This window comes from Pinus tabuliformis, chromosome 1_2 (genome assembly GCF_031772625.1).
Source record: "Pinus tabuliformis cultivar Carrire ecotype Pingquan chromosome 1_2, CPIR1, whole genome shotgun sequence".
Classification (NCBI taxonomy): Eukaryota; Viridiplantae; Streptophyta; class Pinopsida; order Pinales; family Pinaceae; genus Pinus; species Pinus tabuliformis.
Window position 1 is genome coordinate 607902969 of NC_142298.1, and position 60948 is coordinate 607963916.

The window sequence follows — 60948 nt, forward strand, 5'->3', positions numbered from 1 at the left end:
GGATGGAGAATAAGTACAGCGGCATTGCTTGAAGAACGGCCTTTATGAGCACTGCGCGGCTGACTAAGTTCAGAGCTCTGTGCGTCCATTGGTTGAGACGGGATTCGAGCTTTTCAATAAGGTTGCGCCATGAGGAGTGCTTGATGGCAGAGACAGTGAGGGGGGCTCCAAGGTATTTGGAGGGAAGGGTGGCGATGGGGAACCCCAAAATGCGGACTATAGCAGACTTGACAACCGGAGGGGTATTAAAGAAGAAGATCTGCGATTTTGAACAGTTGATGCTGGTTCCAGAGGCTTCGGCAAAGTCATTGAGCACGGCTTTAAATCTGGAGGCTTCTTGAACGGAGGGGTAACCAAAGAGCATAGTGTCATCAACAAATTGCTGATGGGAGATGGCAGGCGACTGATGAATGGAGAGACCTCTAAGCTGATGTGAGTGAAGGGCATTTTTAATGTGACATCCCAGTCCTTCAGCCATTAATACAAAGAGGAAGGGGGATAGGGGGTCACCTTGCCTTATACCTCGGGAGGGGGAGAAGGGGCGAGAGGGGATCCCATTCACGAGAATGGAGAAGCTAGTGGAGGAAATTAGGCTCATAATCCAGCGGATCCATGTGGGACTGAATCCGAAAGCAATTAGCATTTGTTGTATGTAATTCCAGCTGAGCTTATCAAATGCTTTGGAAAGATCAAGTTTTAGGAGCATACCTGCCTGTTTTGAATGCTTGAGAGTGTGTATGATCTCATGCGAGAGGATGATGCCGTCCATAATCTGTCTCCCTTCCACATATCCAGACTGTTCCGGAGAAATGAGCATTGGCAAGAGGGGCTTTAGCCTGTTTGCAATGACTTTAGAGATGACTTTGTATATTACGTTGCAGAGAGCAATCGGCCTGAATTTGTCCGGTTTGATTGAGTCCTCCTCTTTTGGGATTAGGGCTATAAAAGTGGAGTTAAGTGAGGGAAGCAGCCAATGATATGCTCGCGATTCCTCTACCACTTCCCAGACTTCCAACTTTATCAGTTCCCAGAACTTGTGAAAGAAAGTGGTGGTGAAGCCGTCTGGGCCGGGAGCTTTTCCTTCTTTAAGCTGAGCCATAGCAATGTCCACTTCCTGTATTTGAATTGGATGGAGGAGGAGTTCATTGTGCTCCGCTGTGATTAATTTTGGCACATTGTGTATGATTCTTTCGATTGCAGGACGTCTGTTGATTTCAGGCTCTTGATGGACTTGCTTGAAGTGATTGAGGAATTCCTTCTCAATTTCCTCATGCTGTTCCACCCTTTCTCCTCCTGATTTTTGAATGTAAGGGATATTATTGCACATTCTACGTTGAACAGTGGTTCTATGGAAGAATTTAGTGTTTCGTTCTCCTTCTTTCAACCATATGATTCTGGACTTTTTCTTCCAGTATATCTCCTCCTGCTTTCTTCTCTCCTCAAGCTGATTTTGGATGCGCTGCTCCTGCTCAAGGTTCTTTCTGTGTGGCCTCCTATGCTTATTTCTTGCTACAGATCCGCCAGGGCTTTTTGAAGATCATGTTGCGCCTTGAAGATGTTTCCGAAGGTCTCTCTATTCCATCGCTTAAGGCAGAATTTTAGATGTTTGAGTTTCTGTTGGAACTGGAACATCCTGGAGCCTTCTGGAGGGCTAAAGGATGTCCATGTAGAGTGAACAAAGTCTTTGAGGGAGGGATGGGTGAACCAAAATTCCTCGAAGCGAAAAGGTCTTCTTGTGGTGTTGCCAGGACGTTGCCATTGAAGGGCAATAGGCCAGTGATCGGATCCTGAGTGTGGAAGAATGGCCGCTGAGAAGTCTCCCCCTAGATGAATCGAGTTGTCTGAAATTAGAAACCGATCCAGCTTGGAGGCTATTTGATGCTTGCCTGCTCTTCGGTTGCTCCACGTAAAAGTACCATTGCAGAAATGCAGATCTATCAGAGATGCATTCTGGATGAAGTCTTTAAAATGGGTGTTTTCCTGTTCCAGCCTGTTTCTGCCCCCAATCTTTTCCTCCAATTTTGTTATCATGTTAAAATCCCCCCCGACAATCCAGAGCGGGTACCTTCTATTGAAGTTTAGAGCTTCTAGGGTGTGGAGGAGAGCAATTTTTTCCTTTGCTTCCTGAGGGAAGTATACATTCGAGAGATTCCCATGAATATTCGTGCCTACTATGTGGAATGCGGCCTGGATTAAATTATGAGAAGCGTGAAAGTCCGAGAGAGTAAGTGCTTGAGAGTTCCATGCAATGGCTAGCCCTCCAGATGCACCAGATGCATCCACAGCCACCGATTGACATCTTGGCCAAGCCTTAGAGAGAATAGTTTCTAGAGTTGAGATGTTACATTTTGTCTCTTGGAGAAAGCATATTTGCGGCTTTTCCATTTTTAACATATTTTTTAACATTCTGAGTTTTCCTGGGCTATTGAGCCCTCTTAGGTTCCATGAAATGAGCTTCATGATTCACTATTGGTGGAGGGCTTATAGTACTTCGTAAGCTTAGCATACCTGCCTGAGTCCACCAGGATCTTCCCTACCGCTATTGTTCTTTGGAGATCAATTCTTTGTCCCCTTTTTTTGGAGTCTTTTGGAGTGGGGCCTAAATCCCATTGACTTTGTGATTGGATGCCGAGCTAATACTGTTGGTAGGCTCGGGAAATGACCATTTCCAATTTGTTAAGCTGAAGCTTCGGGATGCTTTCATAGACTTTCTTTTTGCATGCTACTTCTAGTTCTAATATGTCTAGTCCATTCAGATCTATGCTTTCTGGTTCTTCCTCCATTCGTTGCACCTGGTTATTTTCTTCCGAGGGCATGTCTGGGCTTTGGAGGGGGTCTGAGGATCCGTCAACCTCCATTTCATTGTCTTTTTCCACCTGCTTCTCTTTGCTTTCCATGGGGTTACCTGGGGTGTCTTTGGTTGGAGGGGATTCAGAGGAGGGGGCTGAAGGAGGTGGCTGGGTGGAGGAGGAGGGGAGAGCAGAGTTGGGTAATGAGGATGTGTTTTTCTCTTCCGTAGATTGAGCTAGGATTCCAAAGCTATTTCTGACCGCAGGGTCAGAGGTGTTATTTTGCTGGGGTTTCTTCCCTGTTGTTGGTTTTTTATGAGCTCGTTTGCGGGTAGGGGCCTTGGTGAAGCCATCATGGGTCAGAGAGTCAGTGGGGGCAGGGGCAGTAGCTTTAACATTTAGGGGACAATCTCTGAAAAGATGCCCTATGGCATGGCATTTACGGCATCGAAACGGGACATGTTCATAGTCTAAGGGTTGAATCCATTCATAGTCATGGTGAGAGAGACTTACCGATTCTGGCAGAGCTTTGTCCAGGCGCATGAAGACGCAGATGCGGGCGTAAGATGTGTATCTGCGCACTTTCGTTTCTTCTGCTGCCTTTATGTATTCCCCCAAACCATTTCCAATATTTCTCAGGATATCTTCATCCCAGTACTCATCTGGAAGTGAGTACAGTCTTATCCAGACCGGTGCCCAGGTGAGGTCCTCCTTATCCGGGTTGAATCTGGGTGCCCAGTCCCTTAAGTATAGGCCAGCTGAGTTGAAGAAGTAGGGTCCTTCAACCAGGATTCTGTATTTGTCTTCCAGGCAAAAGAAGATCGCTGTAAAGAATCCTTTTGGGCCTAGCTGCAGAGTCACATCGCCTTTAGGCTTCCACTTCGCTGCTATCCAACTGTATAGGGCTTTTTCCGTCGGCCAGAACCCTATAAATTTTCCGATGAGCGCATGATCTGTCATAAATTGGATTCGTTCTTCTATTTTTTCTCCCGGCAGTTCGATTCTGGGTCGATCTGTTGCTATTGGTTTGCAGGTGGTCGAGGAGACCTTCGGGGTTCCGTCTGGTCGGTTATTCCGTCCTGTTTCTTCTTCCGTCTTATTTTCCGGTTTGTCTTTTCCAGTGCTCTCATGCCGGCGTGGGATTTCCTGGTTGATCACATCCTCACTGACCGATCCAAATAGTATCGTCCTTTCAGATTGGTGCTGCAGATTATTCGCCTTGGGGGAGGGCACAGAAGCCCCCCCCTGGGGGTTGTCCATTTGCCCTTCGATCCTTCACAGAGCAGTTGGGTATTTTCTGGGCACAAGGTCAGGTCCGTGATGGCTGTCTGAGCAGATCAGACTGCGCCATCTGAGGAGAGTACAGAACCCTAGCAGTCGAGTTCCAGCGCTCCAGTCCCGTTTCCCAGCACACTTCCTCCAAGTTACTATTGTCATACATAAAATTAGCGTAAGTGTCCTTCTTACCTTGCTCGCAAGATTGCTACCACATTATCTTATAATAATGCCTAACCTCTTCTGGACTGCAATGCATTAGAATGTCATGAACATCTTCACTTTCTTCATTGTTCATGTAGCCTTCGACATCCATTGATTCTTCATATGTAGTTGTGACTTTTGTGCATATTTTATCAAGATATGGTATTTTAATCCATGTTTTAATGAATTGTAATTCTTTTTCAAATTTTGTTATTTCTTCCTTTTCACTACAAATATCTGAACCATGAACTTTTCCACTTAACAAATCATATATTGGTTTCTTCTCCTGCAACATTTGTAACAAACCTTCGCCTGAAAAGTGTTCCTCATCATATAGTGGTTCATAAGTTGTAGCACATTTTGCAAGAGGAATACTTTCAACAACACCTTTATCTTCAACTATATCACTGCATTCCATTTCGGGCTGGTTAAAATAGGTATCTGCCCTATGATACTTTATCCTAAACTGTTTAAATTCTCTTTGAAATTTTTTAATTTTACTTTTCCTACCCATATTTTGCTTCTCCTTTTTGTCTGACGATATGTGTCCAGGAAACATATACAATTTTTTTAAAATTTTATAGAAACAATTCAGAATGTAATGGCAGGACTAATTACCCAAGTACTATGTCTAGCAATTTGTCCAAATCAGGACCCTAACGCTGGTCAGAAAATGCTCACGGCACAATACCAAACACGGGTCGAATTTAAAGCACGCAGACGAATACTCCAAACGCAAGGATGTTGCAAGAATTATTGTGTTGAGAAAAACCAGAAATATGTGAGGCCAATGCACATAAAGAAGGTGATTAGAAAATCCAAGCAACACAATTTTGGCTTCGGTACCACACTAAATCACTGATAGCTTCAACAAGCTGCTTTAGATTGCTTGACTACCCAAAAATTCGACATTAAATACTCCTATTTTGGAGTTAGGAAATTGGAAGCCATGCCACGTCGCCTCCTCTATTGTTTCTCCTCAAAAAACCTCCAGTATCAACACTACAACAGGTTGTTAACTCGGTTCTCCATCTGTTATGACAGATTGACAGAGGAGATACCTCAGCTCTGAGCGAATGGCATAGTGGACAGGCTGCATAGAATAGCTCTGAAATATTTCAAACTCGAACCCAAAAAGAAAACATATTTCAACAAATCAAAGCTATGATACACATGCAACATTATCATTTCCTTCCTGGCCATATGGAGGAGCTCTTATTCCTCATACACCATGTGATCTCACGAATCACAACAATTGCAACAATCTTCAAACAATAACACGGTCTATTCTTTATGGACGAACTGGTGCAGTCTTCCAAGAAAGTCAACTACAGTAAAAAAGCAAGTTGGTCTAAGATCGAAAACATGAAACTCTCAAGGGATTTGGTATGAAAAATTTCACACCCTCAACGACAGATACCACAGGTGCATTCATGAATATGTTCCTCCCAATACGCTCAAACTATTCAATCAATGAGCTCTCCCAAAACCAATGCTCTGTAAAACCCACGGTAGTCTAAACACAACAGAAAACTTCACATTGACTTTGACTTTGAACATGAAGAGTTTGAAATTCTAGTGGGAACATCCTCCTTCGTTCACTGCCTCTTTCGCAACCGCCCTTAATTCAAGCTATTGCCACAACCCAGAGTCAACTCCTACCTGACCTCTTGGGTCAGCACTCAACACACACAAGCGTGATGATAAAAAACCATCAAACACACTTAGTTCATAATCTGACAAAACTATTGTTGCAGGGTGCTCTACAATACAACACTTCACACAGATTTCTACTGCCCCACACCCACTGTTGTGCACATCCACCAATTGAATCACAAATAGATGTTAATTCAACAGTCACAATGCATCTATTTCTGAGACTCTTCAAAGTATTATAATTTCATCAACATATTTGATAATTAATAGATTGGCCTCGTCCACCATATTCCGAAACTCGCAAACAATTCTTTTGATTACTCTTTGTCGATGACTAAGTGTTGCAAGCATAAATCCACTTCAAATGTCAGGAGGACCATACGAGGAGTACTCTCCTTGTGAACAAAATCAGATATGCGCCACGAGAACAACTCGAAAAAGTGCCATGATGCCTCTCAGTGCCACCGCAACCAACTCCCTCCAAGCCAATGTGTGGCCTTGGGTAACTATTCTCAAAAAATAAAACCAGAATGTGCACACTGATGTGAAATGCAACACTCTAGTCCTATAACTCTTGGCATCTTAAAAAAAGCATAAAATATTTATCATAGCTCTCTGACAGCTTCCACGTGTGACCAATATATCGTATAACCTCCAGAACTTACACTCATGAACAAATCTTGAAAGGAATCAATACATCCATGATTAAATAATTTCCTTACATATGGCGGTCCTCTGAATCACATGATATTGACAACTTATGATTAAATAATTTCCTTACATATGGCGGTCCTCTGAATCACATGATATTGACAACTTTAAAACTAGCACGTATAGGAGAAAATAATCAACCACTCCACTTTAATCAGCAATGACACCTACAATTATCCCAATAGTGATTTTTGCAACTTCTTCTTTAAACAACCCGCGATCAACCAAAGTCATATGCCTCTCCCAATAAAAACATACACATCAACTACAATCTGAAAATAAATAAATAAATAAATAATAAAAAATAAAAAATATCTGCAAAACCTTTTCCAACAAAGAGTGGACCTGACTGATTATGGAGTGAACACAACACGAATCGATTGAGCGTGCTTCCTCTTTCAAATCTCAGGCAACCACCCTCTTGCACAAAATTAAAAAGGGCTCCTAAATAGGAGCAAATGCATAGAATGGAACATTGGGAAATTTACAGAATGAAGATGTACAAAACAAAGCACATAAAGAATGGAAATGACCCAAGTATGTGGTTGGATTTACGCATATCTCCACTCTATGATCCAACAAAACTCATTCTTCACAAGGGCACTAAGTAGCAAGCACCATCGACAACTCCATGGATCACACGATGAGAACCTCCGATAGCTCCATGGCTCAAATTGTAATGTTCAATTTTCACAACAAAAAATTGCTAAGCCCATGAACTGGTAGAGGCCTAACCAAGAAACAATCAAAAACATTTAAGCAATCCCTCATGAAATAAATTTTAATAATGCAAATGATTGCCTCTCCAATAGGCTTTGCCTCTATCCCTTTTGAAGTTGCCGATTATTTGGTTCTTCACGTCCCTCAGAACCTTCAGCTTCGCAGGAGCTTCCACTGACACTGCTAGTCGAACAAGCCACATACAAATCTTAGCTAGCACCAAGTCGAATCACTGCAAAGTTGATTTGATCCGATCTAATCAGGCCTATGCACCACATCTCTAAAAATCACCTTGGTAAACAACATAACCAACATACCACCAAATTCTATTAATCAATCGAGGCTCCTTGATTTAATTTTATTGTTTGCAGACCTGCGTCCCATGCATCATTCAATGCATGGCCTTTCGACTTCAATTTGCCACAATTAGTTAGGCCACAAGGTAACTCCCAACATACTGAAATTTTTGGAAAAAATAATCTCAACCACTGCCTTAAAAACACTAAAAGACACCACGCTTGCCGAGTCAACTACTCAACGGTTGCGATTTTGTTTACAGCTGAAGTCAGAGAAGAAAGTACAATGCTGACCATTCCGCAACACAACAGAGAAGTTAAGGCACTTAATGAAGTTGGTAAATAATTATGGGCAAGCATTCACTCAGCAACTCGTCCACACTCCACAGCACATGCAAGTTCAGAAAACCAATTACTATGTAAAAACGCCCATGTTGTGTATTAATTATTTGCTCTGTAGTGTATTAATGTCAAATTTGTATGTTGAAATAAATGTGGATGTAAAAGTTTTGTAATGTTGGGCAAGTTAGAGAGCGAGAGTATGTGAGGAGACAATCGTGGAGGAAATATTGGTGGGCACGTGAAAACCAATTTTACCGAGTTTTACAAACATTTAGTCCGCAATTTTGTATTTTCAAATGGAGCTAGAGCCTCCATTTATCACGCTAATGTATTTTAAGCCTCTGTGTAGTTGTGATTTCCATGCCACAACATAAGACATACCTCGACCCAATTGAGTTGTCATAATACTTACCTTACTGCAACCGAATTCTAAGTGAGACTCCTCTCCTCTTCCCGTAAAATCATTCTAACATGGTATCAGAGTGGGTTAAACTTTGTTAGTGTAAAAACAAGTGTTTTTACTAGCAATTAAAAATTGTTTTGAGGGAAAAAATTTTGAAGTGTATTTACCAACAGGTAGAAAGTTTTTTCTGCAACCGAATTCTAAGTGAGACTCCTTTCCTCTTCCCGTAAAATCATTCTAACATGGTATCAGAGTGGGTTAAACTTTGTTAGTGTAAAAACAAGTGTTTTTACTAGCAATTAAAAAATGTTTTGAGGGAAAAAATTTTGAAGTGTATTTACCAACAGGTAGAAAGTTTTTTCTTTCACCCAGAAATGGAAACGTCAAGCACAAGCTTGACTAATCCTCAGATACCTTATTTTAATGGCAAAAATTATGATTATTGGGCTATTACAAAGAAGGCCCTCTTTTTGTCTCAAGACATTTGGGATTTGGTGGAGAACGGTTTTCCAGAATCAGCAGACGCAGTAGCATACAATGCCTTGTCTCGAGCAAAAAGGGATTTGTTGAGGGACAACAGAAAGAAGGATGCAAAAGCCCTCTTATATATTTTTAAATCTATTCATGAAAGTGTCTTCCCAAGGGTTGCAGCAGCAACGAAGTCCAAGAAAGCATGGGACACCCTCCAGACAACCTACCAAGGAATGGAAAAAGTCAAGACAACAAAACTGCAAATGTTGAGAAGATATTTTGAAACACTTTGTATGAAAGAGTCTGAGAATGTAGACTCGTTTTTTACACATGTAATTGGGTTGGTTACTCAAATCAGGTCTCATGGTGAGACACTTGAAGAAAGGAGAATAGTTGAGAAATTTTTGAGAAGTCTGCCAGCAAGGTTTGATGCCATTGTTGTGGCCATAGAAGAGACAAAGGCTCTCTCAAAGTTCTCAGTGAATGAGCTTCATGCATCACTGATTTCTCATGAACATAGGTTGAATAGAGCAACAAGCTCCTCATTAGAGCATGCCTTCAAGACACAAGTTTCATTTGGTCAAGGTCGAGGAAGAGGAAGATCATATGCTAAAGGAAGAGGAAGAATCCCACACAGAGGTGGAAGAAGAAGCCCTTCCAGCTCAAGTGGAAGCAACAAAAATCAAAATCCAAGTCAAGGCCCAAGCCAAAATCAAGCACAAGGTTAGAGGTATGATAAATCTCAAGTTCAATTTCATTATTGTAAGAATTATGGTCATTATGCAAATGAATGTAGAAAGAAGCAATATGACATTAGTAACAAACCAAGTGTAAATTTCACAAAAGAAAATTAGAACCATGATAGCATGTTCTTAGCTTGTAATGTAGCACAAGAAAAACAAAGTGATATATGGTATCTAGATTCATGGTGTAGCAACCACATGTCAGGGAACATAGAAATGTTTTCCAATCTAAATGAAAGTGTGAAATATGAAGTGACATTAGGGATTGATAGCAAAGTCTCTGTCATGGGAAAAGGAAGAGTTAATATCCTAACAAAGAAGGGGGAGAAGAATACATCTCAGATGTTTACTTTTTCCCTGGTTTAAAGCATAACCTCATAAGCATTGGACAACTCATGCAAAAAGGCTACAATGTCTTTTTCAAAAATTATGTGTGCACAATTTTGGATAGACCTCCAAGAAGACAACCGATTTCAAAGGTTAAGATGAGAAATAGTAGAATGTTCCCCCTAAAGATCAGATCAGATTTGAAGGAAGAAGGTGCACAAACATAACTATCAGTGAAATCACAAGAGGATCGTAGAAAAGAGGAAGCTGTTACACAAGTGAACTATCAAGCATAGGTCAAAGATGAAAATTGGTTATGGAATTTGAGATTTGGACATCTCAACTTTTGAGGTTTGAATTTGTTGTATAGGAAAGGCATGGTGAAGGGATTACCACTCATAGAAAAACTAGATAGCCTATGTGAAGGATGTATCTTGGCCAAGGAACATAGAGAGACATTTCCAGTAGGAAATTCAGTAAGGGAAAAGGCACCTTTGGAGATTTTCCACTCAGATTTATGCGGACCTATTATCACCTCAAGAAACTCTCCTAGGTTGTATCTCAGAGATGCTCGGGAACATTACAAACTCAAAAAAATGTTGGAAATGGATGAATGGAAGGAATGATGCATGTTCAAGCCAGATAACCACTTATACTATGCTTAACTCCAGACATGGGTGAACACCCCCAGACTACAAGGCTTTAGACCATCAATTACTCACAGTTTGAGGATTAGGTGAACATGGAGAATACTGACCACACTAGCAGATGCACAGGGCCCTGTGATAGCTGGTTGCAACTAGTAAAGAGGTCTGCAAATCTATTTCCCAATGCGCAGACAGGATGACAACTCTCTGGCACTAAGTAAATAGAAACTTGCATAACAAATTCAATTATACATACTAGAATTTGACACAGAGGTGGGATGACAGCCCCTCTAATGCTAAATATCAAGAGCACATGAACAAATGCATAATAGGCACAGCCTGGAACAGAGTAGAAATGGAAAGTGAGCAATTAACAGCAAAAGAAGCTTGTATTAGCTGAAAATGAAAACCAGATGCTGCAAGTATCAAAGTAGTTACAGTCTCCAGAAGTTGAACCTTACATCCAAACAACAACCATCAACCCTGATTACATCTTTGTTCTCGGTATATATAGAGTTTGATTACAAAGATATTCTGCTGTTCTATGCATGGAGGGGTCATAATCGACCACCAACCGCTTTAACTCTATGATGGAGTCTCTGCTACAATCTGCTTGCTTTAATGAATTAATTTGACATTCTCTGGTGTTTGGTGGTCCTTCTCTGAGCAAGTGGCGTGTAATATGAATGAAACTCCATAACTGATAAATGCGTTTATCTGCTCGAGGCTGTCCTTTTCGTTCTCGGTCATACTGCTCTTGAATGCAGTGGTTGAGGAGTTACTGTGCCGAGTACATGAATGCAGGCCACCTTCGTCCTTCGGGAGTCTGGAATGGCTATGGACACGGACAGTATGGTGGAGGAATGGTGGAGAAAGATCAACCATTGAATCACATGGATCGATGGCGGGAAACAATTTTCAAAGGGTATCGAGAAAAACGGGAGCGGACAAACATGAGCCGTTGGATCGCAGGCAGACAAATCCAACGGCTATCAGGCGGAAGAGTAGCGCGGGAGATAACACGTGAGGACGGTATGATGGGCAGTAAGCGGTATATATCGCACCACTTTTCAGAGGTTGGTGGTATTCATACACAGGCAAGCAATGCAAATAATCGGCCGACGCGTGGCAGATGTGACAGGGAAGAAACCACTTTCCCCACGAGTTAACGCGCGGGCGGTTCGCGGGGTTGAGAGGTGTGAATGCCGTCGGATCGCGTGTCAAACGATCGGATGGTGGGGGAAATAAATAGGATTTAACGTGCAGGAGAAAAAAAGGTTGTGGTGGTGCGGATCATTGGATCGAGACGATCAACGACTGCAAATGAAGAACGATGATCAACTGCGGAAGCGCGGGGTCGCATGAACATGGTTCTTCGGGGGCTTAAGGTTGGAAGGGCCATTCCGCAGGGCTTAGAGGAAATACAGAGGAGATGGAACAGAAGAAGGACAAGCAGGACACAGGAAAAAGGGAAAAGGTAACTGATGTGGAATCTCTCTGCGCACCATCGAGCAGACCAAGACTGCCTCTGACCTTAGAAAATCGTCATTGTATAGTAGAGCTAACATTGGCTCCTTCTGGGGATGAGATCCTCTCTGTGAGGTCTCAAGAACTGCAGACCAATGCCTTCATACAAAACAAGCTTAAAGACATTTCCCTAGTATTCCATTGGGCATGGAGGCTAATTAAGCCTACGCTAAAACCTGCAAAAGAAAATGTCTACAATCATTGAGGCTTGAGAACCCTAAACACCATAAATCTTAGAAAATTTGCCATCTGCAAGACCATCAAAACTGTTTCTCTGCCTCTCAACCCCTTCATCGTAGATCTACAAAACTGGGTTTATTTGATCCTCTACCTTAAAGAGTTTAGGGCATTTGACCTTATCTGGTAGATATGGAACAAATTTCATCCCCCTTCTATATACTCTGATCCTTGGATGTTCTTCATGGGAGCCTTTGTACACCTGTCAGATAACAATGAATGCGGTGTACATCTCTGTGTCATATGTGGCCTGCAGAATTAATATAAATGGCGAACCAATGCATTCTTGTGTGGAGGGAACAAAGACATCATCTGCTCCTGCATCTTTCTTAGAACATTCCACATCCAAGGAGGAGTCCCAAGACTGTGCACCCTCTTCCTTTGTTACCTGACAAGCTGTCTTTTCAATCCATGTGGAGGCTACCTGAGTAGGTTTCAGAATATCAAGACTGAGGTGATCAGTATCAGCCTTGAGAATGGAGCTATGACCTGCCTCAGTTCCTAGGGGGAAACTATGAGGGATCCTTTTTTGAGCAAACAGAGAAACGTAAGATGATGGGGAGCTTTCTTCTCCGTTATTGATCACTGAGCAGGGGACAAAAGTAGGTTGGCTAATTTGCAGATCTGCATAGTCATTGGAAGATGGGATAGCTTTAGGCTCAGCTTCTTTGAGGATGGGAGGACCTGCTGCTGGCTGCTTCTGCTGATAAGCTTGTTGTTCTGCAGGTACAACAAACTCACGAGCAATGCCTCTGGATAATGCTTTCTCATAAGCAGCCCTGGTTAAAAAAGGAGCACAGCCCTTATCTTCCAAACCATGAACCTCCTTGTTACACAGTAATTTGTCACCGTCCCTGTTACCCCTTCTCCCACACATTGGAGGACTTATTCCGGGACCTGTGAGAAGTGACATAACCTGAAAACACTTGCATTGTATTCCCCTAAGTATGTACTTCATATGCCCTGAAGACACCTTCTACAAAATACCCATAAAAATAGCCCTTTTTCCATTGGCGCAGTTCCACTGTGTATCACCCGCGCCAATAGGGGAAATCCTCCAAAGAGGGCGCGCCAGCTGGCGCTCTATCTCAGAGTCTCCAAGTTCCAAATTCTAAGTCTCAAAGTCTGAGAATTGCCAAGTTCATGCTACAAGGAGCCTTATTCATTCCCATGAGGCTAAATCTTAAGTGAGGAGATTCTTATCCAAGTGACCAAGGAGAGAGAGGCTTGTTCCCCATTCCCAACAAGCTTTGCAAGGCATGTGCTGCTGATCACCCAACCAAAGGAGGATTTGACGTCAGAACTATGGTTGTATTCTTCTTTGTTGTTTATCAATAATAGACGACTATCATTGTGGTTCCACCCTTATTGTCTTTGTAATGATGATTGAGTTATATCCTTTATGACTGATATATAGTTGCATCTATTGGATTTTATGCTTGTGTTTGTATCGTTCTTTGCATGTGCAGGTGTCCGTTCATGAGGATCGTGGGGATTGTGGCCAGTTGGAGCAAAGGAACGAGAGCGACGACTCTTCTACAAATATTAGCGTTGGAATCCAGGTAGGTCCTCATCATCGGTCTTTGATTTGCAATTAGGAACCTGCGTGTTAGCGTTGTTTGATTGTTGCTAGACCCCATTTGGGCTAGTAGGGATCGCCTCTATCCGCAGAGGGGATTTACCTCCACAACACTCCTCCTCTTCTTCAGACTGCTCTTCCTCCATGACTATACTCTGAAAAAGGGTTTTCACCCTTTTATCTTCATTTGCATTTTTGCTTCTCTGCAAAATCTGCAACTGTTCCTTTGCTCCTTTATATGGATTTGAAATTGAAAGAGTAAAGGTATTAGGAGCTCCTGCTTCCTCAGAATACTGCTCAGCTTTTAATTTGGAAACTTCAGAGGCTAATAACTCTATCATCCTGGCCATTTTATCAATCTTAAGATCTGAGGATGATGAGGACTCACCCCCCTATCTTCTCCTTTCAGCATCACCTTCGAGTCTTTATGCAGCCATGATGTTTGATTCTACTTCAAAGGCTGCATCTTGCATATCAGCCAAGGAAGCACATATTCTTTCTCTTAACAGCAGGTAGAACTGAGAATCAAAGGCATGGGCATAAGTGATCATAGCAAAAGTAGGGGTGGGTTTCACTTCATATGGTATTCTGCTGTACATATAGTTGAATCTGATGTTGAAATCAGACGGTAGCTCACCATTCTCCCTTTGCAAGTTCCTAAATTCAATATGATAATAGAGCAGATCCTTCTTATCCCCCCAATGCTTTAGGAACACATCATCTAAAGCCTCAATGTCTGCAATAGACCTAGGGGGTAATTCTCTGAACCATTTTCTAGCCTCCCCATCTAGGCTTTGGACAAAAACCCTCATCCACACATCCTCTCCATAGATATCCAGGTTATCAGCATAATAATAAAAATTCTCTAGATGCTCTTCAGCTGTTACTCCTTCTATACCAGTAAACTTAGGCATGTATTCGTGATAATCTCCTACAGGCATGGCATTTAAAGGAACAGGCAAGACCAAGGGTCCATACCTAGCAGCAACGATTCTTTCTATTTTTGTGAGGGCTTGCTAGCCTGCCATGACTGGAGTTAAGTGTAAAGATACTGGTAGACTGAGTGGTATGAAGCAATGTAATGGATGACAGAAACAGAGGAATGTGATGGACTGTATGCGATGATTTCTTTGGACTGAGATCCGAAACGAAAATGAATGAACAGGAGCTTTATGAATCTTTGAAGGTGATTTTTCACTAGCAGAGATACATGGGACTTTTAAGGCTTACCTAATCCTGATGCTCCTTTCTACGATGTTTTATTCTGCTTAACGATCTTCTCAGGATCAGGCACTAGGTCAGCTGGTGATTTCTGAAGATTTCTCTGAGCATGCCTCACAAATTGAGCCAGGACTGTAGTGTGGAGTCGCCAAAAGTTGGTCTTCCTCCAGTGGAGTCACCAGATAGATGATTACAACCAGAAATGTGCCCAAACTTTGTCTATCATCAAAATCTGGAACTGTGTCGTCTCCCAGGGAAGCTGAGCTTCAATCTCCTCTCCTCGGCAACAGTGCCAATCAATGTTATCACCCCAAGAAACTCTCCTAGGTTGTATCTCAGAGATGCTCGAGAACATTACAAACTCAAAAAAATGTTGGAAATGGATGAATGGAAGGAATGATGCATGTTCATGCCAGATAACCACATCTACTATTCTTAACTCCAGACATGGGTGAACACCTCCAGACTACAAGGCTTTAGACCACCAATTACTCATAGTTTGAGGATTAGGTGAACATGGAGAATACTTACCACACCAGCAGATGCACAGGACCCTGTGATGGCCGGCGGAAACCAGTAAAGAGGTCTTGGAAATCTATCTCCTAATGCACAGACAAGATGACAGCTCTCTGGCACTAAGTAAACAAAAACCTACATAACGCATTCAATGATACATACTAGACTTTAACATAGAGGTGGGATGACAGCCCCTCTAATGTTAAATATCAAGAGCACATGAACAAATGCATAATAGGCACATCCTAGAACAGAGTAGAAATGGAAATTGAGCAATTAACAACAAAAGAAGCTTGTATTAGCTGAAAATGAAGACCAGACACTGCAAGTATCAAAGTAGTTACAGTCTCCAGAAGTTGAACCTTACATCCAAACAACAGCCATCAACCCTGATTACATCTGTGTTCTCGGTATATATAGAGTTTGATTACAAAGATATTTTGATGTTTTATGTGTGGAGGGATCATAATCGACCACCAACTGCTTTAACTCTTTGATGGAGTCTCTGCTACAATCTTCTTGCTTTAATGAATTAATTTGACATTCTCTGGTGTTCGGTGGTCCTTCTCTGAGCAGGTGGCGTGCAATATGAATGAAACTCCATAACTGATAAATGCGCTTATCTGCTCGAGGCTATCCTTTTTGTTCTCGATCATACTGCTCTTGAGTGTAGTGATTGAGGAGTTACTATGACGAGTACATGAATGCAGGCCACCTTCGTCCTCTGGAAGTATGGAATGTCTATGGACACGGACAGTATGGCGGAGGCATGGTGGAGAAAGATCAACTGTTGAATCGCGTGGATCGATGGCGGGAAACAATTTGCAGAGGGTATCGGGAAAAAAGGGAGCGCAAAAACGTGAGCTGTCAGATCGCGGGCGGACAGATCCAATGGCTATCAGGCAGAAGAGTAGCGTGGGAGATAACGTGCAGGGACGGTACGATGGGTGGTAAGCGGTATATATCACACTATTTTTCGCAGGTGGGTGGTATTCGTACGCAGGCAAGCGATGCGAATAATTGGCCGATGTGTGGCAGATGTGACAGGGAAGAAACCGCTTTCCCCGCGAGTTAACGCGCGGGCGGTTTGTGGGGTCGGGAGGTGCGAATGCCGTCGGATCACGTGGCAAATGATCGGACGGTGGGGGAAATAAATGGGATTTAACGCGCGGGTGTTATAGACATTTTTGTGCCTTACAACATGAAGCATGAAATGTCAATAATCTGAGGGATCCAAAGTCCCTAAACATGTTGTTCCTACCCCTAGAGGAACAAGGTCAGCAAACCACAGCACTAAATATCAGTTCTCCACCTGAAAACACTCAAAAACACGCTAATTCTGGATCATGTCAACTGCTCCACTGAGCATCTGCGCTGAATGTCAAGAGCTCCACTGTCTACCTGCGCTAAATGTCAACTGCAAGGAAGGCTACCTACGCTGGGCGAGTTGGGACATGTGGCACAGTCATTCCTCAAGGTGTCAATGCCCAGGAAGCTTCCAAAATGACACTTGGATCAGGGAATTCGACTTGTGATGAGTAAGAGGGTCTAGATCTCCAAGTGGAAGCAAGAACCTCCAAGTGGACTCAAGAACTGAAGAATAACTGAAGTGGGAGAGGACACTAGTCAGCTTCATGCCAGCTACAAGCTCACTCATCCTTTCTCCAAATCTCCTATATATAGAGCTCTCTCATGAGGTCTAGGGAGGCTGGAATCTTGTGAATGTAAGGAAGTGCTGTTGGTTTGAGTATAGAACTATTGGGTGATTTGGGTGGCGGGGACCGTTGGATCGGGACGATGAATGGCTGCAAATGAAGAATGATGATTGGCTGCGGAAGCACGGAGTTGCATGAACATGGTTCTTCGGGGGCTTAAGGTTGGAAGGGCCATTGCATAGGGCTTAGAGGAAATAGAGAGGAGATGGAACAGAAGAAGGACAAGCGTGAAATGGGAAAAAGGGAAAAGGTAACTGATGTGGAATCTCTCTGCGCACCATCAAGCAGGCCAAGACTGCCTCTAACCTTAGAAAATTGTCATTGTATAGCAGAGCTAACAGGACCAATGCAGACACCATCAATTGGTGGGAGACACTATCGATTGACATTCATAAATGACTACACAAGGAAAACATGGGTCTATCTCCTAAAACAAAACAGTGAAGCGTTTGAGTGCTTTCATCAATACAAAGCTCTTGTTGAGAAGCAAAGTGGACACTACATCAAATTCCTTAGAACTGACATAGGTGGTGAATACATCTCAAATGACTTCCTTCATTCTTGTGGGGAACATGGAATTCACAAGAAATTTACAACAAGATATACACCACATCAAAATGGTGTGGTAGAAAGGGACCATTATGGAAATGGAAAGGAGTATGTTGAAGGCAAAGCATTTGCCAAATGATTATTGGGCGGAAGTTGTCGTATGTGAAACATATATCTTGAATAGATGTCCAACCAAAAGTGTCTAGAACATAGTTCCTGAAGAGGCATGGAGTGGAAGAAAGCATAGTGTCACTCACATGAGAATATTTGGTTGTGTGGCATATGCACGTCTTGGATGAGTTGAGGAAGAAGTCGGACAACAAGGAGGAGAAATGCATATTTTTTGGATATAGTGATGAATCCAAGGCGTACAAGCTCTCCAATCCATCAACCAAGAAGGTCATAATTAGTAGATATGTGTAGTTCATAGAAGAGGAAGCATGGGATGGAAGTTTAGAGAAGACAGTCAATGTGAAAGCATGTATACCACATGAGGACAAAGAGGAATTTATAGCAGCAAAAAATTCCTCAACAGTGACTCCCTCTACTCCTATTCAAGCGAAACAAATTAGGCAGTAACTATCGCCATCAACAAATAATAGGACATCATCGCACAGTCAAGCAAGTGCTTCTCCAAGCACTCTGCAAAGAACAACACCAAGTGACATGTCAAGCCCATATTCAATAAGCATAAGAAGACCAAAATTCAGAAATTTGAATGAAATTTATGAGCAAGATGAAGTTGATAGCAACGCTAGTCTGAATTCCTTATTTGCATTATTTTCTCATGTAGATGACCCAATCCATTTTGAAGACGCAGTCAGAGAAGAAAAATGGGTTGCGGCAATGGAGGAAGAAATAGAAGCAATAGAAAATAATGACAAATGGGAGTTAGTGAACCTTTCGCAAGGAAGATGAGTCATTAGAGTGAAGTGTGTCTATAAGACCAAGAGCAATGTCGACAGTGAGATTGAAAGGCATAAAGCAAGGCTAGTTGTCAAAGGATACAAGTAGCAGCATGGAAGAGATGCAAGCAGCAACATGGAAGAGATTATACGGATACGTTCGCACTAGTCATGAGGATGGAGACAATGCATATGGTTGTGTTGATTGTTGTGCGACATAAATGGAAAGTGTATTAAATGGGCATAAAATCATTGTTCTTAAATGGAGTGTTCAAAGAGGAAGTGTATGTTGCGCAACTGCCTAGTTATGATGTAGAAGGCCAAGAAGACAAAGTGTATCGGTTGAGGAAAGCTCTTTATGGGCCAAAACAAGCACCACGTGCATGGTACAGTAGGATAGATGCTTACTTGTTGGACAATGGTTTTGACAAATGTGATGGTGAGCCTACTCTCTACATCAAAGAGAGTGATGGTAAGGTTCTTATTGTCATCTTATATGTAGTTGATTTTATTTTTACAGGCAGTGATGATTTCCTCATTGCTAACTTCAAGAAAGTCATGAAAATTGAATTTGAAATGTGTGATTTGGGGTTTTTAAGATATTTTTTGGGAATAGAGGTGAAGCAAACAGAAAATGGTATTTTTATTTCTCAAGCAAAGTATGTGGCAGACATTTTGGAGAGGCTTAAAATGTAGGACAACAAGCCTGCACCAACTCCAACTATCATGGGGTTGAAGTTGAGCAAAGAAGATTGCAACAACAATGTCAATCCGACATTACAGAAAAGTATGATAGGCAGCTTGATGTATTTGACTGTCACTAGGCCAGATATAATGTATGCAGTGAGTTTGGTGTCGAGGTTCATGGAGACACCAAAGGAAATGCATTAGCAAGCAACGAAAAGGATTCTAAGGTATGTTAATGGGAAAAACAATATGGTATTTTGTATGCCGCAATAGATGATTTTAGGCTGGTTGGTTACTGAAAGTGATTGGGCAGGAAGTGTCGATGACAGAAAGAGCACATTGGGATATGTTCTTCATTTGGTTTCTGGAGCTATTTCATGTGCCTCCAAGAAGTAACCTATAGTTTCATTGTTAACAACAGAAGCTGAATACGTCGCTACAACAACAACATGTCAGACAGTTTGGATGGGAAGGATGTTGAGGGATCTTCGTCACGACCAAGGGGGAACAAAAACTATTTTCTACGACAACACTTCAACAATTGCATTGTCATAGAATTATGCTTTTCACAAGAGGACCAAGCATATTGATGCTAAATATCACTTTATCAGAGAGTTGATTAGCACTGCAGGTCACAGGAACAATTTGCTAATATTTTCACAAAGGCATTGGCACGTGAAAGTTTTGTTTATCTCAAAGATTGTTTGGGAATTGTCAAGGGAAATAGTTCTTATTAAGGGGGAGTGTTGGAAATATTAATCTCAACCACTGCTTTAAACACAGTAAAAAACACCATGCTTGTCCAGTGAACCACTCCATGGTTGTGATTTCGTTTGCAGGCGAAAGGACTGAAGTTAGAGTAGAAGTACAACACTGAACATTCTGCAACACAATAGAGAAGTTAAGGAACTTAATTAAATTGGTAGATAAATATGGGCAAGCATTCACTCAACAACTATTTCCCACACTCCATAACTCCTACAAGTTCAGAAAACCAATTACTATGTAAAATCGCCTATGTTGCGTATAAATTATTTGCTCTGTCATGTATTAATGTCAAATTTGTATGTTGAGATAAATACAGATGTAAAAGTCATTTGTAATGTTGGGGAAGTTAGAGAGTGACAGTCTGTGAGGTAGTGAAGAGAAAATCGTGGAGGAAATATTGTGGGCGCATGAAAACCAATTTTACGGAGTTTTACAGACATTTACTCCACAACCCTAGTGATGCGTAAAACGCAGTAAGTGTTTTGTATTTTCACTTGGAGCTGCAGCCTCCATTTATCACGTGAATGTATTTTCCTATGTTTTATATAATAATCAAGAGTATGTTATGTTGTGATGTGTCTTAAACATTCATGAGTAAATTTACGACAACCTTTTGCTTTTAGTCTGTTTTGTTGTGAGTTATTTCTTGTGTTTTATTAAGCCTCTATGTAGTTGTGATTTCCATGCTACAACATAAGACTTACGTCGACGAAACTGAATTACCATAAGACTTACCTTGTTGCAGCCGATTTCCAAGTGAGACTCCTCACCTCTGCTTGTAAAATTTTTCTAACAAAATAACGCTCTATGTTAATTTCACCTGACGCTCTCACCTAGCTCTCACCTGACACTCTGATACCAATTTGAAGGAGGCTCAAAATAACCATTTCTGCACCACGAGTTTTGCATTGTTCTAGATAGTTCGAGCCATATATGATATGCTGCCACCAGTCCCATATACTTCCTCACATAGTTTGCAGTCTCATTTTGAACTAAGTGCCTTGCCTATTAAAATCAACAAATTATTGCAAATCAATGAAACTCTCTCCCTTGCGGTTCACTTCTTCGATCATCTTCTTCACCTCTTCTTCAGTTGCTTCTGAACAAGACGAGAACCTCAAAAATGAATTTTGTTCCACACTAGCTGAATGTCTAGGCCACATTCTCAATTTATGATTTCTTCACTGCATAGTGATGGCTTCACCAAGGAAACTTCACAATGTTCAGCTTCTTATGACTCCCTAGATCAATCTCCACAATCCGAGCCTTCACAACAATGCTCAACCCTTTTCATTCACCAACAGACCCCATGATGGGTGCTAAGATCGATCGTCTTTATCTAGCTCAATCCACAGTAGGCTCTCATAGAAAACAATAATGACTGTGATTATGGTAAAAAACACATTGCAATCTTCACCTTCACGTTGACAACAATCAGTCACACAACAATCATTGACACAAATCCCATGCCATTCTAGATCTTTGAGAAGCTAGGAGGATGTAAGAATCGACTCAATGTGATTCGATCTACTGCTTCTGAAGAAAGAAACCTTAAAGATCTTGAAGATTCTGATGAGCCCCATAAATGGGTAATGATATGGGCCCATTTTGCCTCCTAACATAGTTTAATCAACCATTCTCTTAGCTTATTGCATGTTTTTTTATTATATTTATGCTTATGGAGTGAGTTGGGTTGGTCATTATGCCATGGAGTCTAATATGTGTTTAATGCAGATTTTTGTTGAATTTTGGAGATAAGGTCAAATATTTAATGGACAATTGGCAGCAATAATTCAAAGTAGACAAGGGAGAGGATTTATAGAAGGGTATCCCCCTCATTTATGACTCCCCACTTCGAATTCTGCATCATGTAGCTCGGAGCACAAACAACCACATCAATGCACTAGGAGGAAACCGAGAAAGTGGAGGATAACTTCTTTTTATCTCAAGTTTTGGGAGCCAAGCCTCCCTGATTTTAAGGAAGTTGTTGGGAGCTTCAGTTGCATAATTAGAGAGGCCTAGGGTCTCATTAGGAAGTTAGTCAAATTTTCGAATTTTTGTTGCAGCTTTGCTCTGCTCAACTTCTAGCTTACTTTTGTTGACAGTTTCATGTAATCCTATTATTATTTTCATAATAAAGATGAGATCCTCTTTGAGCTAGCACTGAGATACCTCAGAGGGCTGAAGCTCTTGGGTTATGGCCCAATCCAAGTAGCCAAGATCCTCTTGTTTGTATTTATATGCTTTGTTTCAGTTTATGAATTAGTTACTGTTAGATAAATCTCTTTCTTGGTTAATAATAGGTTTCTTTTGGTGATTTATAAGGTTGTTTCGATTTAACGTTTCTGTAGCAGGTCAAACAGTGATAGAAAGAAGATACAAAAACGCCATCAACAGAGCCTTGGCCTCCTTTCCTCCCCTTGGGACCATGAATTGAGGCCAAGACCCTCTTGCTACCACAGAAACACAAATTTTCCATCTCAATAGGATTTCTAGTGTTGCAGTTTGTTAGAAGGTTAATTCTTTGCTTTAGATCTATTTCACCATGCTTATTTCTATCTTGCAATAATTTTCCTTCCATGCTTTCTCTCATTATAGCATTTTTTCAACATTTCTTTCCATAGTTCATAATCTAGATTAGCTTGATGCAAAATTCTATTTTTTTGATGTACTTAGTTTCCTTGCTTGCTTAATCTCATTGTTTGATTTTCAATTCTCTTGTAACAAATCTCTTCTCACAACAAGTTAGCCAATCTGCCATCACAATCTCTCTTTGATCTACGCCTCACAGGTCACCCAGAGTTCATTTTAAATCTGCCTTAGTTTCTGCACTTTTCCGTGGACTTTCCTCTCTTTTCTTGAACAAATCCAACCATCTTTCTCTCTCCCAATCATTCTTGATGGACCGTAGACACCTTAACACATCATCCTAGCCTTCAGCTACCCTTTTCACCTGCTTTACTACCTTCAAAACCTCCAAAACTACTCTCGGCATCCTCCTGTAGACCTCCTGTAGATCCCCTGCAGCGTCCTGTAGATTTTCTTGTAGGACAATTTTTGAAGTCCGATTGTAGTAAAAGCCTCCAGAAGGCCACTTGAGACATCCTAGGACCCATCCACACCATCCTACACCTCTACAAATCCCAAAGTCACCCTCCATCACTACCTAATCATTGCCACATTCACAATCAAATAAATTACATGCATGACAATTTCACATAAAAATACATAAAAATCTAAAAAGATGTTTTTTTGCTCATTTAATTCTAGAAATAGCTTGAGTAGATGTTGTTTACTTCCTGAGTCGGAAATGGCATTCATTTCATGGTTTTTCATCTCTCTTTCTGCAAAATTAGGATTAGTTGGTTAAGTAGGGTTTGCTATGTTTACTTTACATTTCAGTCTTCTTTTCCTTTCTGCAAGTAGAGTAGCCTCTGTAGAGTAAGATTTCCTTTCTTTCATCACATATAGAGCTTCTTCTGGAATCCATAGAAGTTGGCTTGAGCTCCTAGTGATCTTGCGCCAGCTGACCAAGTGACAACCTATAGTAAGAACTAGTACATAAAACACCATCACTTCCAAGTTTGTTACGAACTATCGGGTTGATAAAAGTAAAGTAGGAAGCCCAAGAGTTGTAGAATTATTGCTGCAATACTGGTGCTCACCACTTTTCAGTGTCATTGTCGGGGAAGTGTCAAAGTATTTTGTGATTACTACTTTCTCTATGGCAACATTCTGCTAAGTAGTTTATTTCAACAAAAGTAGAGTAGTTGTTTCTTTCAGTTCCGCATTTCATTTGCTTTCATTTTCAATTCCGCAAATTTCATTTTAGAAAAAGTATATTAGTCATTTCCTTGCTTTCAGTTCTGCATTTCATTTTCTTTCATTTTCAATTATGTAAATTTCATTTCAGCAACTTCACTTTAGCAAACGTAGACTAGTCATTTCCTTGCTTTCAGTTCTACATTTCATTTGCTTTCCTTTTCAGTTCTGCAATTTCATTTCAGCAAGTTCATTTCAGTTAGTTGCAATTTGTTTGTTCAATCAATTTCAGTTTTGCAGGTACAAGCAGTGAAAAAAACAAAAACCAACCAAAAATATTTCCTTTCATGCCTCGTAGGAACAAAGATAATTCAGGAAAATTCTTGCCCAACACCCCCACTACATCACATAGCCACCCTTCTCTCTTCTTTGGTGGCAGTGATCAAGAAGAAACTTTAGATGAGCAACCTGAGATATTTGAAGAACCTATAGGGGAAGAAGAAGAAGAAGACATCCCTCTTGAGACAATGTCTGAAAATAGAAATTCTAGGGGGAATGGAGAAAGAATAGAGGGTACCTTTCCCATCTGAGAGACCAATGGGGACCCCAAAATGAAGAATATAAGTCCCTCAGCCCTACGTCACTTCGATGGTTTGACCATAGAAGATCCTAACACCTTCTTGTTTGAGTTTGTTTTCATCTGACGAACCTATTACTATGCAGAAGATGAGCAAAAGTTGAAACTATTTCCTTCTACTCTCAAGGATGTAGCATTGCGTTGGTTCATGGGGTTACCTGGCAATAGCATGACAACTTGGGCTCAGATGCAGTAGGCCTTTAACAAAAAATACTGAGACTACTATAGATCAAAATATACCAAGGAAGAAATCTTTTGAATGACCATGGGAAGTGATGAATCCTTGGAAGATTATGAAGAGAGGTTCCAACTCAGTTACAAGAGGGCCAGGTGCACACTTGACCCTGAATCTCTAAAGTTGGTCCTGCTCAAGCGAATTCCGAAAGACCTTCTAGACACCCTCCATTTACTGGCCGGGGGAGACATCTATGAATTACCTTATGAGGACATAAAAACTATCTTTATAAATCATTCTAGAGTAGCAAGAAAGAGAGGTAGGGGGAGTCAACCCATAGACAATACCTCCTCATCCAATTCATCCATCAAAGTTAAACTTGGAAACATGCTAGAAGACTTTTAGAGTGAGATGCTACAGACTCTTGCCATGCAAATGGATACCTTGCATATCAAAAGGAAATAAGAGGAAGAAGAGAGGGCTTTGGCCATTTTTTGTCCTAGGTGCATCGGGAGGAATCCTAAGAACGAATGCCCATTGAACCCTATAAAGGTATGTTCAGTCTGTGAAGCAAATCATTCTACAGAAAAGTGCCCTTCCTTGCCTGGACTTAAAGTTGTATACCAGGGGGCCGAAGGAGCCACTGAACCACTCTATTTCATGAACCAGAGAGACCGCATGGACCTAGACCATACCAGCAGGGGATGCAAGGGACATCCCAGGCATACTACAACCCCAACCAAGTCACTGCCATACCTTCTTGGGGCCCTCCTGCTCATCCTCCTCGGTCCACGCCTCCTCCTTGGTCCTATCCATCTCAGTATCATGCCCAACTAGCCGCCCATTCATTTCAATCATATACTCAGCCACAACCTCAGTGGAATGCAACTCATGAGCGATGGAGGCCCCATTACAACTCTCCTCCCACTCTTTTGCCTCCACCACCTGCTCAACCTCAACCATTGCCTCCTGCTCCACCAAGGCAACCCCAAATGCCTACCCAGCCGAACCCGAACCCAAACAACAGATAGGCTCAGCAAGTATATGGTGGGGAACCATGATGCCCAACTTATGCTGTGGAGATTTAGGAGATTAACCTGTGATCTAGGAACGTTCTCCCACATATCCAGCCTCCTCCTAAGGAGGTTGAGGAAGATAAAGAGGAAATTAAAGCTAAAGAAATTCCACCCTTTCCTGAGAGACTATCCAGGACAACACAACCCACCCCAGAAGAAACTAAACTTCTGGGTGAATTGAAATAATTATGTGTAAAGATACCACTTCTCCAAGCGATAAAAGATGTGCCTATATACAATAGAATGATCAAAGAGAAGTGCTTTAGGAATCCAAGTAGGCACAAGAGAGATGCCCCAACCATCAATGTCATAGGACAACTTTCTGACCTGATGTTGGGGCAGGTAATCTGTCCAAAATATCTGGACCCTGGAAGCCCAGTAGTTGATGTCCACATCAATGGCACCATGATCCCACACACCTTGATTGATCTGGGAGCTGTAATTAATGTGATGAAAAAGGACACCATGCTCAAACTTAACCTCCAGGGCTCCTTGAGGAAGACCACGACAATATTACAGCTAGCAGACCGCTCCACCATGACCCCTGAAGAAATTGTGGAAGATGTGATGGTCTCTATTGATTCTTGGGAGTACCCTACTAATTTACTAGTTCTCCAGCCGAAGGAAACGCTCACTGGGTATCCTCTCATCCTAGGGAGACCCTAGTTGGCTACTGCTGATGCCTACATCAGCTGTCAAGCTGGGAACATGACCGTCAAGAATGGGCATATGTCCAAACAGTTAATCCTATATCCTCCTGCCCATCCCTTGTTAGAACATGATCTACCTCTCTGGTTGGAGGAGGAGGATGAGGATGAAGTCTATTCTGCACTACTTTGAGCATTAGAAACTATCATGGGGGGAAACAACAAAATGAGGATGATATCATTGAAAATTTAATTCAGAATCCACCCCCCAATACCTTGCTATTAGAAGATATAGTGAAAAAACCCAAAACAATCCCTTAACTGATCTCTATGTGGCTGACCCGACCTCTCTTCGTGTTAAGAATATAGAGTTCGGCACAGAAAGAACCTTGAAAATCAATTCATCTCTATCCACTTCCCAGGAGAAGGAGTTGTGCAGCTTATTGAGAAAACATTTAGATGCCTTCGCCTGGAGTTATAAGGAGATGAAGGGAGTGCACCCTTCAATATGTACTCATCATATATACATTAAGGAAGATTGAAAACCAGTCAGGTAGCCTCAAAGGAGGATGAATCTTGCCCTCAAAGACATTGTTAAGAAAGAATTGCAAAAATGATTGGATGCGGGATTCATTTACCCCATCTCTGACAGTGAATGTGTCTCTCCTTTGGTGCTAGTGCCAAAGAAAAACGGTAAGTGGAGAATCTGTGTCGATTATCAGGAACTAAACAAAGCCACTAAAAAGGACCGTTTTCCTTTGCCTTTCATAGATCAAGTATTATATGGTCTGGCTGGGAAAAAAATTTCTCCTTCCTAGATGGGTTTAGGAGGTACAATCAGATTCAAATCAGCCCGAAGGACCAAGATAAGACCACTTTCACTTGTCCTTGGGGTACCTTTGCATATCAGGTCCTTCTTCTTGGGTTGTGTAATGCTCCATCCACTTTCCAGAGAGTAGTATTGAGTATATTTTCTAACTTGGTTCATGATGCAGTGGAAATATATATATGGATGATTTTACTCATTATGGTTCTAACTTTCAAGAAGCTTTATCTAACCTAGGAAAAGTCTTGGACAAGTGTATTGAAATGAACTTGTCCCTCAGTCCGGAAAAATGTGAATTTTTGATGACTGAAGGGACCGTGCTAGGTCATGAAATATCTCAACAAGGATTGCAGGTGGACCCCAAAAAAATTTCCATCATCCAAAGGGTCCCACCTCCTCAAAAGGTGAGAGATGTCAAAAGTTTCCTAGGCTTAGCTGGATATTACAGAAGATTCATTAAAGATTTCAGTAAGTTAGCCTCTCCATTGTTTGGTCTTTTAGGAAAAGATGTCGAATTCATATGGACTGAAAACTGTCAAGAAGCCCTAGATACCTTGAAAAGCAAACTTGTGACTGCCCCAATTTTGAGAGGCCCAAACTGGGCCCTACCTTTCCACATTCACATGGATGCCTCAAACAAAGCAATAGGAGCAGCCTTAGGACAAATTGATGAAAAGTTACCTTATGACATATACTTTATAAGTAAAAAATTGTCAAAGGTAGAGTTAAACTACACAGTAACTGATCATGTTGCAATTAGATATTTAATGAACAAACTAAATGTAAATGCTTGCATTATTAGATGGCTGCTTTTACTGTAGCAGTTTGATTTGACCATTATTGATAAGCCTGGTAAAGAAGTTGTTGTTGCTGACTTTTTGTCTAGAGTAAATTTTCCCGTAGGTGAAGAAGGAATGGTGGATGATAAAATGCCAGATGAACACCTATTTTCTATCTCAGTACTCTCTCCATGGTTTGTTGATATAGCAAACTACTTGGTTTCAATACAGTTCCCACCACACCTGTCCTCAAAGGAGAAGAGAAAGATCATGAGGAAAAGCACCCCTTTCATCTGGATTTGGGGCAATCTCTTCAAACTTGGACCAGATTAGATCTTGAGAAGACGTGTCAGGGAGGAAGAAGTTTTTCACATTCTCCTGACCTGTCATGACGGGACTTGTGGAGGCCATTTTGTAGCAAAGAGGAGTGCCTTCAAAATATTGCAAGTAGGCTACTATTGGCCCACTCTTCATTAAGATGTGAGGAGGTATACCAGCCAATGTGATCAGTGTCAATGAATGGGGAAACCTACTCCAAAGGATGAGATGCCCATGTAACCTCAAGTGACCTCCGAGCCATTTGAGAAGTGGGGCATGGAATTTGTGGGTCCTATCAACCCTCCTTCAAAACAGAAGCAATACATCATTGTGTGCACCGATTATTTGACAAAATGGGCAGAAACAAAAAAAATCAAGGAAGTAACAGAGGAAAAAGTAGCTAAGTTTTTGAGAGAAAACATATTCTATAAGTTCGGGTATCCAAGAGAAATGGTCACAGACCAAGGCAGTCAGTTCACTTCCAAGTTGATTGAAGACCTGCTCACACATCATAAAATCAAGCACAAGACTTCCACCCCTTACCATCCACAAGCCAATGGGTAGGTGGAAGTCACTAATAGAGCTTTGGAAGGAATTCTGACCAAGGTAGTGAGCAGCAGTAGGCAAGATTGGGCGGATAGACTAGTTGAGGCCACCTGGGCCTACAAGACAACATGGAAGACCACCACAGGGTTCAAACCCTATGAACTAGTCTATGGGAAGAAGGCTTTGTTGTCAATAGAATTTGAATACAATATTCTAAGAATGGAAGCTCAGCTGGACCTAGGCCTCAACCATGCAGAGAGGGAAAGACTACTCCAACTCAATGGATTAGATTAACAATGATTGTAGGCCCTTCTCCACACAGAGGTAGTTCAGATTTAGAGGAAGATATGGGATGACAAAAATATCAAGGAGAAGCAATTCCAAGAGAGAGATTGGGCACTGCTCTATGACTCAAGGTTTAAAGACTTCAAAGGCAAGCTGGGGACAAGATGGTTGGGACCCTACACTGTGGAAAACTGCAATGACAATGGTTCAGTTCTGATCAGAACCATTGATGAGGAAGCCATCCCCATGCTTGTCAATGGACATAGGTTGAAAATTTACAAGAATCCCCTCTCCAAGTGAGATTTCATTGAAGATCTGAATACAAAAGTGATGCTAGTGGATTAGGTCTTAGCCTCCACTTCACCCATTCACTGAAGAAGCAAAAAAAAAAAAAATAATAAGGACTCAAGTGAAAACCTCCATGAGGCACTTGAGTCCCATCATTGGGTTGAAAACATCTTTTGAGGTGGCCCACTAATGAAAAAAAGAGAGAGAGAGAGAGAGAATAAGATCCCTGGGTGAAAACCTCCCTTGGAGGCACCCAGGGTAGGAAAATAGGGTGAAAACCTCCTTGGGTGCCCTAGTTGTCTTTCAAAAAAAAAAAAAAGAGAAGAAAAAACAGAGAAAAGAAGGAAAAAGAGAATTAACTTTTAATGTGCATTGCAGGTTATAGGTGGACCACAGGGAGCAAGTGAAGATGCCACAGAGCCTATTTCATCTCTCCCACACTCTTCTCCATCATTTCTGACCTTTCTTACACCTCACTGTGTTTTTTTCTGGAAACTGTGTGTTCTACAGGAGGCCCTGTGTGTTCTACAGGAGGCTCCTATAGAAATCACAGAGAGCCATAAATGGCTCCAAAAATTAGTTTGAGGGGTTTGGATGTTTCATGAAGAGCATGTAGATCCTCCTATAGCTATCCACCCTCCTTGCCATCCATCCCACACCTGCACCACCTCATCATCATCATTTTTTCCGTCCTGTCGAAAAACATAGAAACCAGTTTTTTAGAAAAAACAAAAAAATAAAGGAGCAGCACCTCAAATCTCACCTGCATCTTGCCAAGTACCTCTCCATCTGCATCATCACCTTTGGCATCATTCTCATAGTTCCCAGCACAAAAATCAGCTAAATTTTTTAAAGGGAGAAGCAGCTACAGGAGCTCCTGTAGGAATTCCTATAGTAGCTCATCCCATTAAAATCAAGCCACAACAGCAAAAAGAGTGCAACCATGGGATTGAAGGCGACATCTAAAGCTAGATCCAACTAGAGGATACCTACACAAAGCAAACAAGCCACACATCAGGAAGCAAAAAGCATGCATCATAGTAGATACAAGCATGCAACAACTGAAATACGAGCATGTAGCAGCAAAAGGAACCAAAATGTGTCACAACACGTACATTCAACTAACAGGTAAGTGACTAACCCTCTCCTCTGTTGCATCTATGGCGAGTTAACTGACCACCCTCATCAAGTTGACTGTGCTCATCTAGAGATGTCACCACACGTGTGCCTAGTCAACTCAGAGAAAAATCTAAAGGACAGGTACTGGAGGGTATGGAAACTCCGATGCAATGATGGGAAGTGATTGCAGGAAAGAGCCATGATAACAGGGTAGTGGGGACCAATGGTTCAAATATGGCAATGTACATTTTTTCCAGCTCACCCCATCACCAGAAATATCTCAAAGAATAAATAGGTACTCCTCCTCGAAACTCCTTCACCACCTTTTCTTCCATTTCATCCTCGTCCACTTAGCTGCAACAAGCTCTTTGCCACCCCCATAGCATCGAAACCATCATTCTCCATCGCTTTCATCCATCTTCCTACTATCGGCATTCTACAAGAGCACTTACAAATTCTACAGGATCACCTACAGACAGTTCTACAAGAGGGGCAGTATGTTGTTTTTAAGGAGAAAACACGGGGTTTTTGCTTGATTTCTAGCTTGAGGAGGTAGGTTCTATGCATACCCACCTTAATTATCAATATTTGCAAGGAATGATATAATTTTAAGGAGAAATTGAGTCCATAGAAGAAGAGGAATTACATAAAAGAATTCTGCTCGTTTTCTTCAAAAAACACTGTTTTTCCTTTATTTTCGTGTTTCTTCAAAATTCTTGTCTCCATCTCTACCTTGGGTGTCCAAAAGGGGTATAAGCACAATGACAGGGGGATTTATAAGGAAGGAGCCCACAAATTTAACCAGGCTCCATCAACATCCCGAAGTAGTAGCCATTTTCACCAGAGCAAATTGGATGCCATTTTTTAAGAAATTCTAAGGTTTGATGAAGAAGTGGCTCAAGAGTTTGCCCTTTCTTTAGTCCTCACTCGATGACCCATGCCACTATTACTTTTAGAGGTATCTCCATGGAAATCACCCTAGAATTTATCAGTAGGGTTACCACCCTTCCTCTTGGATTACCATGGAGCAAAGACAAAAAGCCAATTGGAAAATCTGCCAAGAAAAACTTCTTCCAAAACAATGAACATCCTGTAGAAGACAAAAATGGCATTAAAAGGAAAAGCATACCTTACCCTTGGGATGAGGCCAGTTACCAGATTATCGAATATATTTCCTGTGAAGGGAGGTATAACATAGTTTATGGCTACCATTTCAGACTCCTCCATGAGTTGAGATATGGCATGGACACTCCAACACCCTAGAAATTCAGCATCCCCTATTTTCTCCTGCCATCCCTCATAGACTCCAGCATTAAGTTGAAGGCACGAGGTCCATATTAGTTGGCTCAACATAGGTTAATTAAACTATTAGTGGAAGAAGCCCTCCATACCTCCACAATCCCCATAGCATGGGAAATATTCCAAAACATGACAACAGAAGATGATATAAACACCCTCACATATGATCTCAGTCCTTGTGATAGTGAGGGGGAAGAGTAGCAAGGGGGAGAAGGGGAGGAAACTGAAGAATAAACAGAGAAGGAGGAAACCAAGACAAAGGAGGAAGACACCAAAACAGAGAAGGAGGAAACCAAGACAAAGGAGGAAGACATCAAAACAGAGAAGGAGGAAGCCAAAATAGAACAAAAGGAAACAAAACTAGTAGAGACAGAGAAAAAGTCAAAAGGAGAGGATAAAGGGGCAGAAAAGACAGAAGTGTTTCCTGAGATCCTAGAAAGGGAGGTAGCAGCTACTCTCGCTACCCTCAGCACCCCAATTAAACCCAAACAAAAGAGGAAGAGGCAGACCTCAATGTATTTTAGGGATCGGAAGAGCACAAGGATCAAACAAGGGAAGCCCCAACCTTCTTCTAAAGTGCCCATTGTAATTGAAGATTCACCCACTGTCAAAGGGGAAGAATCTCCCTCTAAAACCCCTATCACATATGAAAGAGGGACTCCCAGATCTTCCACCTGGAAGGAAAGAGTGTAACTACAGGACTCAAAAACAGTTCTATAGGAGGCACAAATTGTTCTACAGGAGACCCTGTCAAGACTACAGGAGAGTGAAAAACATGAAAAAACACTAGAAGGATAGTCACAAGGGAAGGAGGAAGCAACAGAACCTCAAGAACTTGATCCCCAGCCTAGTTTGGGCTCTTACTACAATCTTCTTGCGTGGGGAAGAATCATTCCATAGAAGTTTGCAATCCCACTTTTCTTTGAGGGAGAAAGAAAGAATAAGGAGCCATAGGTGGATGCAAATCGCCAAATCCAAGGGAGCAGAGGATATTGGCCACATGGAGAACAAGCTTAGAGAAATGGGTAGGGAGTTAAGTGTTGTAAGACACAGAGAGGCAATCACAAAAACACACTTGGAAATAGAAAATGAATTACTTAGAAGACAGCTGCAAGAGAGGGAGACACAACTAGCATGCATGGCTTGCTGGTCTATGGAGGCATTGCAGTGCAGAACATCAGCAAAATCATATGGATTATACCTCAAGGACCAATGGCTGTAGTTTTAGATAAAGACTTTAGCACGGAGAGGCACAATGCCTTTCCAAGATTATAGACAGTTTATGGACCTATGTGACCAAATTTCATCAAAAGACAAGGAAAAAATAGCAGAGTTCTATTTGCATAACATGGCCCTCACCGATATGAATGTGTGGGACCCAAATGCTAGGCTAGGGTACCTACAACTAATGGCCATGGCATCATGGATGAATCATGAGGAATTAAGGGTAGCAGAGATAAGGAAGTTGATGATAAAGGAGTAGAATGAGCCCTTTATGATCAAAGATGAGCCATCAGACCCCATGGCTCTCATCAGCACACACCACCTGCTTGCAAATAATCCCCAAATTTCCCCTAAGTATTTCAATGATCAGGCTCAGGCCATTGCACATTTTGAGGACATGGAAAGGTTACTTGGGGATGACTGTATTCATGCTTGTATGAGGAGGTGGAAAAACCTACCACACAATTTGTAGATCAGGGAGTATCACACCCCAACAAGGGTGAAAGAAGCATTAAGGAGAGTGCCAGTGTATAAGCGCTCTATGTAGAATTTGAAGGTCAATTGGATTGGCCTCAAATTTAGTTCCCCACTACTACTAGGCATGCTAGAAGGTAGAAAAGAGGAGGAAGAAGAAGAACAGTGGGAAGAGGTGGACAGAAAGGCATGATTCCATGACAAAGAAGAGGACCTCACATCAGAAGCATGGGATGTCAGGGAGGCCATCAGGGCCATCAAAAATGAGGAGATGGATTGAGTTGCTCAGAGGATGAGAAACACCTTCAGTAGGGGGGTGATGATGAGCCCCATAAATGGGTAATTATATGGGCTCATTTTGCCTCCTAACACAGTTTAATCAACCATTCCCTTAGCCTATTGCATGTTTTTTTATTATATTTATGCTTATGGAGTGAGTTGGGTTGGTCATTATGCCATGGATTTTAATATGTGTTTAATGCAGATTTTTGTTGATTTTTTGAGATAAAGTCAAACATTTAATGGAAAATTGGCAACAATAATTCGAAGTAGACAAGGGAGAGGATTTATAGGAGGGTATCCCCCTCATTTATGACTCCCCACTTCGAATTCTCCATCATGCAGCTCAGAGCACAAATAGCCACATCAATGCACTAAGAGGCAGTCGAGCAAGTGGAGGATAACTTATGTTTATCCCAAGTTTTGGGAGCCAAGCATCCCTAATTTTAAAGAAGATATTGGGAGCTTCAGTTGTATAAGTAGAGAGGCCTAAGGCCTCGTTAGGAAGTTAGTCAAATTTTCAAATTTTTATTGCATCTTTGCTCTGCTCAACTTCAAGCTTACTTTTGTTGACAATTTCATGTAATCCTATTATTATTTTGATAATAAAGATGAGATCCTCTTTCAGCTAGCATTGAGTTACCTCAGACAGCTAAAACTCTTGGGTTAGGGCCCAATCCAAGTAGCCAAGCTCCTCTTGCTTGTATTTATATGCTTTGTTTCAGTTTAGGAATTAGTTGCTGTTAGATAAATCTCTTTCTTGGTTAAGAATAGGTTGTTGTTGGTGATTTATAAGGTTGTTTCCATTTAAGTTTTCTATAGCAGGTCGAACAGTGATAGAAAGAAGATAAAAAAAGGCCATCAATAGAGCCTTGGCCTCCTTTCCTCCCCTTGGGACCATGAACTAAAGCCAAGACCCTCTTGCTTCCACAAAAACATAGATTTTCCTTCTCCATAGGACTTCTAGTGTTGCAGTTTGTTAGAAGGTTAATGCTTTTCTTTAGATCTATTTCACCATTCTCATTTATGTCTTGCGATAAGTTTCCTTCCATGTTTTTTCTCATTATATCATTTTTTCAGCATTTCTTTCCATAGCTCATAATCTAGATTAGCTTGATGCAAAATTCTATTTTTTTTATGTACTTAGTTTCCTTGCTTCTTAATCTCATTGTTTGATTTTTAGTTCTCTTGCAGAAAATCTCTTCTCACAACAAGTTAACCAATCCACCATCACAATTTCTCTTTGATCTATGCCTCACAGGTCGCCCAGAGTTCATTTTAAATCTGCCTTAGTTTTTTGCACTTTTTCGTGTACTTTCCTCTCTTTCCTTGAACATATCCGACCATATTTCTCTCTCCCAATCATTCTTGATGGACCTAGACACCTTAACACATCATCCTAGCCTTCAACTACCCTTTCCGCCCACTTTCCTACCCCTAAAACCTCCAAAATTGCTCTCAACATCCTCCTATAGACCTCTTGTAGATCCCCTGCAGCCTCTAGATTTTCCTGTAGGCTTCTTTTTGAAGTCCGATTGTGGGAAAAGCCTCCAAAAGGCCACCTAAGACCTCCTAGGACCCATCCACACCATCCTACACCTCTGCAAATCCCAAAGTTTCCCTCCATCGCCACCTAATCACTGCCACATTCACAATCAAATAAATTACATGCATGGCAATTTCACATAAAAATCCAAAAAGATTTTTTTTTTCTCATTTAATTCTAGAAATAGCTTGAGTAGATGTTGTTTACTTCCTGAGTAGGTAATGGCATTCATTTCATGGTTTTTCATCTCTCTTTCTACAAAAGTAGGATTAGTTGGTTAAGTAGGGTTTGTTAGGTTTACTTTACATTTCAGTCTTCTTTTCCTTTCTTCAAGTAGAGTATCCTTTGTAGAGTAAGTTTTTCTTTCTTTCATCACATATAGAGCTTCTTCTGGAATCCATAGAAGTTTTCTTGAGCTCCTAGTGATCTTGTGTCAGCTGACCAAGTGATAGCCTGCAGTAAAAGCTAGTACTTGTGCATACAACACCATCGCTTCCAAGTTTGTTACGAACTACCGGGTTGATAAAAGTAAAGTAGGAAGCCCAGGAATTGCAGCGTTATTGCTGCAATACTGGTGCTCACCAGATTCAGGTTTGGAGGCAGAAGAATGCCTATGTTGGGTGAATATTTTCTTTCTTCAAAACTTGATTGATGATAATTGTGAACCTGACTGATGTCGAGGATTTTAGTTTTCGGATCAGAAGGATGATGGACAAATTACTCACAAAAAACACTGTCTATTCCCCAACACTCCCATGAGGTAGTCTAGGCCTAGGCCCATACAGGTTCTGATACCAATTTGAAATTAAGGATGGAAAAATTATGACAGAAATGGTCATCTCTTAGTTGAGACTAGCTCAACCTGAGAGTGCTTGCCTACAAACCACTTTTATTCACTGGCAAGAAAGTCTGTACATATATAAGGTTACAAGTTTGTTGAGGAGTTTGAACAAATCCCTAAGAAATAGGATCTGAATCCTAAATAAACACCACAACTTGACTAAGACACCGCAATCACAGGAAACATCTAATAATAATACATTCTAGAATAATCTACATTTCTCCATTAGTTCCAAGTTTTTCAACTCTGCGACGTATGAAATTGGTAAGTTCAAAATAAATTGTTATAAAATATTTATTTTTATATATATTAGAATTGGATAAAAGGTTTCATATTGAATAGTGGGTGTAAGTACAATTATCATTCTACCTTAGAATCTCCATTGTCCATAATAACCTTTTAATTTCCTATAATTGTTGTTGAACATTGCTGAATAAAAAAAATACATGTTGTAAGTGTTCTTGAACATTGTCGAATAAAAAAAAACTACAAAAATTGTTGTTGTGATCTAAGAATGGACAAAGCATACCTCGGTAATCAGTGGAAAATGTATTCATAAACCATTTTTATGTTGTAATATAGAGAATTTAAAATTTTCAAGAAGAAGTAGAAACAATTTTTTTTGGGAAAAATACTGAGAGGGGGGGGGGGGGTGAATCAGTATTTTCAAATCATTAACCTTTTCAATTTCATATCCAGATTTTTTACTCAACTTTACTAAATGGAACCCGCATATGTACGCGACTGTTATGTAGACAACTAGCGTATATCGAGTAAAATTTACTTTTCAGTTAATTCATTATTTGTTTAACATTAGCTAGTGTACCAGTACCCATTCAACATAAATTAAATAGTAACCAGGTCCAGTAAGAACAAAAAAAACCATCGTGCATAAGAAACACATCAACACACATGAACACCAATATTTTTTAAGTGCAAACCCAATGTGGGAAAAAGACACTATTGTTGTCGTCTCTATCTTCTTTTTATTATAAATAAAAACTTCTTACAATCTTGTACTAGTGTAGACTCTTACCAGCATGCAGGCACCCACTTGCAAAATGCTACAAACTTCTCTCATTCTCCAACACCTATTGGATGGGAGCTCCAACCCCCTATTCTTGTTTACTAGCACCCACTGGAAGGGAGCTCCAACCCTCTAATTTGATTTACCAGCTACCACTGGAAGGAAGCTCCGAATTACTCATTGAAGGCGCCAACCCTCAATGCCTCTATGGACCCACTGTGAACCACGTTTGATAAATTTTCATACTAGATCCGCCTACTACAAAACATCACAACTATAGGACACATTTTATCAAATTTTCAAACTAGACCCACTATCTTAATTTAAGCCCAAAACCGAATATCAAAACTGAAAATGGATCACTCCAACTTAATCATTGTACCAACCAATCACTGAACCAACTAAATCAACCAATCACTGAATGAATTGAATCAACCAATCATTGAATCAAATGTAACCCAAACCAATCAAAACAACCAGAGCAATTAGATCACTATAACAAAGTACTAATATTGAACACAAACACTGCATCAACTTACTGAATCAACTAAACATCTTGATCAATAAAATATCATAATATATACACTACTTTACTGTATAAAAACCGTGTGTATACACGACTTCCATGAAGCATACTCGCATACCGATCTCAAAACGTTGAACCCTGAAACTAAACCATTATCACTCTGAAATAAATATTGAATTATACATAGATCCACTACATCATTCTGAAATAATCATAGAACCATCACTGATCTCCAATCACAAAGAATTACTAGCTTCATCATTCTTCAATCAATCAATCCTCAATCAAAACATCATGATTAAGCCTAGATCATCAAGTAAGACTTCATTGATAGACATTAGAAACAAAACAAGACTGATTAAACTGATCAGACATCTTTTTCAACAAAACCCTAGTTTATATATGTGTTTTCTTCAAAAAGATTCCACGTGTATATGTGCTTTTCAGGAAACAAACGTGCGTATAGATCTGAATATATACATGACTTACCAGCATTAAACATGCATGTGTATGCACCTTTCAAGTTATCAAACCTGCATACAAATCTGCAATTGTTGGCACAAACCTTCATTGCATAACATAACTTTAGACATACCCATATATCGAAATACATAGAAAAATCACACATCAAGACACTATCATCACTGATCAAATCAACCCATAATCAAAATTTTCATTTCAAATCTATTGGATCTCATCTATCATCAAATTCCCTGGTGCAATTGTAGTTTTAGATTGTTGGGTTTTGTTATATTCTTTCCACAACTAGCCAGAATAGTTAAACCGGGGGGTTAGAGGGGGGGCGGAGCCCCCCCTTTGTTGCACCGATGCATAGTGAGGGGGTCACAGGGGGGTTGAGGGGGGCAGTTAGGCCCCCTCTATGGGGTCTGGGGCAGTGCCCCGAGGAATTTTTTTTTTTGGACCCATGGTTTTGCCCATGGTTTTGTGCATGGTTTTCGCACATGGTTTTAGGAGCGATGGCTTTTGATCCATGGTATTGGATATTTCAGCATGTATATATATGAATTATAACATTGAAAGGAATATAATGAAAAATCAATCTTGTAGTCCCGGTTTTGGAATCAAGGGGAAAATCTTTATGTATATTTGTTTTATGTGTTGTGCTCCCTCTATTGTTTATCTTCTATCTTTTAGAATTCATATGTAGGTAACTTCTGTACAAGATTAAAACCTACATTTGGTATCAGAGTTGTTTTGGTTTCAAAGGGATGCCTTTGTTGCTGAGGGGTTTCACTCAAGCCTGTGCTAGACCCTGTTCAGTGGGAGATCTGTGAGATCGATTTTGGTGGTGGAAGAAGATGGTGAGTAGTGGAAAGATAGAGATCGAGAAATTTAATGGTCAGAGTTTTGAGTTATGGAAACTCAAGATGGAGGATCTGTTGGTGGATAAATATTAGTGGATCATAGTATATCTAGGTACTAAAACAACAGGAGTGTCCGATGAAGAATGAAAGAAGTTGGATCAGAAGGAAAAGAGTACAATATGATTATGTGTCTCAGATTCAGTATTGTTGAATGTATCAGGGGAAGCTACTGCGAAGGAATTGTTGGAAAAGTTAGGGACTTTGTACCAATATAAGTCTCTAGTGAATAAATTGTTCCTAAGGAAAAAGCTGTATAACTTGAGCATGAAAGATGGAGACTCAATGATAGAGCATCTGAACGCATTTAATACTGTGGTAAGTCAGTTATTATCTGTTGATATTAAAATTTCAGATGAAGATGTGCATCAGTTTTTTGAGTTCTCTACGAGATTCATGGGATAGTCTGGTTATTGCAATACATAGCAATGCAACTGCCTTGGAGTTTGATGAAATAGTCTCATCCTTACTGACGAAGGAGATGATATGGAAAAATATGGAGAGAAAAAATGGTGATGCCTTGTCTGTACGAGGATGTTCCCAGAATAGAAACAAAAATAAGTCATTGAGTGGGAGATCTAAATCTCCAAGAAAACCTATAAAAGTGTTCCAGAAATACGAAAAGGAAGGGCACTACAAAAGGGATTGTAAAACTAAAGCTCCTGTCAAAGGGAAGGGATCTGATGATGCTCCTTCTACAACGGTAAAAACCAGCTCAGATGAAGGTGGGGATGTGTACTTGTCTTCTTCTTTAAGTAGACATGTAGATCATGAGGCATGGTTGATTGACTCAGGTGCATCCTTTCACTTCACTCCCCATAGAGAGTGGTTCTGCGAGTCTGAGAAATATGATGGTGGTGATGTCTTCTTGGGGGATGACAGGAAGGCTAGAATCATTGGTCATAGAAAATTCAAGTTGAAGTTGCAAGGTGGAAGGATTAGAACACTTTCGAGTGTTCTGCATATTCCTACATTAGCTAGAAATCTGATTTATGTAAGAAATCTAGATGATGCAGTGGTAAAAACAGTGTTCGAGAAAGATACCTAAAATATGGTTCGGGGAGCACTGGTATTGATGCCAGGAGTTCAGATTGGAACTCTGTACAAGCTCCAAGGTAGCACTGTTGTTGATGGGTGCATCCATTCTGTGATTCCTGAAAGTGGAGAAAAAAATCTAATGGTCTTTGGAGAAAAGACCATGCTATGGCATCAAAGGCTTGGACATATTGGAGAGAAGTGCCTTCAAATACTTCATGGTAAATGTATGGTAGAAGGTATGACTAATAGCTCTTTGAATTTTGATTTCTATGAAAATTGTGTATATGGGAAGCAGAATCAGGTGAGTTTCCCCTCTGGTGGTAAGAGGGCGAAATAGATATTATAGCTTGTGCGCAGTGATGTGTTTGGACTTGTGAAGGTTCCATCACTGGGTAAGTCTATGTCTTATGTATCATTTATATATGACTTCTTAAGGAATACATGGATATGTTTCCTCAAAAGGAAATCTGAAGTCTTTGACAGGTTTAAGGAATTTAAGGCTCTGGTGGAAAATCAAACAAAAAAGAAGATAAAGGTGTTGAGGACAAATAACGTTGGATAGTTTTGCAAGAAAGAATTTGAAGAATTATCTAAGAAGTGTGGTATAGCACGGTAGAAGATTACTCCATACACACCTGAGAAATATGGACTTGCAGAAAGGATGACCAAGATGTTGATGGAAAGGGCAAGAAACATGCTTAGTGGTGCCGGGTTAGGACATGAATTATGGGCAGAGGCGGTGGAGACTGCATGTTACTTCGTCAACAGATCACCCTCATCAACTTTTGAGGATAAGACTCCACAAGAGGTATGGACTTGTAAGAAATCCTCTCTTTCACATCTAAGGGTATTTGGATGTGATTCATATGTACATGTTCCAAAGGAGAAAATAACAATGTTGGATAGTAAATCTGAAATGTGCATCTTTATTGGGTATAAGGATGGTTTAAAAGGCTATAAGATTTGGAACCTAGTAACAAGGAAGGTTTTGTATGGCTAAGATGTGGTGTTTAGAGAGGTGAAAGATGTTATTAAACATGAAGTCCCTTCAAAGGAACCTGAGAAAATAGAGTTTGAGCTTAAGGAGAAAGAATAAGACTCTACAGCAGAAGATTAATCAGAAGATGAAGAGCCACAAACTCTGGTTGTGAGAAGATCAGTTCGAGAAAGAAGGCATCTAGAAAGGTATAGTCCATCTGATTTCTATTCAATTTTTTCTTTATCTATTACTGATGATGATCCCAGAACTGTGAAGGAATCAGTAGATTCAAAGGATGGAAAACTCTGGAAAGAGGCCATGGTTGATGAAATGGCATCTTTGCACAAAAATGAGGCTTAGGATTTGGTGGGGTTGCCAGCTGGAAAGAAACCCATTGGCAGCAAATGGGTGTTCAAGAAGAAGACAAATGCAAAAGGAAAGGTGGAGAAATACAAAGCTCAGTTGGTAGCAAAAGGTTATTCTCAGATGTCGGGAATTAATTTTGGTGATATTTTTTCTCTTGTTGCCAAGGTAGCTTCTATTAGATTACTTTTATCCGTTGTTGTTGCTTTTGATTTTGAGGTAGAATAGATGGATATGAAGACAACATTTCTTCATGAGGATCTGGAAGAAGATATCTGCATGAAGCAACCTGAAGGCTTTGCAGTGACGGGTAAGAAAGAACTAGTATGCAAGTTAAAAAAGTCTATGTATTGGTTAAAACAGTCACCAAGGATGTGGTATCACAAATTTGATAAATGTATACAGGGACTTGACTTCACTAGAATCAAAGAAGATCACGGTGTGTATTTTAAATTAATTGGTGACCATGTTATTTATATGGTCTTGTATGTGGATGATATGTCTCTAGTTGTAAATGAAAAAGAAATTATCTAGGATTTGAAGACCCAACTGTCCTTTAAATTCGACATGAAAGATCTTGGTGTTGCAAACTATATTTTGGGCATGGAAATTAATAGTGATCGAGCAAAGAGGTAGCTCTAGTTAAACCAGAGGAAGTATGTCAAGACAATACTATAGAGGTTTAATATGTAAGATAGTAAATCAGTGAAGGTTCCTATTCTTGTAGGTGTAAAGTTATATGTTGAACAGTGTCCCAAGACACAAGAAGAGGAAGAGGACATGTTCTGTGTTCCATATGCAAGTGTAGTCAATAGCCTGATGTATGCGATGGTCTGTACTAGACCAGACATTGCACATGTAGTGGGAGTATTGAGTAGGTTTATGTCAAAACCAGAGAAGGAGAATTGGACAAGCGGGTTTTCAAGTATTTGCGTGGCATTGGTGATTATGGTTTGTGCTACCAAGGAAGACCAAGATTGGACAAAGTTTTAGATATTTGTGGCTTTGTTGATGCATACTGGGCTGGAGATCTGGATCAAAGAGGATCTACAAGTGAGTATGTGTTTAACCTACTTGGAGGTGCAGTCAGTTGGATGAGTAAGAAACAATATGTAGTGGCACTATCGACTACAGAGGCAGAATACATGTCAACCACTCATGCAAGCAAGGAAGTAGTTTGGTTGCAGATATTGTGTTCAAGTATGGGGTTAGTACAGGGAGCTATAAGGATATACTGTGACAGCCAAAGTGCAATTTTCTTGGCAAAGAACCCTGCTTATCATTCAAAGACAAAGCACATTGATGTTCAGTATAACTTTGTGAGGGATATGATAGAAGACAAACAGGTGTTGCTAGTAAAGGTGGACACTTTGAAGAATACTGTAGATGCATTGACAAAATTTGTGAGATCTGAGAAGTTCTCTTGGTGTAGAGAAATAATAGGTGTTGTAGGGCTGGATAAATGACTAAGCTCTCCTGTGGCCCCCTGTGGAAAGAAAACAAGAAGTGGGAGAATGTTGGGTTGTGTTATATTCTTTCCACAACTGGACCCATGGTTTTGTGCATGGTTTTCGCACATGGTTTTGGGCACGATGGTTTTTGGTCCATCGTATTAGATGATTCGGCATATATATATATATATATATATATATATTTATGTATGTATGTATGTATGTATGTATGTATGCATGTATGTATGTATTGTAACATTGAAAGGAACATAAAGAAAAATCAATCTAGTAGTCCCGGTTTTGGGATCTAGGGGAGAATCTCTATGTATATTTCTTTTATGTGTTGTTCTCTCGCTATTATTTATTTTCTATTTTTTAGAATTCGTATGCAGGTAATTTCTGTACGGGGTTAAAACCTACATAGATCTAACAAATCATTAACATCCCATTACATGCATACTTGCTTCAGATCTAACTATTCATGAAATATTCACCACTTGCACACTTTGATCTTCATCTCCTTATATAGCATAGCCCTTATCCAATATCATAGGTCAAAACCATACTAATTTCAATGGTATTCTTAGACGAGATCAAATATCCGTTTCTGGGATCAATACCATATGTCAATACCATGGTAAAGACCCATGGTATTTAGAATACCATGGTGCGGAATATGTACACACCTTTCTTCTTCATATCCACGTGTGTACATGGATTTTCTTTATAGAACCCGCATATACTCTACTTTTCTTCACCAAACCTAAGTGTGTCCATGAATTTGCTTCATAGAACCCGCGTACATGAATTTTCTTCATAGAACCTATTGACATCTACATGAAGTAGGTTGTCATCAAAGGACAACTCATCAACTAGGTTTCCATTAAGGAAAAAACATTAGTCATAATGCCAACAAGTTCCCTACCAAATTCCTTTAATACTCATGATTGAGTATGCATTACATCCAAAACTTGATCTGAAAAAACCTTGATTACCCTCTGTCATTCTTATCAAAGTTATTCATTGACATGCTAATGTGTTAGTAAATAGTGAGGATCACTTCAAAATATATATAAATAATTTGTTCTTAGTTGTTTCATGTTTTTTTATTTTTTTATTTATTTATATTATTTTCGTGACAATTTATACAACCAAAATCAAATGGCATTTGCACATTATTTCGCAACATTTGTGGATCTGCCACAAAATGTTCAAACGATAATAAAATAAAAATAATTTAATATGTGAAAAAAAAACCAAGTTCTCCCCGCCTGTGAGTTTTTAGCTACTAAGCTCTCCCCTCGCGTGAATTTTTGGCTCGGAGAGCTTTACTTATCCTAAATTAAATAATTTATTATGTGAACATAACTAGAATGGTGGTGGTTGCTGATGATGATTTTATTATTATTATTATTATTATTATTATTATTATTATAGTATTGTTAACCAATATTGAGTTTTATTTATATAAATTAGGATTCAACAACTTAGTTAGAATCCGTTTTAGTTTCCCTGGATCTAGGTGGCCCCACGACTACATTTTCTCACTCCAAAGCACCCAGCGTGCAACTCCCACTGGCTCATCATCCTCACCATGTGTCATTTACTCCCCCTCTTGCGAGACAACTACCCTAGAATAGGATATCTCCATCTCTGCATCCTGCCATTAAATTTCCCATTCTCATGTTCATTACCCTTGATAGACTACATTCTTCTTCCGTCATTCGCTTCAATGAACTTTTTGGCATCATGTCTGCAATCTTGCACTGTGTGACCATGAAACAGGAAAGGGGAAGAGGCAAGCACCCCGATAGAGGGAGAGTTCGTGGGCACCGTCCCACCAAATTCGATGATACTACTATCGCCACCATGTTTTATAGGGGTATTCCTGACTTGATACACAAAGAAGTCCTAGCTATGGAGGAAGGTGAATTGCACCAGGGCTACCCAATGCCTTGGTCTCTTAGGAATCTCCTTTCATGCCATTTAATGAATGTGCCCAAGAGAAAATAAAAGCGGTTGATTGGATTATTGAGCTCTTTGCTTAGCAGAGCCATAGAGTCTCCTCTCTTCGGCATATTGTTAGAGTCCTTCGCCTGGATTTTCCACCCAACACCCCTCCACTCCTTCCCCAGCCCCTTACCCATCCCACTCTCCACCAGTTGGCTCCTCCTCCCTGCCCTTTCCTTACACCCTTGTGGCTCATACCCCTCCTCCCTAGGCTCTCGTCCCTTCAATAACTGACCTGGCTCTGTCTCCTCCTTGCCCCAACCCCTTGAGTTGCTTCATCCTATAGGAGAATTGAATGGATACAAGCACAATTCAGGCTCATGGCACTACCCAAGTGCAATGCGTTTCCAGCATGGCTACAATGCAGTTTTAGTGCGGCATAATTTAACTATGGAGAGCATGGAAACTCTTAGGTTGGCTCTCTCTCCACATTTTGATTTCTCTTCAGGTCACCTATGTTCCACCACCTCGAAGGCGAACAATTCAGAGACCAATGACGTTTTGGCACACTTTTTGGCCCACTATGCATGAGAGCCCCATGGCTCATCTAAGCTCCTTTCTTTGGTACACTATGCATCATTTTGTTACTTCATGCAACACCTACACTATCTCAATTCTCAAATGCATGATTTTGATCAATAGTTATTTTGTAATTCCAACAACAAAACTGCAAGGCTCTGGTTTCTCCCAACTAGGGTAGAGTCCTTTTGCTCTTTAACTATGGTTTCCTCCTTCATAGGAAAAAAAACACTCTTAATTATATTCTATGTAATTTCTCGGTTGTTAATATAATGTGAATATATTTACTTACAAAAAGAAGAGAACTAGTCTCAATTAATTAGATGAAATCAAAAACAAATTATTTATAACAATTTCCATACTTTTATATATATATATATATATATATATATATATATATATATATATAGATATATACACACGATGTTTTGGGTTGAATGTTTATATTCCTTTTGTTTCTCTAATTACGCCGTAAGGCGTTTCCCTCTGGAAACAACTCCCCTGGCTGTTGCGCTGGCACAATCTGCACCCTATAATCGATTGTTAGACGATTAAAACATTTTACACCGTTGGATCTGGACCGAACTGACTCCTTAGTTTATGCCTGGCCACTGCTAGGGAAAACGCCCAGTGAGAAGAAAACCAAATCTTCCACTGTAATGCCTGGTATGAGCCCTACGCGCGGACGCCTGGAATTCCTTTTAGCGAATGATGGTAAACTTGAGATATTGGCTTTCCTTACCTTTGCACTGGGGATTCAAGCTAGGTTTGTGGATCATCCTATTTTTGTTACAGATCATGGCTGCCGCTGTCGGAAGGTTTATGGGTGCTCAGGGGACTTCGTTCTTCAGAAACGGAGAAATTCGCTGAAAAATTCGCCAGCCAGGAGGAATGTAGCAGTGATGGAGGTGTTTTCTTGATTTGGGCAGGCGATGTGTTATCTGGAACATCATCAAATGGCGTGCATCATGCTGGTATACTTGAAGAATGGTTTGGATTTCATTGGTGGAATGAACATGTTCCGATCCTAGTTCTCACCATAGTCCTTATTTTAGTTCCGTTGGTGTCTTTCAAGAGAGTGGGTAAGTCTGCGTTTCTCATCCTAATAAGCATTTTTTAGCGCTGATTTTCAGATATGTCATATTTCATTTGGGCCTTTTCACAGCTATCAGGGATTTAAATGTCTAGAGTCTGTCAAGAGAGTGGGTAAATCTGCTTTGCTCATCCTGATAAGAATTTTTTAGACTGGATGTATGTCCCAGAATGGCGAGTTAAGGAATGTAACATTTGAGATTATTATATTTTCTGAATTAACAAATTCAACAAGGTGACCTCTTGTGTGTTGCAGGGTCTTATTGAACCACATATCCCACCACATTGATCCTCATTTGGGCCTTTTCACAGCTATCAGGGATTTAAATGTCTAGAGTCTGTCAAGAGAGTGGGTAAATCTGCTTTGCTCATCCTGATAAGAATTTTTTAGACTGGATGTATGTTCCAGAATGGCGAGTTAAGGAATGTAACATTTGAGATTATTATATTTTCTGAATTAACAAATTCAACAAGGTGACCTCTTGTGTGTTGCAGGGTCTTATTGAACCACATATCCCACCACATTGATCCTTGGCCATCAATATCCTTGGCCATAAATAGTCCCATTTTCACCTATACAAGCCAATCATATTGGAAACATGAGCCCTAATCAATCCAGAATCCTTTTCCGAGAACACACACAAACACATCGAGAGAGATTAACACATTGAGATCAACATGGCTTGAAATTTTAACATGTAGAATTATAATCAGCAAAAGGAAAACCATTCAGAAGATCTTTTAAATCAAGTGAGATAAATACTGTTCTCCAATTTTAAATATACATGCAAAGGGAGGCATGCATGTAAGATTAAAGAAACGCCTGCTGACAAGCTTCATGTAAGCCTGGCATTATCTCTGTATTGAAATTACCACGTCTTTTATTGGATGTTTTTTGTTCTAGTTGAATTGACAATAAGGCTTTGGATTTCTTTTGATTGAGCAATAGGCTCACTTATCCAATCCTCATGAACTCGTATTTGCACCAAGAGATGCAATGCACATTCTACAACCAAGGTGGGGTTAAGGAATGTAACATTTGAGATTATTATATTTTCTGAATTAACAAATTCAACAAGGTGACCTCTTGTGTCTTGCAGGGTCTTATTGAACCACATATCCCACCACATTGATCCTTGGCCATCAATAGTCCCATTTTCACCTATACAAGCCAATCATATTGGAAACATGAGCCCTAATCAATCCAGAATCCTTTTCTGAGAACACACACAAACACATTGAGAGAGATTAAAGTCATGGCTGGTCACCTGTAATCACAACATTTTCAAGATTTTCCCCATGAATAAGGCTGATATGCTTTCCTCCAGGTCGTTCTCGGCTGCGACCATATGATGGGAGTGGCTCTATAAGAGGCCAGTCTTTTGGATCCTGCCATATAGAGGGATCAACATGGCTTGAAATTTTAACATGTAGAATTATAAACAGCAAAAGGAAAACCATTCAGAAGATCTTTTAAATCAAATGAGATAAATACTGTTCTCCAATTTTAAATATACATGCAAAGGAAGGCATGCATGTAAGATTAAAGAAACGCCTGCTGACAAGCTTCATGTAAGCTTGGCATTATCTCTGTATTGAAATTACCACGTCTTTTATTGGATGTTTTTTGTTCTAGTTGAATTGACAATAAGGCTTTGGATTTCTTTTGATTGAGCAATAGGCTCACTTATCCAATCCTCATGAACTCGTATTTGCACCAAGAGATGCAATGCACATTCTACAACCAAGGTGGGGTTGGGGCGATCTCGTCATGTGTCTGTGCTCATGCGTGTGTAATAATGCATTGAATCTAAGGGTGCATTGAATATAGACGCTGGCACAAACCCATCTAAAGCCAGGTTTAGTATTCATCTCGAGGTTGCATGTCTCAGGGTTCCAATATTTGATATTGGACCTTAAGCTTCACTTCACAATCTCTGAGATATTGGACCTTGAGCTTTGCTTCACAACCTCTTAGATTTTGGACCTTGAGCTTCTATTTGCAACCTGGATGTGCATAACAGGCCTGGGTTTAGAATCTAGATGGGTTTGTAATGGAAGTAGTCCAGTCCTATGGACTCGTTCTGTGAACTAGGCCCTTCAACTGCTTGTTGAAGTCTGGCCCTATATATTTGTAGGGTGATTTAGTCCCCTCAACAGCTTGATTCAAGCAATGATCTAGATTATATTATTTAGGTAATCTAGTCCCTTCAAAGCTTGATTAAAGTAATGATCTAAATTATATTATTTATTTTGGCTTTGTTTAACTATTTTATGTTTTGGTATTTTGGTTGGAATCCAGTTATATAATCGTCAGTTAGATTGTGGTCTGGAATTATCTAACATGTGTATTTGATTACATAAATAAATTCAACATCATGAAAACTCTCGGAGCTCTCGAGTCAAACTTTTAATTTTCACCAATCTTTATGAGATTTAGAGCAAAACTGATCGGAAATAAGTTCGCAAAGCTTCACAACGTAAAAAAGTTAGACTATTGCATTTATAGTTAGAGTTCTTTCAAGGATACATTAGAATCCAATGATGTCTTACCTGAGATCCCAGAATGAGTGCATCTTTTCCCAAGTACAGAGTGATGTTGCTTGTGAGATTAAAACTTCCTGTGACCCACTTCCCTGAGGTAACATTAAGCTGTGCCCCACCCTTGTCTGCAAATAATTTCAGATAACCAATGGCCTTCTGAAAGGCTCTGGTATCCATAGTCTTCCCATCACCCACACCTCCAAAGTCTTCAATGGATACAATCTTCTTCCTTCTGCCATTCATCCTAAGAAAACCTGAACAACTCTGCTCTTCTGCTTCAAACAATCCATGATCCCTCAAGTCCTCAGGCTGATTGACCCACGAGGGAAGATCCATTCCAGTCTTGGTCTGAACCAGCAGCACAACTAGCAACGTCAATAAAAGAATAAAGAGAACCCGAGGTGCCCTTGAAACCCATTTAAGCTTGCAAACAGTCTGTATTCCATCGTTATAGGAGCATGGCTCTTGTTTCTCTGAATCAGTCGTCATTATCTCCTGCCACGCAACATATAAAACCCTGGGTATCTCCATAAAAACATTAGCTAGAAATCACAAATCTCCATAGCTTCTTTGAACGATCAATAAACATGAAACCCATGCAAACAAAATCCCCGTATTGCACTCTATGGTATGATACCCATTCGTCAAACCCCTGTTATTCTGATGGTGCAGAGATGTATTTGTTTGTTTTAAAGGGAAGTTACAATATATTATTTACATTGAAACGGTCTGAATTCATAGCTTGAGACGTGAAGCAAGGCGCTGTCTGCTGAGAACGGAGAGAAATCGAGGCGGGCAGACCAAATTAAGTCCGCAGGTGGCGGGTGCCTATATTGATGTGTTCATTTCCATGAATTTTCAGATTCTTTGAGATTCACTTCTGCATTATCGGTTGCACTTGCTGTTTTATTTGTTGTGATTACGGCTGGTATTGTGATTGTAAAGTTGTTCAGTGGCACTGTCAAAGCACCAAGATTGTTACCAGATATTGTGGATTTTACTTCGTTCTTGAAGCTTTTCACTGTGGTACCAGTTATTGTGACTGCTTACATCTGTCATTACAATGGTATGGATTATTTTCCTCCATCTCTGGCCCTGCAGTGTAGTACCATTATGTTATAATGAATTGTGATGTCTTTGTGCCATGCAGTTCATTCCATATACAATAAACTTGAGGACCCTTCAGAAATGCAGTCCATTGTTTGCACATCATTGGCATTGTGCTCAATTGTATACACAAGTACAAGCTTTTTTGGCTTTCTTCTATTTGGAGACCAGACCATGGATGATGTCCTGGCAAATTTTGACACCAACTTGTGAGTTCCCTACAGTGTTGTGCTGAATGACATTGTTCGTGTGACCTATGTTATACATCTGATGGCGTTCTTTCCTCTCATTTTTTTTTGCCCTAAGACTTAATCTTGATGGGCTTGTCTTTCCAGCGAAAAAGCATCTTGTTTTGGATAATAAGTGGTTCATTTTGATCACTGCTGGGTTAATTGGAATCGTTTTCCTTGGGCATCATTCATACCAGGTATCTGGGATGCATTTCAATTCACAGGGGCCACAGCAACAGTTTGTATTGGGTTCATCTTCCCAGCTTCCATTGCTCTCAGGTAGAAAAAAAGTTGTTTTTAATTTCTGGTTTCGTCTTTCACATTGCTTGTATGTAACTTCTAACCTCAATTATTTTTTAATTGCAGAGACACCCATGGAATCTCAACCAGGAAGGACATATTCATCGCATTGTTCATGATTTTTCTGGCAGTAGTTTCAAGTTCAATTGCTATAGTGAGTGACATTAATTCTTTGTTCAACAAAAAGGAGGAAGGCCCTCCACGATCTTGAGAATGATTTTTTATGAGGAGCAGGTGGTGCACATACATATAAAGATTATTTGGAACAGGACAGAGAAAAGAACGCTGATTTGGGAATTTGCTTGTAGAATTGTGAAGAGTGGATAAACTTGTGTAAAGCCTTGTATCATCCTGCCATGGTTGGTCGGCCTTCTAGTTAAAGATACTACTATATTTGTAGTTGTAAACATTGAAAAGGAATATAGTTGATCTCGCATCAATGATTGAGCGATTCAACTAATCATGCATGAATAGTTCAGAGCCTGTCAAGAAGAAGATTGAAGGTCTGGTTTCTGTCAATAATACTCAACCGCACATAAGTTTGAGGTGCGCCAAAATGCATCCCACTGTGTGTGATGATCCCATTGCTCTTCAATAACTTATCACAATCTTCATCCTCCCTTCCTTCACATTTTAGCCCTGCAAAAGCTGCATTGATACAGACAGCCAGAGTAAGAGTAATTAGTCCATTTTGCCAAGTATTTTCATTTCAACCATTTAAAGTAGAGACATCAACTCAGTTCCACCATTCATTGATGTCTCTACTTCAACAGACAGATAGACTCATTTGAAATATACATACCTTACAGCTATTAGGGATTTACATGTCTAGAAATTGTTGTAATTATATGAGGGGATTCAACATATCTTGGGAATGTCACATACTGATGGCATCTACTTAACGATTTGTATGACTTTTCATGTTGCCCTCTTAGAAATGGCATATGGAATATACATTCAAGGATGTGGATCATGGGTTATTCCTTAGGAGTTGTGATGTTCAAATCTTGATGCCTATATTGATGTGTTCATTTCCATGAATTTGCAGATTCTTTGAGATTCACTTCTGCATTATCAGTTGCACTTGCTGTTGTATTTATTGTGATTACGGCTGGTATTGTGATTGTAAAGTTGATGAGTGGCACCGTCAAAGCACCAAGATTGTTACCAGATATTGAAGATTTTACTTCGTTCTTGAAGCTTTTCACTGTGGTACAAGTTATTGTGACTGCTTACATCTGTCATTACAATGGTATGGATTATTTTCCTCCATCTCTAGCCCTACAGTGTAGTATCTTAGAGTTCATTAGTTGAATTTGCATTTAAAATTATGTTATAATGAATTGTGATGTCTTTGCGTCATGCAGTTCATTCCATATACAATGAACTTGAGGACCCTTCAGAAATGCAGCCCATTGTTCGCACATCATTGGCATTGTGCTCAATTGTATACACAAGTACAATCTTTTTTGGCTTTCTTCTATTTGGAGACCAGACCATGGATGATGTCCTGGCCAATTTTGACACCAAGTTGGGAGTTCCCTACAGTGTTGTGGTGAATGACATTGTTCGTGTGACCTATGTTGTACATCCGATGGCGGTCTTTCCTCTCATTTTTTTTGCGCTAATACTTAATCTTGATGGGCTTGTCTTTCCAGTGAAAAAGCATCTTGTTTTGGATAATAAGTGGTTCATTTTGATCATTGCTGGGTTAATTGGAATTGTTTTCCTTGGGGCATCATTCATACCAAGTATCTGGGATGCATTTCAATTCACAGGGGCCACAACAACAGTTTGTATTGGGTTCATCTTCCCAGCTTCCATTGCTCTCAGGTAGAAAAAAAGTTGTTTTTCATTTCTGGTTTCGTCTTTCACCTTGCTTGTATGTAACTTCTAACCTCAATTATTTTTTAATTGCAGAGACACCCATGGAATCTCAACCAGGAAGGACATATTCATCGCATAGTTCATGATTTTTCTGGCAGTAGTTTCAAGTTCAATTGCTATAGTGAGTACCATTAATTCTTTGTTCAACAAAAAGGAGGAAGGCCCTCCACGATCTTGAGAATGATTTTTTATGATGAGCAGGTGGTGCACATACATATAAAGATTATTTGGAATAGGATCGAGAAAAGAACGCTGATTTGGGAATTTTCTTGTAGAATTGTGAAGAGTGGATAAACTTGTGTAAAGCCTTGTATCATCCTGCCATGGTTGCTCGGCCTTCTAGTTAAAGATACTACTGTATTTGTAGTTGTAAACATTGAAAAGGAATATAGTTGATGTTGCATCAATGATTGAGCGATTCAACTAATCATCCATGAATAGTTGAGAGCCTGTCAAGCAGAAGATTGAAGGTCTGGTTTCTATCAATAATACTCAACCTCACATAAGTTTGAGGTGCACCAAAATGCATTCCACTGTGTGTGATGATTCCATTGCTCTTCAATAACTTATCACAATATTCATCCTCCTTTCCTTCACATTTTAGCCCTGCAAAAGCTACATTGATACAGACGGCCAGAGTAAGAGTAATTAGTCCATTTTGCCAAGTATTTTCATTTCAACCATTTAAAGTAGAGACATCAACTCAGTTCCACCATTCATTGATGTCTCTACTTCAACAGACAGATAGACCCATTTGAAATATACAACCTTACAGCTATCAGGGATTTAAATGTCTGGAAACTGTTGTAATTATATGAGGGGATTCAACATATCTTGGGAATGTCACATACTTATGGCATCTGCTTAACGATTTATCTGACTTTTCATGTTGCCCTGTTAGAAATGGCATATGGCATATACATTCAAGGATGTGGATCATGGGTTATTCCTTAGGAGTTGTGATGTTCAAATCTTGATGCCTATATTGATGTGTTAATTTCCATGAATTTGGAGATTCTTTGAAATTCACTTCTGCATTATCAGTTGCACTTGCTGTTATATTTGTTGTGATTACGGCTAGTATTGTGATTGTAAAGTCGTTAAGTGGCACTGTCAAAGCACCAAGATTGTTACCAGATATTGTGGATTTTACTTCGTTCTTGCAGCTTTTCACTGTGGTACCAGTTATTGTGACTGCTTACATCTGTCATTACAATGGTATGGATTATTTTCCTCCATCTCTAGTCCTGTAGTGTAGTATCTTAGAGTTCATTAGTTGAATTTGCATTTAAAATTATGTTATAATGAATTGTGATGTCTTTGCGCCATGCAGTTCATTCCATATACAATGAACTTGAAGACCCTTCAGAAATGCAGCCCATTGTTCGCACATCATTGGTATTGTGCTCAATTGTATACATAAGTACAAGCTTTTTTGGCTTTCTTCTATTTGGAGACCAGACCATGGATGATGTCCTGGCCAATTTCGACACCAACTTGGGATTTCACTACAGTGTTGTGCTGAATGACATTGTTCGTGTGACCTATGTTGTGCATCTGATTCTGGTCTTTCCTCTCATTTTTTTCCCCTGAGACTTAATCTCGATGGGCTTGTCTTTCCAGCGAAAAAGCATCTTGTTTTGGATAATAAGAGGTTGACTTTGATCACTATTGGGTTAATTGGAATCGTTTTCCTCGGGGCATCATTCATACCAAGTATCTGGGATGCATTTCAATTCACAGGGGCCACAACAACAGTTTGTATTGGGTTCATCTTCCCAGCTTCCATTGCTCTCAGGTAGAAAAAAAGTTGTTTTTCATTTCTGGTTTTGTCTTTCACCTTGCTTGCATGTAACTTCTAACCTCAATTATTTTTTAATTGCAGAGACACCCATGGAATCTCAACCAGGAAGGACATATTTATCGCATTGTTCATGATTTTTCTTGCAGTAGTTTCAAGTTCAATTGCTATAGTGAGTGACATTAATTCTTTGTTCAGCAAAAAGGTGGAAGGCCCTCCACTATCTTGAGAATGATTTTTTATGAGTAGGTGGTGCACATACATATAAAGATTATTTGGAACAGAACCGAGAAAAGAACGCTGATTTGGGAATTTGCTTGTAGAATTGTGAAGAGTGGATAAACTTTTCTAAAGCCTTGTATCATCCTGCCATGGTCGCTCGGCCTTGTAGTTAAAGATAATACTGCATTTGTAGTTCTAAGCATTGAAAAGGAATATAGTTGATCTCACATCAATGATTGAGCGATTCAACTTATCATCCATGAATAGTTGAAAGCCTGTCAAGAAAAAGATTGAAGGTCTGGATTCTGTCAATAATACTCAACTTCACATAAGTTTGAGGTGCACCAAAATGCATCCCACTGCGTGTGACGATTCCATTGCTCTTTAATAACTTATCACAATCTTCATCCTCCTTTCCTTCACATTTTAGCCCTGCAAGAGCTGCATTGATACAACGGCCAGAGTAAGAGTAATTAGTCCATTTTTCCAAGTATTTTCATTTCAACCATTTAAAGTAGAGACATCAACTCAGTTCCACCATTCATTGATGTCTCTACTTCAACAGACAGATAGACCCATTTGAAATGTACATACCTTACATGACATGCATAAGTACCAGTCAAACTCCAAGCCATTGAGTACACACATGCACACTAAAACAAGCATACACATACAGACCCAGCGAAACAGAGTACAAGGTCTGCCAACATTCAAGTTACAAGTGAGAAAGAAGAGGTAGCACAGCAAATTGCATATAATTGTAAAAGAATCAGCATTACTTACCCAATCGGACTTCCTGCATGACCTGTACTTTTAGATACCGTGAAGAGCATAAGATCTTGATCTGCAGGAGCAGTGATAGGGGTGTAATGTGGCGAGTAATAGGCTAAATCGTAGAGAAAAGTGGATGTTGGGTTCAAGCAAGCTAGTAATGGAAGAGAATAACAAAGCTAAAAAGTTGTGAGGTAAGAGACAAATGAATGTAAAAAAAAATAGAACTAATACAAAACTAACTGACCTGAAAGAAATTCAGTGAAATCTTAGTGGGAATGCCAAGATCCATGGATTAGATCTGGTGAAGTCTTTTTATCGAAAAAAGGGTTCCAAATCAATTCAAAATTGAAATACGGAGGCTGAGGAGAGAGTGCCAATCTAGATCTAGGTGGGAAGGTATACTCCAGAGGAAGCAAATCTGAACTTCATTAAAAAAAAGTAGTGAGTGATCCATTTAGCTTAGAAATAAATAAAATTCAATGAAGAAACAAGTCTAAATCAATACTCTGAAAAAAAATGATGTATTTCTAATCCTCTCAACAAACGAACCTAGTTGACAAATGCAACAACCTGAAAAGAAATTAAACCAAAAACAAATGATAATTAGAGAATACAATTACATTAAGGGAAAATGACTTACTTTGCTGCAGTGGCCAAATCTGGGTTTAATTTTTTTTATCTCACGTAAGTAACAGAGATTATTTCTCTAAGAAACATTATGGTTTCATTGACAACAAAAAGAGGTTGGTGGAGAAATGTATTATTTACCAATAAACGAGAAACATGTACAGAATCACATTATTGGTAACTTAACAACCAGGTCGATGCAATGAAATTATATTGAGATCCATGTTTGATATCCAGCACTCATATCGCCTCATTTTTGGTGAGTTTTGTTTTTCCACGAGTCAAAAGTTCCACTCTTTTTTATTCTTTATTTGAAAAGAGATAATCAACTAAAACTCCAAAAATAAATTCCACAGGCAAAGTTCACCTCCAATAAACAGAACTCTGACTTCCGTCATAATTCAAACTAGATTTAAGGCCAAATTTACTCAGGAAAATAGGGCAGTTTGATTACTATTTACCTTGAGCTCAACAAACTATTCCTTGACTTATAACTACCCACTAAATCTATTTAAATATATAAAGGTGGCTTGTGTGTGGTAAGAAATATGAAGAAACATGACATTGGATTGTCTAGAAAATATCTGTAAGGCAATGGCAATCTAGGAAGAAACGTGACATCAGATTTCTCTAAAGAAGATATGTTCGGCACTTATGTAAGACTGAAGAGGTGGCTTGTCTGTATGGAAATTTGATTAGATTCAAAGCATTGTGATCAGACTGGATCTTATTAGCCATCCACAGTTTTAAAGTTTGAAAGTCTGAATTGGTTAATATGTAGATATGCATGGCTTAATCTTTCAGACAAGCATATGACTATTCACAAGATTTAGAGAGATAAAATTCCGAGATTTATGAAAAGCAAATTCATGAAATCATTTGCCAAAGGTGTTTCCATTAATCAAGAACATGATATTGGAAGGCTCGAAGACGATATTAGAATACAATTTAGCAAAAAAAACATGACATTGATTATATCCGGAGAAGATCTATCCAACAATTTGGGAAGAAATATGAGATTGGATTCGTTTGGAAAAGATTTTTCCAGCAATTCAAGCCCTAGGGGAAAAACAAGATAACTAAGATGTTTCAAGAAGATAAAACGCCAGTAGAGAAATATGTAATCAGACATAGGTTCGAGTCAAGTAGAAAGGAGAGTAGATGTGGTGAACAACGTCAACGAACGTGCCCCCACACAATGTAAAAGCCGAAGAATCAACCAAGAGGCAAGAAACGATACCAAGGTAAGTGAACATATTAATTATGCTACTTTGCTATTTCTATTTGAATAGAATTTATAGAGTTTTAATACCTTTTTATTTATACACTCTATAGTAGTCCTTTTCTTCTTAGCTATTTGAATTTTGTTATTTATATTTTTATAAGTTGAAGGTTGAGTCTAGGTTGGGCTGGTTTCATGTGAGGTTCAACTTTATGTTGGATGGAAGAGTAATCTATTCAATTGTGTGATGTTGTCATTGAAAGTATCTAATGTTTAATCAAGTCTGGATGTTCCATAGGAGAGTTTCAATCCTCAACTCTTCACCAAGAAATTTAAACCTAGAGCTTGATAAAGATTAAACCCTACAAACAAACAAAAATAATTTTCACATTTAAATATGTCATGTGTTTTAAATTCACATAGACATGGTGAAGTTTTCCTTCTATTTGTATATTTTTCAACATCACTTGATAGTCACGTAATGCTAGGGAAAATAGAAAACCATTAATCAGCATTAGAAAACCATTAATCAACATTTGTAAAAGTCAGTCTGCAATAAAAGAACAGGGTGGTTCCATGAAGATAATGAATGAGGGAACTAAACAATTGTTTAGACAAGTCAGTGCAGCTTGACAAAATGACTCTCCCTGCCCTTGAATGTGGCAGAAGATTGTATATTTTTCAACATCACTTGATAGTCACATGATGTTATGGAAAATAGAATACCATTAATCAACATTTGTAAAAGTCAAAGCCTACAATAAAAGAACAGGGTGATTCCACGAAAACAACGAATGAGGGAATTAAAAATTTGTCTAGACAATTGAATGCAGCTTGACAAAATGGCTTTCCTTGTTCTTGATTGTGGAAGAAGACACCATAATCAAATTCACCATGAAGTCACTGTCCTCTTCAAATACACTTAAAAATGTCTATTATTTGCTGAAACTGGTGATGTGGATGGATTAGAGTACATGCATCACTTCAGAGTAACAGTGTAGAAATCCTCATTTCATACTTCAGAAGATAGCTGCTCCCTGTCATCTCTTTCACTATCCTGCCACAAGATTAATCTTGTAAATAAACATCTCTATATAACATGAGAGGATTAATCTTCTAAACAATAAACATCTTTGTATAATACAATATATCGCATAGTAAATCATAAAGGGTTTGCTTTATCTACCTTCCTTAAACTGCCTTTGATTGAATCTATTGAACCTCCCCAAAGTTTAATCCGATCTTTAGCTTGTGAAGCCTGCAATTTATGGGTAAAACCAGCGATATACTAAATTACGAAGCCCAGGAAGAATGTTAGTAAAGAGTAGATTTGGAATTACAGGTAAATAACTCTCTGTCCCAGTGAGTCCTATACGTGATAAACATAAGAATTAGAGTCTGCAGCACTGTTCCTCCAATCATGCCACCTAAAATACCTCTATACTCACTAGGGATGGGCATTGCCTGCGAGGTCGGCATCAATCCCATGGAATCATAATATAACCCAAACAATTTTACATAGAGAGGAAGAAATTTGGGGATGGGACTCTTGGATCATATGCCCATTTCATATGGAACGTCTACTAAGTGGTTTCAGTTAATGGGGCATTGATTTCAGTGTTCAATATATTTTATTCTTTATCAAAGCATTTTTTTGTTCTATTTGCTTTTTTCAATTTATGCCTTACGGCGTTTCCTTTGCAAGATCTGGTGCAAATGCTAGTTATATTTTTCTCTTAATAATGTCTACATGACTGAATGTGAATATGAAACCTTACATTGTTTGAGTAGAGGCGTACTAGTCGGTGAAGACTGTATAAAGGCAGGGATCTCGGCTGCGTAGAAAATATTTGAAAACGATATTGAGGCAGAAGGGATTCTTCGATACCCAAGGCACCACACATCACAAGTGGTTAGCAATGTTACTCAAAATACCAAAGACGATTTGGTTGAAAAGTCATGTACTTAATTTTTCTATACTTTCATCTAATTTGTCAATATTCAAATTTTCCAATAAATTATATTCTTTCGGGACATTGTCCTTCTATCGATCTTAACATTGAGAAAAACCAGTAATCTATTTCCACAGGTAAATGAGGTGTTAAGTGCCACAATTTAAAATACGATAAAAATTGGTAATCCAACCATTAAAAAATCAATAAATTCATATCATAGCTACTGAATAAATAAAGAAAAGAATCCCAAGTGGTTCGAAGTTTGAGTCTTTAACCCTCAGATTTCTGACACTACTTTTTACATCATAAATTAAATTTAACATCCCAAGGCATTTGAACTCATGGCAAGTAGATTTTTTATCAATATTTACATTATAAATGGAATTTATGTTGTTTTTGCACATGTTTTGAACTTTAGAATTCAAGTTGATCACCACGCTGATTACCAAACCCAACCCTTGCCCTCACAGTTAAGGAAAAAAATTAAACCTTAAAATACCTACGCATCAATTCAAAATTTACTGTAACAATTCCTTTTAATGTTCAGATTCATTTAGATATTTTTCGCTACTACTATCTAAAAGAAATGAGAGAGTGTACAAACTTTACATATAGAGAAGCCAGAAAAACCCTAGACAAAACCTGCTGACCTCTTATCATATGGCTTCACTGCATTTCACCAGCATAACTTACTAATATCATGACAACATTCCAAGGATGTCTTTTGCCCTTCTATTTGCTTCTTGGCTCCCTAGTACAACTAGAAGGTTGTCCAATAAGATATCATATGAATCAAATATAATAAATAAAGTTGAATAGTATTTTGATTGGTCTATTTATAGCCACGTACATGGTCTTGAAAAGAGTTTCAGAGGTTAGCAATGATAGGAAAATAGTTTAATATGTACCACAATGTGCATTTAAGGTGAGAGCGCAACTATGGAAAGTGAAACTTTTACCCTTACTTAATTTGAAAACTGCTGTAAATTGTTTATAACATGTAAGTACTCAAAGCAAATGTCATCTAAACATAAGCACTCTAACAATTACAAATCTATAAAAAAAAAATTGAGATATCAATTACTTCGATCAAAATCTTCTGAACAACAAAGTCAATGTATATGATGAAATGAGCTTTATTTGGAATTGGCTGAATAATCCAATACATTAGCTAGTTGTAACAATATATACACACTTTGCAATTCCATGAGATGAGTAATCTCCTTATATTTTAGAAAAATATTGAAGAGCTATTGTGCCTAATTTTTAAGTCAATCTAATAACCCTATGCTCTCATATTCCTTTGATATGCTTTCAATCAACCAAGTTTTAGGTAGATTGGTTCCAAACTCAAATTATGTTGAGAAAACAATTATATCCTTTACTTTATGCTTTTTTTTTCTAAATAAGATTAATCTATTAACAAAAAGGGGGTAAAATTACAACGTGACCATAGTCGAAAACACTGTCCTGAAGAAAGGCA

The 60948-nt window shown here is 39.6% G+C and overlaps 1 protein-coding gene and 3 pseudogenes across 2 annotated transcripts; 3 read left to right on the forward strand and 1 right to left on the reverse strand.

Moving 5' to 3' along the window:
- Positions 1-16364: 16364 nt before the first annotated feature.
- LOC149207096 (amino acid transporter AVT6A-like) lies at positions 16365-52047 on the forward strand (annotated as a pseudogene).
- Positions 47597-50204, reverse strand: LOC149207097 (putative polygalacturonase). The gene is made up of 3 exons (XM_089395663.1): positions 49350-50204; positions 48065-48185; positions 47597-47958 (listed from the first exon to the last, which is right to left on the reverse strand). The coding sequence occupies exons 1-3, from the start codon at positions 49869-49871 to the stop codon at positions 47678-47680; spliced, it is 924 nt and encodes a 307-aa protein (XP_089251789.1). The 5' UTR covers positions 49872-50204; the 3' UTR covers positions 47597-47677.
- On the forward strand, positions 51915-54237 carry LOC149207098 (amino acid transporter AVT6A-like; annotated as a pseudogene). Its single transcript, XR_016253049.1, has 4 exons — positions 51915-51942; positions 52026-52229; positions 52345-52810; positions 52898-54237. The product of XR_016253049.1 is annotated as an amino acid transporter AVT6A-like (transcript).
- On the forward strand, positions 53866-54894 carry LOC149207099 (amino acid transporter AVT6A pseudogene; annotated as a pseudogene).
- The last annotated feature ends 6054 nt before the right edge of the window (positions 54895-60948 follow it).

What these genes read in the sequence shown, in the direction of transcription:
- LOC149207097 (XM_089395663.1), bottom strand. Translation starts at nt 49,871, where the DNA reads ATGGAGATACCCAGGGTTTTATATGTTGCGTGGCAGGAGATAATGACG. An exon ending in CACTCATTCTGGGATCTCAG is followed by an intron (nt 48,186 to 49,349) that starts GTAAGACATCAT and finishes TCTATATGGCAG; the next exon opens with GATCCAAAAGACTGGCCTCT. An exon ending in TGAAAATGTTGTGATTACAG is followed by an intron (nt 47,959 to 48,064) that starts GTGACCAGCCAT and finishes TGGCTTGTATAG; the next exon opens with GTGAAAATGGGACTATTGAT.